The 72,089-nt window shown below is 41.7% G+C and overlaps 1 protein-coding gene across 1 annotated transcript; it reads right to left on the reverse strand.

Moving 5' to 3' along the window:
- Positions 1-20,613: 20,613 nt before the first annotated feature.
- Positions 20,614-47,932, reverse strand: LOC136764491 (mucin-2-like). The gene is made up of 50 exons (XM_066718618.1): positions 47,805-47,932; positions 44,330-44,404; positions 44,167-44,212; positions 40,868-41,004; positions 40,611-40,720; positions 39,903-39,967; positions 39,233-39,369; positions 33,400-38,524; positions 33,152-33,300; positions 32,926-33,047; positions 32,744-32,808; positions 32,481-32,620; positions 32,199-32,268; positions 31,951-32,099; positions 31,725-31,846; positions 31,543-31,607; positions 31,280-31,419; positions 30,962-31,067; positions 30,714-30,862; positions 30,488-30,609; positions 30,306-30,370; positions 30,043-30,182; positions 29,725-29,830; positions 29,477-29,625; positions 29,251-29,372; positions 29,069-29,133; positions 28,806-28,945; positions 28,524-28,593; positions 28,276-28,424; positions 28,050-28,171; positions 27,868-27,932; positions 27,605-27,744; positions 27,287-27,392; positions 27,039-27,187; positions 26,813-26,934; positions 26,631-26,695; positions 26,368-26,507; positions 26,086-26,155; positions 25,838-25,986; positions 25,612-25,733; positions 25,440-25,504; positions 25,180-25,319; positions 24,989-25,034; positions 24,692-24,837; positions 24,432-24,553; positions 24,028-24,089; positions 23,323-23,423; positions 22,761-22,924; positions 22,164-22,260; positions 20,614-21,617 (listed from the first exon to the last, which is right to left on the reverse strand). The coding sequence occupies exons 2-50, from the start codon at positions 44,367-44,369 to the stop codon at positions 21,604-21,606; spliced, it is 10,272 nt and encodes a 3,423-aa protein (XP_066574715.1). The 5' UTR covers positions 44,370-44,404; positions 47,805-47,932; the 3' UTR covers positions 20,614-21,603.
- Positions 47,933-72,089: the final 24,157 nt, after the last annotated feature.

Genomic DNA, 72,089 nt, shown 5'->3' on the forward strand with positions numbered 1-72,089 from the left:
GTGACAAGCGCAGCGTTTTACCAGAAAAAAACGCGCAGCGCTCAGCGTGAGAAAGACGCTCAGCGCCGCGTCCCGCTGCCGGCGTTTTAAAAACGCGGCTCCCATTGCAAACAACTGAAAAAACACGCCGACCTCAGGAAAAAACGCTTTGGTGGACACACGGGCTAACTGTGTATTTGATCTTCTCTTACTGTACAATACTATGTTTTGTGTAATTTGCCCTGTGCTAAGACAATGAATTTGGGGCACAATGAATTTGTGGAGTAGTGGTAGTGGGTAGGGCTCTGGACTCTTGGCCAAGGTATAGTCAAGGTACAGACATGGGGGGGGGGGGGGGGGGTCACACCTTCAAATGTCCCTTTCCAACACACACACACACAATTCTGTGAATTAGTAATATACCCTGTTGCTTATATTTAGTACATTCATTTAGTACACAATTGTTTGACACAAAATGCTTGAAAGTTTATATTATGTTTATCTATATGACTAAGTGGTCTGAAACAATTTTAATACTATTATATACATTTATTTAAACATTTTATTTTTGTACTTTGTCAAATGAATGTACTAAATATAATCAACGGGGTATATTACTAATTCACAGAATTGTGTTTGTTTTGTAAAGGGTCATTTGAAGGTGTGACCCCCACCCCCCCCACCCTAAACTGTGTACATTTCAATAAAAACTGGAAAAATTGAGGTGTTCTAATACTTTTGACCGGTAGTGTATATATGAAATAAATAAATACATAAATAAAGTGAAATTAATATTTTAAATCACAAACATTTTATCTTTGTTGTCCTTTAGTTTACTAATCTTGTACAGAAATACTACTTTACAAAACAGAGAAACACAGAAAAAAACAAAACAAACAAACAAACAACCAAAAAAAACAAGATCTTACAGTTCTCATGTGTTTCTGTATGGCCTTAACAGTCTTAATACTGAGAATTAAAAAACCACTCACTGCTCAACCATTCCCAAGTTCGCCACCAGAGGTCACTTGCACCACTCTTACTGCAGACTGTTCTCTGATCATTGCTTTCTATCATTGAATAATCATCCCAGTCTAACTGATTCATGATGTCACCTGTCTCCTGTTCCCTGCTCGTGAGCCCTGGTATTTATGCTCCTCTGTCCCTCTCATCTAGGTGAAGTCTTGTTCTGCCTCCCAAGCAACAATTCCCAGCATTCTGATCTATCCTCTGACTGATTACCTGCGTTTTCAACTTAAGGCTGACCTTCGTTTCTTGTTTCCTGGACTCCACCCCTTCAAAATGTATACCTCAGAGGTTCCCCAGAACACACCCACTAGAAAGGGGCCTCGAGTTCAACTCAAGTTCAAGGTCTCAGGTCAAATACCCTGCAGCCCCACCTTAATGAGTGCCCCATATAACTACTCTCACATACACTCACCTAAAGGATTATTAGGAACACCATACTAATACTGTGTTTGACCCCCTTTCGCCTTCAGAACTGCCTTAATTCTACGTGGCATTGATTCAACAAGGTGCTGAAAGCATTCTTTAGAAATGTTGGCCCATATTGATAGGATAGCATCTTGCAGTTGATGGAGATTTGTGGGATGCACATCCAGGGCACGAAGCTCCCGTTCCACCACATCCCAAAGATGCTCCATTGGGTTGAGATCTGGTGACTGTGGGGGCCAGTTTAGTACAGTGAACTCATTGTCATGTTCAAGAACCAACTTGAAATGATTCGACCTTTGTGACATGGTGCATTATCCTGCTGGAAGTAGCCATCAGAGGATGGGTACATGGTGGTCATAAAGGGATGGACATGGTCAGAAACAATGCTCAGGTAGGCTGTGGCATTTAAACGATGCCCAATTGGCACTAAGGGGCCTAAAGTGTGCCAAGAAAACATCCCCCACACCATTACACCACCACCACCAGCCTGCACAGTGGTAACAAGGCATGATGGATCCATGTTCTCATTCTGTTTACGCCAAATTCTGACTCTACCATCTGAATGTCTCAACAGAAATCGAGACTCATCAGTCTCAACTGTCCAATTTTGGTGAGCTTGTGCAAATTGTAGCCTCTTTTTCCTATTTGTAGTGGAGATGAGTGGTACCCGGTGGGGTCTTCTGCTGTTGTAGCCCATCCGCCTCAAGGTTGTACGTGTTGTGGCTTCACAAATGCTTTGCTGCATACCTCGGTTGTAACGAGTGGTTATTTCAGTCAAAGTTGCTCTTCTATCAGCTTGAATCAGTCGGCCCATTCTCCTCTGACCTCTAGCATCAACAAGGCATTTTCGCCCACAGGACTGCCGCATACTGGATGTTTTTCCCTTTTCACACCATTCTTTGTAAACCCTAGAAATGGTTGTGCGTGAAAATCCCAGTAACTGAGCAGATTGTGAAATACTCAGACCGGCCTGTCTGGCACCAACAACCATGCCACGCTCAAAATTGCTTAAATCACCTTTCTTTCCCATTCAGACATTCAGTTTGGAGTTCAGGAGATTGTCTTGACCAGGACCACACCCCTAAATGCATTGAAGCAACTGCCATGTGATTGGTTGGTTAGATAATTGCATTAATGAGAAATTGAACAGGTGTTCCTAATAATCCTCTAGGTGAGTGTATATGTGTATGTATGTATGTATATATATATATATATATATATATATCTTTGTTTTATTTATTAAGGGGAAATTTGCACATTTTTTTACCAAGTCACTCAAAATACCCCCATGAAAAAAAGTTCTGACTGGCGAAATAAATTTGTTTGAGAGGACATTGTGTTTGTTATCTGGGGGTCTGATGGATAGAGCTGTGACTGGTGCTCAGCTGCAGCTCTCTCAGTGCAGCTCTCACGGATCTTCACACTCATCCTCTTTTCTCTCCGCTTTTTGTTTGTCCGACACGAACACGGACAGCAGCAGCAGTTTGTGGTCGTGTTCTTGTTGCGCAGATTTCCGCAGTTTTGCACAGATCTGCAGAAACCCACTGATCCCATTGGTGGAGCTGTGCATAATTGCGGACATCTGCACTTCACGAACCTGACCTTTACATGTCCACGTCCGTGTTTGTTGACCTTTTCTCTGTGTGGATCACGCGTGTTTCTGCGGGATGTGGGAGTTTGGAGGCTGTGACGCAGATCCACGACAAGGATGTCAGATCAGTGGTGCAGTGTGTGACCCTGTACTTAAGCACTCGGGTGTGTGCGCTGCTTCACGACGCAAGACACAAATTCGGTGCAAAATAGTCGTTAAAGGTAGGGTATGCAATCTTTTCCAGAAACATTATTTTTGTTATACTGGTTGATAGCAATCAATAATTTAAGTGGTCTAAATGTAAATATATATATATTTACATCTTCTGTGGAAGGGACATGACTAAAAAAGGATCGACCAATCATTGCATTCGATCCAGATGTAATGATAGGATGTCCTTCCTGTCTGTCAATCTATATTTGCGCAGACAATCACACGTCATCAGCGCGGGTTTCTTGACGCTGTGCAGAGCGAGCGCGGGAATGGAAGGCGAGCAGCAGCTGCTATTTTTAAAAACATAATAACCGTAAATAAGATGTTCACGTTGGTTATTATTGTAATGTCTGACCTGTGAATGAGACAGGCGCTAATCTGAAGCTGTTGCGATCGACTCCACCCGCACGTCTCTCCTGCTGGCGCCGAGACTCCGCTCTGTGTGCGCATGTGTGGTGAGGGGGCGTGGCTCTGGAGACGCTCTGCAGCGAGGGCGGCTCTGCGTTCAAAACAAGCCGCTACTGCCGCCTCTCAGGATTGCACGCCAGCTGCCTACTGTTCACAAAATCGATTAGTGTGACCCCAGCATAAGTTTATGTTCGAGCGAGTGCAGCTGTACAGACTATTACAATCGCTCTCTCGTTTTTTTTTTTTCTTGATTTGATCCTGTGTCTTTGTAAATGTATTATTTAGAAAACTACATATCGACACGTTTCCGGACGCCTTTTTTTGTTCGTTTGTTTCGCTCAAGTGGGGTCAAAGCTCGACTGAAACTTCCCCTCAGGAGATCTGTAAACACCGCTATGGATGCCCTGTCTTCTTCAACACGCACACAACTCAGTCACACGGTTTAGATTCGATCCCTCCGCTTACACAAACACTTCACTACACAGTCCCTAAATATTAGGCGGTAAATAGTTGTAAAATTGATTAGAGCACCCTACCCTTTCTCTACCGCACTTAGGCCTATTGCACATTTCCATTTCTAAGTAATCATTTTGTCCAGCTTTTCTGGTGTGCAGTATAGTCTTTTTTATTGCTGCATTCTATTTCCTGTTGCTCTAAAATGCGTTCTTGCATTCTGGCATATATGTGTCCAGTTCATTGTACTTGATGGTATTGCTCTGATTAAAAAGTACAGCCGCATTCTGTAACAAATGCACAGCCCGGGGCGAGATATTTAAACAGGAAGAAGACAGAAAAAACAATCACAATGTACAAGAGCTCTAAAGGTTAATAACGCTGTCTACTCTTTGTGTCGCTGTCACATGAGAGTTTATCTGGTATGAGTCAAATTGGTTTATATTAGAAAATGCAACAGAAAGGAAGGACATTTCCACCCAACGAGTCCAGCCAGTTTATTCCGCAGCACTCGCAATAAACACATAGAGTTTAGACTTTTAGGGTGTGCAGCAGAGTCTCATTTTCTGATTTATATTTCACAGTAAACATTTAGTCATGGCTTGTCAGGCACGTTGAAAGAGACTGACAGATTACATTTCTGTCAAGTTAAGTCTCAAATCACAAGACAAATCACAGAACAATAGTGTCTTTTCACTGTATAAACTGTTATCCAAAACAAGAAAAGAGCGACTTCACTCACCGAAAATATCCAACCCAATTGCAATTTGAGCAATATAGAAAGAGCCTACAATACACTACAGTATAGCAGGGGTAATAATAATAATAACACACCCAAAGTGCCTGAGGGAATGTCTCTGGGAGTTGGAATACAGACTGACTATTCTGGAACGGTGCTGTGTTCTCTCTCTCTGTAGATTCCACAGGCTGATCCAACTGTCAGTAGAGTTTACCTATACCTGAACTACCTGTACCTGATATAAGCATCCGACCTTTGCCCTAGGCTATACACTGCAGTGTACCTACACTATATATAATGTATCTCTTTTTAATGTATATTATATCTCACATTTTGTAAATGCAAAATCCAAATCACAACTTTAAAAACAAATCACCATGGTTAAGGGCATCTGACAAGAAATAAATCATTTGATAAAAATTGCGTCACATATACTTACCTATTGTAACTATTATTATTGTTGTTGTAGTTGTTGTTATATTAAAAAGCTACATTCTCATATAATATTATTAATAATAATGTTATTATTAGCCTATTACTGGGTTCCCCATAATTTAAAGTTTTTGTAAATACAAATCAATACAGTATGTATATACACTCACCTAAAGGATTATTAGGAACACCTGTTCAATTTCTCATTAATGCAATTATCTAACCAACCAATCACATGGCAGTTGCTTCAATGCATTTAGGGGTGTGGTCCTGGTCAAGACAATCTCCTGAACTCCAAACTGAATGTCTGAATGGGAAAGAAAGGTGATTTAAGCAATTTTGAGCGTGGCATGGTTGTCGGTGCCAGACGGGCCGGTCTGAGTATTTCACAATCTGCTCAGTTACTGGGATTTTCACGCACAACCATTTCTAGGGTTTACAAAAGAATGGTGTGAAAAGGGAAAAACATCCCGTATGCGGCAGTCCTGTGGGCGAAAATGCCTTGTTGATGCTAGAGGTCAGAGGAGAATGGGCCGACTGATTCAAGCTGATAGAAGAGCAACTTTGACTGAAATAACCACTCGTTACAACCGAGGTATGCAGCAAAGCATTTGTGAAGCCACAACACGTACAACCTTGAGGCGGATAGGCTACAACAGCAGAAGACCCCACCGGGTACCACTCATTTCCACTACAAATAGGAAAAAGAGGCTACAATTTGCACAAGCTCACCAAAATTGGACAGTTGAAGACTGGAAAAATGTTGCCTGGTCTGATGAGTCTCGATTTCTGTTGAGACATTCAGATGGTAGAGTCAGAATTTGGCGTAAACAGAATGAGAACATGGATCCATCATGCCTTGTTACCACTGTGCAGGCTGGTGGTGGTGGTGTAATGGTGTGGGGGATGTTTTCTTGGCACACTTTAGGCCCCTTAGTGCCAACTGGGCATCGTTTAAATGCCACGGCCTACCTGAGCATTGTTTCTGACCATGTCCATCCCTTTATGACCACCATGTACCCATCCTCTGATGGCTACTTCCAGCAGGATAATGCACCATGTCACAAAGGTCGAATCATTTCAAATTGGTTTCTTGAACATGACAATGAGTTCACTGTACTAAACTGGCCCCCACAGTCACCAGATCTCAACCCAATAGAGCATCTTTGGGATGTGGTGGAACGGGAGCTTCGTGCCCTGGATGTGCATCCCACAAATCTCCATCAACTGCAAGATGCTATCCTATCAATATGGGCCAACATTTCTAAAGAATGCTTTCAGCACCTTGTTGAATCAATGCCACGTAGAATTAAGGCAGTTCTGAAGGCGAAAGGGGGTCAAACACAGTATTAGTATGGTGTTCCTAATAATCCTTTAGGTGAGTGTACATACACAGACACAGACAGTAATATTAGTCTATCCCTGCTAGATAGCACTTCACAGATTGTTATTATGCTTCTTGTGTTTTTGACTTGTTTCCTTCTTGCTCCCTTTCCCGTAGCCCTTGACTGTGACCTGACATCTTGACAGCATTTAGCTTTTACCGTCCAGGATGTAGGACCTCACTTACTGTACTTGCCTGTGTAAATTGTAAATTGGAATTTGTAAAATGTATTATATTTTGAATTGCTATGTTTAATGTAAATTGAATTTGTAATGATTGATGCCTTTACTTAACTGTATTTTTGCACTTTGTTTTACACTTATGTTGTAAGTCGCCCTGGATAAGGGCGTCTGCCAAGAAATACAAATAATAATAATAATAATGTATATGTGTGTGTGTGTGTGTGTGTGTGTGTGTGTGTTCCCTATGACAAACCGCTTAGCCAACCAATCGGAAAGGCTTATCAAGTAATCAGCCAATTAGATGAAAGCGGGAAAGCCTCTAAACTTGAACACAGCCTGGGAAGAACCTCCATTTGAACTGAAAGCCAGTGTTGTGTCGAGCTGTCCTACTTCGTCAGATTATCCTACCGCAGCTTAAACCGACAGTTCTCTCTATCGATCTGTGCTACTGTGTCGAAAAATACTACCGCACGGAGCCTTTGCCGTTTTTTTATTGAGAGAAATCAGTAGTCATTATGGTGTAATTTAGTGGCAGTTAATGGTATAATAACGCATTGTATTATCATTTTATGGTTAAATTAAACCTTGTCAAAACATCCTACCTGCAGTATAGTATTGGGTAGCACAATTTGATAAGCAGACCAACCATAGTCTATGCAAGCTTTGAAATTTATTATTTAGCATATTTGTTAATGCAATAAACAATCTTAAAATAATATTTAGCCTGTTCCGATGGTCTTTTTTCCTATTAGAAAGTGTTCGAACTTTGTTACATAAGTGATTTACTTTGTTACCCACCTTTCTCAATGTAACTCCAGGTTTGTTCTTGTTATAGGCCTATCCTTTCTTAGATGCATGTTTGATCAAATTACAGAACAGCATAGTTACATGAAAAACTTTATTCAAACAGTGTGTAATTTAAATAGATTTTGAACAAGTGTATGTTGCCTGGTTGTCATAATTGACACATTCAAAATGTGCCCATCTGCTGCAAATGTCACATTGTACCTGAAAAAATAAAGTTAACCATTTTTAGTAACCTGAGCCAGTACTGTATTATTTTCAGAATGATCTTACTTGATATCAGGATTCTAGATTACCAAAACATTACACGTAAATTGGAATGATTTGGCTATACTTGAATAAAAATGAAAATACATAAAATAAACGAAATATCAACTATTATTGCTAGTCTATTATCCTTGTCAAGTACATACAACCCCAAATCCCCAACATTGAAATGTATACTGAACAGAAATCTTTGATTATCTGAGATAGACTGATGCAAAGTGTGCTGTGGTCTGCCAGGAATCTCAGATGCAGTCAAATTTACTCATTTACTCATTACGCATTTGTAGCAATTGAGTTTTTGTAGAAGTTCCTGAAGTATTTGAGGTTATACTTTGTACAGAAGCATATCTGTTTTTAAGGCAGTAGTGTCATCTCAGTGCTTTAAGACCAGAGATTCAATATAGCTTTTTGGCATTATCTTAGACACAAGATTGAGATAATCCAGAAAAATCTCTATGTGCTGTAGATAATTAAATCCCTAAATTCCTTGAAATCACGCATTTCGAAAACTTGTTCTTACACTGTCATATTTGCTCATGCAGTATTATGCAAAGGTGACCCTCAAATCATTTTTGCTCTTAAAGAACCAGGGGGATCAGTTTTCAATGTCATTTATAATCAAATATGTAAGCATCACCTGAGACCAATCTCAAGATTCTCAGGTTTACATTGTCCTCTCCCAACTTCTTCAGCTATGTGCTGCAGGCATCAAAATAAAAAGTGTGCACATACAGCTCTGGAAAAAATTAAGAGACCACTTAACATTGATTTCTGAACTTGGAGTGGTCTCTTAATTTTTTCCATAGCTGTATATAAAAAAATAAAATAAAGTTTATATAATTAACACAAATACTGTGCAAGTGGAACAATTCTCAACGTTTCTTACTCCTGCTGCATCCCACTGTCTCATCTTTAGGAAATTCCTGGTTATTGTAGAGACTTCGTTAAGGCCTTTTAATTGGAAATATGTTTCATTCTTATAAAGAAATAAATTGATATTACCTCCAGTTCCGCAGAATCTTTCATTCATATGAACCTTCATTTCCGATAGGGTCAATGACTACCAAGGTCTTTGTGGACATACAGACAATCTAAAATATAAGCCCACAAAGGACATGCCACAAACTGAACATTCATCAATAACTCACTACTAGGCAGATTTGTTAAAACATTTAATCTTGCTTTGGTTAAGAACTACACTGTACATGTTATACTCATCTTGATACTCAATTTCTTTTTCATATATTTATAGTAGTTTGTCATAGACTATACCAAAATCTGCCTTAAAAAGAGAATATTTACCAATTATTTTATAACTAAGCAATATCCCTGCTTCTACACAATTTCAAAACACATACCACAACAATCCAATGTGCTCCAAAGTTCACAGGGCACAGCCAAATGTCCTCAACTGGAAACTTAATCTGTAGAAAGGATACAAGTTAATGCTAGGTCAAGCCATTCTAGTAATTTGATCACCTTCTGGATAGTCAATTCACCTTACTGAGACATCGGAAATTTCCAGAGAACAAGGACGTTCCAACAGCTGCACCTAGTTGGTGAACTGTTTTCTGTGAACAAAATATTTACAGTTTAAGTATACAAACTGAAGTTTAGAAAAATAATCTGTGTTTAATTATTACTTTCCTGATGTTCTTCTCATAGTAGGTGAAGGTATGCATCTATGACCTTTGTTTCTTACTTCATCTGACAACCACTCTGTCTCTTGCAGGGTACGAAAAGAAGAATCATACAGCTTGTATGGCCCAACCACTGATTCCACCCGCATTTGGTCCTTTGCAACCCAGAGCATCCGCACTGAATAGAAAGTATATAAAAATTAGTGTTACTTTAAGAACTCTCTTGTTAAACATCTTGACAAGGCCAATGGGCCAAAACAAAATTAACTGAGAAGGCCAACAGGCCAAAATAAAATAAACAGCGTTCAATATAAAGGCCTAAATTCACATGCAAAGAAAAAACAAGAACATTAAAAGGGGTGGACATAACCACTATCTTAGCTTATGTTACCATTATACAGGGACAGTGCTCCTCCACAAGTTGCATCTGAGCTATATTTTTCAATTTATAATAATTTAAAACCAGTAACCAAATATTTTGATTCCCACAAGACAACCATCCAAAGCATAAGGTATCCATCATGCTTATGCAGTAGCACTGTACCCTGTGGGTAAAGACATACTTTAGCTTTCACAAAAAAGTATATGAATAAAGGATTAAGGAAACAACTGCTTTGTGTTTTGGGTGATTTTTGTCCACTCCCTGTAGACCAACCATTCAAATAGTGACCAACTGATCAAAATGGCCAACGGGTCAGCATGAAAGGAATAGTGCCTTATAGCCATACCACGCTCATGCAAAAAATGAACTCTTGGGGTAGGCCAAACTAGCGACATATGACCAACGGGTCAAAACCAGTGAACTTGGCGCTCTTTATCTACTGTATGACACCTTCTTCTTGTGTGGTTCGCTTCACATTTGATGGGATCTCCATTGCAGTCTTTCCAGGTGTTGTAGTGGCTTTTACCTCTTTTAGGCTGTCGCATCTTGAGTCAGCTGTTGCGGGGGCAAAATTAATGACTGATGGCCTTTGCAAAGTTGCTTCTTGTTGAAAAGTTCCAGGGACGCTTTCTTCATGGAGAGAGTGCAGAGGGCTACGGTCAGGCATAACGGTGTGAGGAGCCAAATCCAAAGAAGTCTTGCTTTCGGCTGGCTGACAGGGAACAGTGCTTCTCAAACAGTCAACAGGCTTGCTTTCAGTTTGGCCTCTTCTGTAGGGTTTTAAGTGACTAATATTGTATTTGTTTTTCAAAGTTGCTCCATCTGAGTTTCTTAGGGTCACACGTTTGCCACATACAGTGGGGGAAAAAAGTATTTGATCCCCTGCTGATTTTGTACGTTTGCCCACTGATAAAGAAATGATCAGTCTATAATTTTAATGGTAGGTGTATTTTAACAGTGAGAGACAGAATAACAACAAAAAAATCCAGAAAAACGCATTTCAAAAAAGTTATAAATTGATTTGCATGTTAATGAGTGAAATAAGTATTTGATCCCCTATCAATCAGCAAGATTTCTGGCTCCCAGGTGTCTTTTATACAGGTAACGAGCTGAGATTAGGAGCACTCTCTTAAAGGGAGTGCTCCTAATCTCAGCTCGTTACCTGTATAAAAGATACCTGTCCACAGAAGCAATCAATCAATCAGATTCCAAACTCTCCACCATGACCAAGACCAAAGAGCTGTCCAAGGATGTCAGGGACAAGATTGTAGAACTACACAAGGCTGGAATGGGCTACAAGACCATCGCCAAGCAGCTTGGTGAGAAGGTGACAACAGTTGGTGTGATTATTCGCAAATGGAAGAAACGCAAAATAACTGTCAGTCTCCCTCTGTCTGGGGCTCCATGCAAGATCTCACCTCGTGGAGTTTCAATGATCATGAGAACGGTGAGGAATCAGCCCAGAACTACACGGGAGGATCTTGTTAATGATCTCAAGGCAGCTGGGACCATAGTCACCAAGAAAACAATTGGTAACACACTACGCCGTGAAGGACTGAAATCCTGCAGCGCCCGCAAGGTCCCCCTGCTCAAGAAAGCACATGTACAGGCCCGTCTGAAGTTTGCCAATGAACATCTGAATGATTCAGAGGAGAACTGAGTGAAAGTGTTGTGGTCAGATGAGACCAAAATCGAGCTCTTTGGCATCAACTCAAGTCACCATGTTTGGAGGACACCATTCCCACCGTCAAACATGGAGGTGGAAACATTATGATTTGGGGGTGTTTTACTGCTAAGGGGACAGGACAACTGCACTGCATCAAAGGGACGATGGACGGGGCCATGTACCGTCAAATCTTGGGTGAGAACCTCCTTCCCTCAGCCAGGGCATTGAAAATGGGTCGTGGATGGGTATTCCAGCATGACAATGACCCAAAACACACAGCCAAGGCAACAAAGGAGTGGATCAAGAAGAAGCACATTAAGGTCCTGGAGTGGCCTAGCCAGTCTCCAGACCTTAATCCCATAGAAAATCTGTGGAGGGAGCTGAAGGTTCGAGTTGCCAAACGTCAGCCTTGAAACCTTAATGACTTGGAGAGGATCTGCAAAGAGGAGTGGGACAAAATCCCTCCTGAGATGTGTGCAAACCTGGTGGCCAACTACAAGAAACATCTGACCTCTGTGATTGCCAGCAAGGGTTTTGCCACCAAGTACTAAGTCGAAGGGGTCAAATACTTATTTCCCTCATTAACATGCAAATCAATGTATAACTTTTTTGAAATGCGTTTTTCTGGATTTTTTTGTTGTTATTCTGTCTCTCACTGTTAAAATACACCTACCATTAAAATTATAGACTGATTATTTCTTTGTCAGTGGGCAAACGTACAAAATCAGCAGGGGATCAAATACTTTTTTCCCTCACTGTACATCTTCAATAATGTAAGGTCCAGAGAAATCGGGCTCTATTCTTCCTCCCTTCCTTCCACACTTCCTCATATTTAGTAGAAGGACATCATCGCCAACACTGTAGACAACGTTTTGGTACTTCTTCTGGACCCTTTTGGCGTAGGATTCCTTCTGTTTTTCCTGGGATTTCTGTATGTTCTCTTCAGCTGCTTTTTTCATGCTCTCAGAAGTTTTACTCCTGTACTCTACAAATTCACTGTAACTGGAGTGTGCAGGCAAAATTATGACGGAAAGCTAAAAGTAAAGTGGTCCTTCATTACATACAGTCGCAGGAAATTCGCAGGAATTGCTAACCATTTTGTACAACAGAAATCTTCACAAAAAATAATAACTAATTGTTTATGCTAATATTTGTTTTTTTTAATGGTTTTATGACAGCATGACAACAGGATGAAAACAGCATGACAACACGTCCTTGTTAATCTTTGATATAAGGAAGTCAGTGATAAATAGCACAATATGTTTAATGTTATAGTCCATAATTAATACAATTATACTTTTTAAACTAAAAAACAAGTTGTATGAGCTCAGGTCAATGAGTCCTACTGGCCATGAATAGAAGTTCAAAACTTGTTCTAATTACAATATCTTAAGTTGATAGAAAGATCTAACACATCATAAGGTGATAATATATGTACTAATATACATTAATAATCATCTATAACAGGGCGGTCAACACAAAAGTAATCAACAAGAAACGAAGATGGGAACATTTAAAAAGCACTCACCGGCACGTCAGCAGGAAGCTCTGAAGGGAACACAGCCTCTCTTCCATACATTAGAAGAAACAGGGAGTGTTTCGTGGTGGTATGTATCTTGGACCGCAAAGAAAATAATGTGGCATCCAGATAAACATCCCAGTCATTCTGCTGATTGTTGACCAGTTTCTTGAGGGCTCTAAAAAGGAGTTCAAATGTAAATAAAACAAAAGATAATAATATATTAAGATTAAACCTAATCACACATATAAACAACTGAAGTTACCATTTAATGTTGTCGTTCGTCTTTTCATCCAGGCCATTTGTTTGGGGATGATAGGCTGCTGTCACAGTTCTCTGAATGCACAGTATTTCACAAAGCCTCTCATTGAGCTTCAAAAACAAAACAAAGCCTTTATTTCAAAAAACATTATTTCATCATTCTTATTTTCACATTTTGTTCCATCAATGGTTGTTTTCCATTAATTAGATTATAATGCATTTGGGTCACGTGAACTATTCCTTCTCTTCCGATAACATTTTAAACTATTCGCACAGCGAAAGGGACAGTTAGAAAAGGAAAGGTGGAGCAGAGAGGGAGATAATAAAAAAGAGAAAGGCCCTCGCCACAGACGCAGCTAAGTGCTGCAAAATAAGCAACATGTTTGCCAAGGGACCAGGTCAGTCAAAAACACTATCTAAAACACACACACATGACACCCAGCATGGCTAGCCTTGCTAATAACAGTGACACAACAGCCGGTAGGCTAAAGAGTTTGCACGTGTTACGTCTTCATGGAGGAATTATATCATAGCAATGAGTGCAACATAGTGATCATAATATGACATTGAAGGCAATATGTTTCAACTAGTAAAAAATAGTAAACCTAGACTATGGACTTGCCATCATTCGATCATGACTCATGCCACAGGCGAAACAGGCTACAGTAACATAACCATAATACATCCATGAACGTAACACAGTAGCCTGTGTGACACAGCACAGGCAATGACATTAGCGCCATTAGTACCAGCATTACAAGTTACAACAATAATATACAGCTCGGGGAATAATTGAGACCACTCCAAATTAAGAGACCACTCTTAAAGCTGTATAAATGTAGCTTACTGAAACAATAATAGAGTCTTTTCTTTGCAAAGGTGGACAAGGAAGCAGCAGCAGCACTAGAGCTTCAGGTGCTCCTGCAGAACTGGAGATGGTGGTCAGTTCAGAGTCAGACTCAGAGCAGGAACCTTCAGGTACAACTTAAGAGCACAAACCTAAACATGTAGGCTATGATTTTAGATTAATATGTGCTTTATTAATGAGATTATCAGTAGGACTATAATCAGGGGGCATACAATCGATGACTGCACAAGTAATACAAGTTTAAATTTAGGTTATTTACAATGTTAATCTCATTCTGGAGAGCAACCAGAGGTGCAGAGAGAGAGAGAGAGAGAGGTTCAAAGCTCAGTACAGGGAAAATAGAAAGGGACAGTGAAAGGACTGAAAATCCATTTGATTATTTTGCCCGTCACAAAACAAACCCCTAAGAGTCATTCCCAATGTATTCCACTCCACAAACAGAAAACAGCCCCGCCCACCTGCTGATCTGCGCCATCGTCTCACTGGCAGGCAGGCGCCCCCCCAGGCTTGCCGCCCTGGTCCCCGGCAGCCCAAGGCAGCTCGTGGTAGGAGGGGGCCTGGCCCGAACCCACCTCCTCCACCACCCAAGCCCTGTCCCAGAGGCGTTCCAGCAGCCTCTGGCCCACCCTTACGGTGGACCTGGAGAAGGTCAGTAGAGAACGAGCAACAGTTCTGCTGATAGCCCCACGGTGGCCTTGCAGATTCTGGTTCGCAGACCTGATTGCCCTCCTCCACGGAGAGCCTCGGCAGCTCCCAGTGAGAGCGGACTTGTTGTCCCAGGTGCAGGGCACGCTTTGGCACCCTAATCCGGGCCTCCTCCAGCTCTGTGCCTGGCCCCTGAGCGGGAGCGATTGATTACCTGGGGTCTGTCAGACGTGGTAGTAGCCACTATTCAGCCATTGAGAGCTCCCTCTATGAGGTCACAGTATTCCTACCACTGGCAGACGTTTAGCACCTGGTGCCAAGACAGCGGTCAAGACCCAATTAATTGCCCCATCGGGGTCATATTGCAATTTCTACAGGAGCTGTTGGACCAGGTAAAGTCCCAGTCCACGCTCATAGTGTATCTGGTGGCCATCTCCACATGTTATGTCCGGGTTGCTGGCGAGCCCCCTGGGTCTCATTTCCTGGCTGTTTAGTTTACGGCTGAGGCCTCCTTGCACCCCTTCACTGCCCGCATGGCTTCTTGATGTAGTGCTGGATGCACTTTCCCAAGCCCCATTTGAGCCACTGAACTCAGCTGAGCTGAAGCTGGTGTCACTTAAGACTGCGTTTTTGCTGGAAATCACGTCTGTGAGCGAGTTACACGCCCTGTCCATACACCCATCATGTGCCCATTTTGTGGGAGATGGCTCCAGGGTCACGCTACGACCTAACCCTGAGTTCCTCCTGAAAGTGCTGTCTCCATTCCATGTCAACAGGCCTATTGAGTTGATGGCTTTTCATCCTCCTCCCTTCGCTTCAGAGCAAGAGAGTCGGCCTTGCCTGAACACCTGGTGGCCCACTCGACTTGAGGCGTTGCCACATCTTGGGCCCTTTTTCAAGGCGCCCCCTTGGCAGACATTTGTGCAGCTGCAGCTTGGGCCTCACCGCTTACATTTGCCTGGTTCTAGAGGTTGGATGTGACGGGACTGGTCCCTTCCATTGGGAACCCAGTGTTGGCTGCAGTCGAGCCCCAGTAGCCTATGGGCTGTAGCTCCTGCCTTTCCTCTCCCACTGTGCCCCTGTTAAGTACATCCTGATGGAGCTATTTGAACCATGTTTTCCCTTCCACCAGACTATGCCTTCCAGTTGAGCACCCATGCGAGCTGCTCCTGGACTTACTGACAACCCTGTCAATGTGTTCCCTGGGTCTGTCATGCGGCCTACAGGCACGTTGCCTTACATGGCCGCCCTGTATATAGTTTGTTCATGATGTATTGTGTTGCGGTGGTGCATGCGTCTGGCCTGTACCACACTCTGTATGTATATAATTATTATTATTTTATTTCCTGGCAGACACCCTTATCCAGGGTGACTTACAACATAACTGCAATACAAAGTGCAAGAATACGGTTAAGTAAAAGGCATCAATCATTACAAATTCAAATTTACATTAAACAGAGCAATTCAAAATATAATACATTTTACAACTTCCAATTTACACAGGTAAGTACAGTAACTGAGGTCATACATCTTGGACGGTGAAAGCCAAGTGCTGCCAAGATGTAGGGTCACAATCAAGGGCTACGGGAAAGGGAGCAAGAAGGAAATCAATCAATAACGGAAGAAGCATGATAAAATGCTGTGAAGTGCTATCTAACGGGGATTAAAATGACTGAAAAGATGTGTCTTGAGAAAGCGCTGGAAGGAGGTCAAGGATGCTGTTTTGTCTTCGGTGGGAAGGTTGTTCCTCCATTTAGGGGCCAGGGATGAGAAGGAGCGGGCTCTGGAGGAAGGAGAGTGGAGAGGAGGCAGAGTTAGTCTTCTGGCACCAGAAGAGCACAGTGGTCTGGAGGGGATGTATGGAAAGACAAGTGTCTGAAGGTAATTTGGTGCAGTGTGGTCGAGACAGCGGTAGGTGAGGGTCAATATCTTGAACTGAATGCGTACCGGTATCGGGAGCCAGCGTAGGGAATGGAGCAGTGGAGTAGCGTGTTCAAATCGGGGCAGAGAGTATACCAGACGAGCTGCAGATTTCCTTGGTTCCTTGGTGCCCTTGGTACCAGCTGCATTGGAAGTTCTGCACCTTCATAGCGCCTACAATTTAATCAGAATCCGAGAGGGCGATGAGTGGAAGACAGCGTTCATAACAAGCACAGGTCATTTTGAATATCTTGTCATGTCTTTCGGATTGGTTAACGCTCCCTCCGTCTTTCAGGCTTTTGTCAATGAGGTCTTGAGACATTTTTTAAACTGTTTTGTAATCGTTTACATTGACGATATCTGATCTATTCCCTAACCCTCACTGATCACATCTCTCATGTTCGTCAGGTGCTTCAATGTCTGCTAAAGAATGAACTATATGTGAAGGCTGAGAAGTGTGCGTTTCATTGCCAACACATCGACTTCCTGGGTTACATCATGGATAAGGACACATGAACCAGGACAAGGTTAGAGCTGTCACTGATTGGCCCCAACCCCAGACTATCAAGGAATTACAAAGGTTTTTGGGATTTGCTAATTTTTATCTGAGGTTTATCCAGAATTTCAGTTCGGTGGCCTTGCTCCGGGGCTCCGCTTGCACCCTTTCCTGGACTACTGATGCCTGCAATGCTTGGCTCAAAACTCTCTTTATTGCCGCACCTATCTTGAAGCACCCTGACCCTACCGTCCCCTTTAACGTTGAGGTTCTGAGAGTGGGGTAGGTACTATCTCTGGCAGTGTGAAATTACGACATTGGAAACCGGGAGCTTCTAGCCATAAAACTGGCATTTGATGAATGGAGGCACTGGCTGGAAGGTTCCCAACACCCATTATTGGTCCTTACTGACCACCACAATCTCGAATGCCTTTGCTCTGCGAAATGACTAAATCTCTGACAAGCATGATGGGCTTTGTTTTTGACGTGTTTTATTTTCACTATCACTTATTGTCTAGGATCTAAGAACACTAAAGCAGACGCTCTCTCCTGACAATTTGACTCCCAGTACACTCCCGTCAGCAATTAACTCATTCTACCCTACACCTACTTTGTAGCACCTATTCACTGGGATATCATGGACCACATTCTACAGGCACAAACTACAGATCCTTCACCATTGTCCCTGTCCCCTTCACAATTGTCCCTCTACTAACGTGTATGTTCCTTCCTCTGTTCGTCCCCAGGTTCTCCACTGGCTCCATTCCTCCAAGGCCGCGGGGCATCCTGGAATGCGTCACACAAATGTCCCTGGTTCAGCGCAAGTTTTGGTGGTGCCAGTTTCCTGGAGCCTCTCCCCATTCCTCACAGACCCAGGTCACATATAGCGATCGACTTTATCACTGATCTCCTGAATTCCAATGGTTTTACTACTATCCTGGTGGCTGTAGACCGCTTCTCTAAATCCTATAGGCTCATTCCACTGAAGGGTCTCCCCACTGCACTGGCTACCGCCAAATTTCTTTTTTCTTTTTTCTTTTTTTGTTTACCGGAGGACATTGTATCTGACAGAGGCCCTTAGTTCACTTCCCGAGTCTGGATTGCTTTCTTCCGCTCTCTAAACATTAATGTGAGTCTCTCCTCAGGTTATCATCCACAGACAAATGGACAAACTGAGAGACTCAACCAGGAGATTGGAAGTTTCCTATGCACCTACTGCTGCCACCGTCAGACCGACTGGAGTAGATTTCTTCCCTGGGCAGAGTACGCACAAAACTCCCTGATACACTCTTCCACAGGTCTCATGCCATTTCAATGCGTACTGGGATATCAGCCTTCTTTATTTCCTGATGTTGGTGAGCTCACGGATGTTCCAGCAGTTGATGACTGGTTCCGTCATAATGAGGAAACTTGGCAACCTGTCCACGTTCGTCTTCAGCGATCTGACCGCTGCCAGAAGACACAGGCAGACCGGCTCCAGTTTACCAACCTGGACAGGAGGTGTGGCATTCCACAAGGGATATACGTCTTCGGCAGCCCTCCAGGAAACTGAGCCCCCATTACATAGGTCCCTACAAGATAGAACAACAAATCCCGTAACCTATCGTCTGACATTGCCTCCTCATTTTTGCATATCTCCCTCTTTTCATCTCTCCCTCCTCAAACCAGCAGTTTTTACTTTTCTTCCTCCAGATGCCACCATTGCCAGCTCTCCTCCGCCTCCTCCTATTGAGCTAGATGTTGGTCCAGCATACTCAGTCTAGGCTCTCCTTGATTCAACTCGTCGGAGGGTTTACCTCTTCCACCTTGTGGATTGGGAGGGGTATGGTCCGGAGGAGAGCTCTTGGATACCGTCTACTGATGTTCTGGACCCAACCCTCATATTGGATTTCCACAGGGACCATCCGGATGCTTTAGGGGCTGCCCGTGGAGGAAGGGGGGGTGATGTCACCTTTTTCAGACCTCCATCAGTTCCTCATCCTTCCGCTAGATGTCACCCTCACCTCATTGTGGAAATGCTTTTCTTTATTCAATCCTCTATCTCCCACTGATTGACTCATTACCACACCTATCCCGCATCTCATGGCTCATGAACTGGTCTATATATTCCCCTTTGTTTCAATGAACCAACGCTAAGTCTCATATGCTCCAGCTACTTTTCTAAGCACTCTACTTTTGCTTGGATTTGGTTTCTGATCCTCACCTGTTATTTCGACTTCTGTCTTTTGGATTATTCTCTGACAGTCTGTTTACCCGATCGCTTGACCCTTCTGCCTGTCTTTGACGTCCTACGTCTTGCCTAACCTACATTGCCCAGTTCACTGGTTCTTTGACCCAAGCTTCGTTCTACCTCTCCGTCTCCCGCACCTGAATCCTTCCCCTAGTTGGTTTGGCTAGTCCCAGCCTGACAACCTGTTTGTTGTGTGTGTAGGGTTTAAATATGAAACAGCAGGAACCAATTTCATCAGATCAGGCAATGTTTTTCCACTCCTAAGCATTGCTTAGCCCACTGCAACCACAGTTTCTTATGTTTTGCGGAAAAGTAGAACTCTGCTAGGTCATCGGCAGCCACACCCCATTCGTGTCAAGGTATGACGAGTTGTGCATTCTTTTTGAGTCTTTTGGCACCAATGTTGTCCTAGACTTTCAGTTGAATAACTGTAGCCTATCCTGCACAATTCGTGTCAGCCTCCTTTGGCCTCTTTCACCAATCTGCCATTTTCAACCACTGGCCTGCCATTGGCTGGATGTCCTTCGAGTGGTGGACCATTCTTCATACACAAGGAAAACTGCATACATTTGACGAATCACGAGTTTCATCTCACAAGTTTTCATCCCATATGGAACAAACGTGTTTAATATATGGTAATATATGGAAATATGGGATCCTTATACATTTTTATTGGCTCATTTTCTGTATGTGACATGTATTTAAAATATCTTTTAGTTTGTCATCCAAGTATTTCTTTTTATGTTGAAAATATTTTGGATAAGTTAAGCTCACCACATATTTGCAACCCATAAAATAAATATATAAAACTGCCTCTGGCATACTTTAAACCTCCCCAAATGAGGCCCTTAGTAGCATATGAAAAAAATAAGATCTATTGTGTCTTAACATTTGGTATGGGACTACAGTGAGAGAATCCGAGAATAAAACAACTTCAGAAAGGTGAGTCGAAGTTTATGTTTGTTTTTTCCCACAATGCCTGGTTGGATCCATGAACCTGTCCAACCGGACTGACAAAGCGGAGACACAAGAGGAAACACAGACCATTCAGCAATAGGGATACGTTGCACAATGGGCAATATTATGTCATAAAATATGTATTTATTTAAATATATGTATATTATAATTACAGCTGGAGCTTAATTTCACAATAATGCAGATACAGTACATATTTACTGTATCTGTAAACATGAACACACACACACACAGGCATGCAAAGTGAGGGTGAGACTTCCCTTTTTTCCAGTAGCATTTCCCTGAAATGCCAACACAGTGCTTGTAATGATTAACAACATGGGGTGCATTCCTCCTCTTCTCATTCCCTGCTGCCGACAGTTCATTGCAGCTTATCTTCTTTCTCTCTCCCCCTCTTTCTTCTTATATATTAGCTGGGACTTAACATACTGAAGTACCTAGAGAGTCAGTCAGTGTAGCTGTACTGTACTCTGTACTGTATTAAGTGTGTGTGTGTGTGTACAGCGTTAGTGTACTGTAGTGTCTATTCATTATGTGTTTCTCCTACTATACTGTATTAATACTTAAAAATATATACTAAATACAAAAATAAATTAAAGTGTTCCTTTTTCTGAATGAAAATACTTTGTGAAAATTGAATCACATAAATAAGTTAAATACATAGAGTAACATTGATTACAGTAATTCAAAAATGTCCAATAAAATAAAATACTCTGCATGAATGATTATCCTCTTCGACCAGTAAAAACATCTTGAGTTCCCACACTGGCCTCTCTGTTATAAGAGAGGTTTATGGAGTTGGTACTTTATTTTTTATTCACAATGTAATCCATTTATTCACTACTTAATTTGGTCTTTCCTGCAGTGTGAACTGTAGTGCTGCAGTCCTGCGTCATGGGGGTCATAGTGTGTGGGTTTCGGTTGTGGTGGAAGATTAATTTCCAGTCAGTGCTGCAGCTGTGGTTGTAGCGGGAGTGTTGGTCAAGGCAAGAGGTTGTTTTGGCTGTTGTTGTCTGTGTGTGATTTATTGGTTGTCTTTCACCAAAGCCAAACCCATGTTTCCGTTTGTGTGAAAGCCGTGCTGGGATCCACAATCAAAACAAAACGCCTGTTTTAGAAGAAAGAAACAGAAAAAACTGTATAGTGAAAGGGAAGTATTTTTTTTTTTCACTGACAGCATTTCCAATATGTCAATTACCATACCTGTTATTTTTATGTATATTAATTTGCTCCCTTCTGTTAACCCTGGATATTAATGCTGTACTTCTAGAGCTTTTTAATCACTATTGACACATATGCTTGCCTGCTCTGCCCATCCCCCTCTGCACACAACAGGGACAACTGTAAGTTGCCCTGGGTTTGGATGTCTCCTAAGAAACAATAATAATCATAACCCCCTGCTGTGGTGTACTGTACGTTAATGTGCACACTCTAACCCACATAGCAGAGGGTGTCATAAGAAATGCATCGTAAAGACAGTTTTTTCACTGGTGGCATTTCATTGGTCACAGTGCAGATGTTCACTCAAACCCCTCCCTGGATCCCTGAGCAAATAATAAATTACACAACGCTCAGTTAGCTGAGTGATTTATACTAAAGCTGATCCAGTTGCACCCCACATGCTGTCTGATGCATGGATGATGCAGGAACCTACCATATACTTGGTGTGTATTGTAGGGCAGGGTTTCTTGGACCAGGGGTTGCCTCCTCAGTCTCCTTCTCAGTCCTGCACAGCAGCCGCACAGCAGACACTATATTAGAGAAAGAGAGCCTACTCACTGACACAGCACTAACATACAGAAAGAGAGAGACAAACAGACAAATGCTGTCCTCCCTGCACACCCACCCACTGCAAAATAGAGACTTTTCCCTCAGGCTAAGTTTGAGATTGGCTGGAAATCATACGTGAGGAACATTCCTCTTACTGTGCACTGTTCTATAGAGACACACACTGCTCTACAGAGACATACACACACTGCTCTGTAGAGACACACACACACAATGCCTTATAGAGACATACATACACTGCTCTATAGAGACACACAGTGCGCTAGAGACATTCACATGCTGTTCTATAGAGACATACATACACCGTACTCTAGATACAGTCACACTGCTCTACAGAGACAGACACACACACACTAGTAGTCTCTACTAATCTAGTAACGCACACACACACACACTTCTCTTTAGAAACACATACACACACTGCTCTATAGAGACACACACACTGGCCTATAGAGACACTCACACAAAGCAGGATCCAACAGGGCAGCAGGAGGAGGACAATTCCGACGGGGATGGCGATGGCGATTCCCCAGATCCCACGGTCTCTCTCATCAGAGGTGGAGGTCAGTATGGGCAGCAGGATGGGAGGGGGAGGGGTAACATTGTCACCCTGGATAAGGGTGTCTGCTAAGAAATCAGGTAATAATAATATTAACGAAAGTCTGTGGACTCTCACTGCACTGTACGTTTTTGTATTACTGTAATTTACAATATGTTTTTCTGTGTATTTCACTTCCTGTAAGTTGCCCTGGGCAAACCATAATCTGCTAATAAAATTAATTAATTAATAAATTACAATCATCATCATCATTGTCAAAATATGTATTATTATTACTGATGTCATAAAACCATCAAAGACTAAATCTTAACTGAATATTAATTGATTTTTTTTCATTGATGGTGATACTAACAGTCTACATAGAGAGTCTATGGGTGATCCTGTGGCCTGTCCTTTTCTTATTCCAGTGAATTTCTTAATATAGTTTAATAAAATAAATACATAATAATGAAAATGTTCAGCATACTTCTGATTTGCAGAATCTCATTCAGGAAATCACTGGGCATCTCAATGTCTCCATCGTGGAAAATGTACACCATGTCTGCCTCGATGTAATTGTCCTTCACACTGTTGGATATGGTGAGAGAGAGGGGGAGGAGTTTATTGATGAACTGTTGCCAAGGCAACACGGCTTATCACAGCATGAAAATCAGAGTCATGGTAACACCTCCTCAAATTACTGCATCTGCAGTAGAGCTGGTCCACACACTAGTCAGGTCATGGCCAGTTATAATGTGTGGTCTGGGTGTGTTGTATTGTTTTTGATTAGGTCTTTTTACACTATTTCGTGATAAACAAGCATTGATTACAATCACTTTAACAAATATTCAGCATTGGCAAGATGAAAAAAATGAAAAGACATGCAACGTTAAAAGTCAACATAGAACCAAAAGAGTTCTGTTAATTAAGTTAACATTGCTGCACATGAACTATAAAAGACGTCCAAGTAAAGACAAAAAAAAGAAGTGCTTAAAGAAGAGAGGAAACGGCACACTACAAACATCCATCAAAAGACATTACTAATAAAATGATAATGTTTTGAACCTCTTCAGATTTTTATAATTCTTATTAGAAAGTCATTTGTTTGGGCATTTTCCTCTCTCCCTTCTGCTTCTGTTTTAATGGGTAGAGCTGAACAATGCAGGCATGAGGATGGCAGGATGCAACTCACGTGAAGTTACAGGGGGGTAACTGGAATGTGTTGCTGTTTGGTTGTGAAAGTATGTTTTGTAGCTGAAGGAAGAAAAACACAATGCAACAGAAAGCGAGCATTAGTAGCATCACATCTTTGAACAGGAGTCCAGTGTTAGGCCATGAAAGCCACTCACCTACTTCCACAGTCTCAGTATCTCTCTGTATCTAGCTGTTTGTCTGTGTCTTTCTTTATCTCTGTCTCTCTCTCTGTCACTTTCTCTGTCATTCTCTCTCTCTATATCTCTCAGACTCTCATCTTCTCTGTCTGTCTGTCTCACTGTCTCTCTTCCATTCCATCTCTTTCTCTGTGTCTTTCTCTGTCACTCACTCTCTCTCTGTCTCTCCTTTGCTTTGCCATAACGTTTTCAAGCCAGTCCTCACCAGCTTATTAGTGGTCTCCAACACCATGGCTTTCTGCTCCACTGTTAACTCCTGACCCTTGGGAACAGTTAGATCATTGATCTGGATTTCCATTAGAATGGCGAAAGAGTTATTTGACAGTCCTGTCCGAAGAGGGGAAGAAAAAAAAGTTTTTAAAAGTTTTATATCTTTGCTTAGTTTACTTTAGCAGAGTTGAGTTTCAACAGCAGAAGAATCTTGAGACAACCCGATACTCAGAAACTGTACCCATGTTGACTCACTCAGATAGGTGACATTGGTGATGCTGCTGGAGTAGTCTCTCAGCTGCTGGAAGAGCATATTGGTGGCGCTGGACAGGTCCACATTGCTGGGCACAGACCTCTGGCTCCTGAACTCCATTTGGAATTGAATCAGGATGGGGATGTTACTGCAGAGATAAGGGGGACATGTTCAGTCACAGCTAGTACTGACTTTGAGTTCACTGCTATTTGTATCTTATCTTAGTAATTTATCTTTATGAGCATTGCAATGATCAACGCCTCCCTGACTCAAATACCCAAAGAGAAAGCTGGCTTTACCTTGCAGGGACTGTAATGGGAGCAGCAGTCGTCATGGCTGGTGGACCTGGGTTTCAAGATAAAGGAAGCAACATGTTATCTTCTCAACCTTATTAAGATATTCACTGTTTTAAGACATGCAGAATGTTACAGCAGGCAACAAATGTGAGAGGTATATGGTTTTGTCTTAAGGTAATAAAACTGTGACTGACCGTTGATGCTCACAGTGACTGCCATGTCCTTCACTGGTCCAGTGACATTCAGAATCTTCTTCAGTTCAGCACTGGAGTTCAGGATGGCACTGCTGGGGACTTGATATGTCACCTCTGCCTGGATGTGATTGCTCTGGTTGCTGTGGAAATAGTTTCAGAATATGAGCAAATGCATGAGTTTGAAGGACTTGTCTCAGGAATTGTTCTTCCTTCAATGGCAACTGGTAGGTAACAGAGTGAAATGGTGAGCTATGACTTACGTGAAAGTAGCAGAGGGGAACTCAGATGGACTGCCACCCAGGAATGTGGAGAGAATGTCACGGAGCTGTAAAGGAATGACACAGAATACCAATGTTATTAACAAAATGGATATTTTATCATCTTTGTGATCTGCTCCTCCTATCCCTGTGTGACCTTCAGTGAAACACTCACCAGTGTGTTGACAGGGTCCTGGATCTTGCTGTATGTTTCGTTAGTGAAATCAGACACTTCTGGAAGAGTCAGTTTACTGATGAGGAATCCCACAGTGATGGCAACACCTGTACCAGTTGTGTCTGCAAGTAGGAAAATAAAAAAAGATTATTACAACAATATTGCAGAAATGTGATAAAGAAAGTGAACATTCACCGTGTGTTACATGACGGACAGTCTGTCTTACTCTTAGCAGTTATTGTAGTGAGGTTCACTGGGTAGGAGGCCAGGGATGTGTAAGGGGCCAGTAGGTCAGTGAAGGCTTTGATGATCTCAGTGTCACTGGGAGCAGTGCCTGTGGTGTTGAACTCCAGTCTCAGGACAGCAACCACTGGCCTGTTTTTCCAAAGACAGAATGACAGAGAAATGTCAACATACTGGATTCAAAAATCTTGAAAAATACAATTAAGCAGATGAGGTGAGAATTGGACTTACTTTGGGGTGGGAGCTGCAGTTGTAGTGGGAGCTATAGGTGTGGTGGGAGCTGCAGTTGACATTTGTTGACCTGTCATGGAAGATAACGAACACATCAGTTTAGTCAGCAATTCATTTTGTTTTCTGCACAGCCATTACTTGAGCTATAACCTTGAGGGCATCACTGCATTAGGCTACTGGAAAGACACAACAATAATCAAATGCTATAGAGAACTCGTTTTTATCAAACGTGAAGTGAAATGAGCCTGATCCCAAAATCCCGGTAATATAAGTGTGACTGACCGTTGATGCTCACAGTGACTGCCATGTCCTTCACTTGTCCTGTGACATTCAGAATCTTCTTCAGCTCAGCACTGGGGTTCTGGATGGCACTGCTGGGGACTTGATATGCCACCTCAGCCTGGATGTGATTGCTCTGGTTGCTGTGGACATAGTTTCAGAATGTGAGCAAATGCATGAGTTTGAATGACATGTGTCTTGTATTGTTCTTCCTTCAATGGGAACTGGTTGGTAACAGAGTGCAATGGTGAGCTACTATGACTTACGTGAATGTAGCAGAGGGGAACTTTGATGGACTGCCACCCAGGTAGGTGGAGAGCAGGTCACGGAGCTGTGAAACAACAAGACAAAATATCAGCTTCATGAATATAATTCACACAATTCCCGATCTTCTGTTGTCTCTTGTGTTCTCCTCCTATCCCTGTGTGACCTTCAGTGAAACACTCACCAGTGTGTTGACAGGGTCCTGGATCTTGCTATATGTTTCGTTGGTGAAATCAGACCCTTCTGGAAGAGTCAGGTTACTGATGAGGAATCCCACAGTGACGGCAACACCTGTACCAGTTGTGTCTGCAAGTAGGAAAATAAAAAAAGATTATTACAACAATATTGCAGAAATGTGATAAAGAAAGTGAACATTCACCGTGTGTTACATGACGGACAGTCTGTCTTACTCTTAGCAGTTATTGTAGTGAGGTTCACTGGGTAGGAGGCCAGGGATGTGTAAGGGGCCAGTAGGTCAGTGAAGGCTTTGATGATCTCAGTGTCACTGGGAGCAGTGCCTGTGGTGTTGAACTCCAGTCTCAGGACAGCAACCACTGGCCTGTTTTTCCAAAGACAGAATGACAGAGAAATGTCAACATACTGGACTCAAAAATCTTGAAAAATACAATTAAGCAGATGAGGTGAGAATTGGACTTACTTTGGGGTGGGAGCTGCAGTTGTAGTGGGAGCTATAGTTGTGGTGGGAGCTGCAGTTGTAGTGGGAGCTATAGGTGTGGTGGGAGCTGCAGTTGACATTTGTTGACCTGTCATGGAAGATAACGAACACATCAGTTTAGTCAGCAATTCATTTTGTTTTCTGCACAGCCATTACTTGAGCTATAACCTTGAGGGCATCACTGCATTAGGCTACTGGAAAGACACAACAATAATCAAATGCTATAGAGAACTCGTTTTTATCAAACGTGAAGTGAAATGAGCCTGATCCCAAAATCCCGGTAATATAAGTGTGACTGACCGTTGATGCTCACAGTGACTGCCATGTCCTTCACTTGTCCTGTGACATTCAGAATCTTCTTCAGCTCAGCACTGGGGTTCTGGATGGCACTGCTGGGGACTTGATATGCCACCTCAGCCTGGATGTGATTGCTCTGGTTGCTGTGGACATAGTTTCAGAATGTGAGCAAATGCATGAGTTTGAATGACATGTGTCTTGTATTGTTCTTCCTTCAATGGGAACTGGTTGGTAACAGAGTGCAATGGTGAGCTACTATGACTTACGTGAATGTAGCAGAGGGGAACTTTGATGGACTGCCACCCAGGTAGGTGGAGAGCAGGTCACGGAGCTGTGAAACAACAAGACAAAATATCAGCTTCATGAATATAATTCATACAATTCCCGATCTTCTGTTGTCTCTTGTGTTCTCCTCCTATCCCTGTGTGACCTTCAGTGAAACACTCACCAGTGTGTTGACAGGGTCCTGGATCTTGCTGTATGTTTCGTTGGTGAAATCAGACCCTTCTGGAAGAGTCAGGTTACTGATGAGGAATCCCACAGTGACGGCAACACCTGTACCAGTTGTGTCTGCAAGTAGGAAAATAAAAAAAGATTATTACAACAATATTGCAGAAATGTGATAAAGAAAGTGAACATTCACCGTGTGTTACATGACGGACAGTCTGTCTTACTCTTAGCAGTTATTGTAGTGAGGTTCACTGGGTAGGAGGCCAGGGATGTGTAAGGGGCCAGTAGGTCAGTGAAGGCTTTGATGATCTCAGTGTCACTGGGAGCAGTGCCTGTGGTGTTGAACTCCAGTCTCAGGACAGCAACCACTGGCCTGTTTTTCCAAAGAAAGAATGACAGAGAAATGTCAACATACTGGATTCAAAAATCTTGAAAAATACAATTAAGCAGATGAGGTGAGAATTGGACTTACTTTGGGGTGGGAGCTGCAGTTGTAGTGGGAGCTATAGGTGTGGTGGGAGCTGCAGTTGACATTTGTTGACCTGTCATGGAAGATAACGAACACATCAGTTTAGTCAGCAATTCATTTTGTTTTCTGCACAGCCATTACTTGAGCTATAACCTTGAGGGCATCACTGCATTTGGCTACTGGAAAGACACAACAATAATCAAATGCTATAGAGAACTCGTTTTTATCAAACGTGAAGTGAAATGAGCCTGATCCCAAAATCCCGGTAATATAAGTGTGACTGACCGTTGATGCTCACAGTGACTGCCATGTCCTTCACTTGTCCTGTGACATTCAGAATCTTCTTCAGCTCAGCACTGGGGTTCTGGATGGCACTGCTGGGGACTTGATATGCCACCTCAGCCTGGATGTGATTGCTCTGGTTGCTGTGGACATAGTTTCAGAATGTGAGCAAATGCATGAGTTTGAATGACATGTGTCTTGTATTGTTCTTCCTTCAATGGGAACTGGTTGGTAACAGAGTGCAATGGTGAGCTACTATGACTTACGTGAATGTAGCAGAGGGGAACTTTGATGGACTGCCACCCAGGTAGGTGGAGAGCAGGTCACGGAGCTGTGAAACAACAAGACAAAATATCAGCTTCATGAATATAATTCACACAATTCCCGATCTTCTGTTGTCTCTTGTGTTCTCCTCCTATCCCTGTGTGACCTTCAGTGAAACACTCACCAGTGTGTTGACAGGGTCCTGGATCTTGCTGTATGTTTCGTTGTTGAAATCAGACCCTTCTGGAAGAGTCAGGTTACTGATGAGGAATCCCACAGTGACGGCAACACCTGTACCAGTTGTGTCTGCAAGTAGGAAAATAAAAAAAGATTATTACAACAATATTGCAGAAATGTGATAAAGAAAGTGAACATTCACCGTGTGTTACATGACGGACAGTCTGTCTTACTCTTAGCAGTTATTGTAGTGAGGTTCACTGGGTAGGAGGCCAGGGATGTGTAAGGGGCCAGTAGGTCAGTGAAGGCTTTGATGATCTCAGTGTCACTGGGAGCAGTGCCTGTGGTGTTGAACTCCAGTCTCAGGACAGCAACCACTGGCCTGTTTTTCCAAAGACAGAATGACAGAGAAATGTCAACATACTGGATTCAAAAATCTTGAAAAATACAATTAAGCAGATGAGGTGAGAATTGGACTTACTTTGGGGTGGGAGCTGCAGTTGTAGTGGGAGCTATAGGTGTGGTGGGAGCTGCAGTTGTAGTGGGAGCTATAGGTGTGGTGGGAGCTGCAGTTGACATTTGTTGACCTGTCATGGAAGATAACGAACACATCAGTTTAGTCAGCAATTCATTTTGTTTTCTGCACAGCCATTACTTGAGCTATAACCTTGAGGGCATCACTGCATTAGGCTACTGGAAAGACACAACAATAATCAAATGCTATAGAGAACTCGTTTTTATCAAACGTGAAGTGAAATGAGCCTGATCCCAAAATCCCGGTAATATAAGTGTGACTGACCGTTGATGCTCACAGTGACTGCCATGTCCTTCACTTGTCCTGTGACATTCAGAATCTTCTTCAGCTCAGCACTGGGGTTCTGGATGGCACTGCTGGGGACTTGATATGCCACCTCAGCCTGGATGTGATTGCTCTGGTTGCTGTGGACATAGTTTCAGAATGTGAGCAAATGCATGAGTTTGAATGACATGTGTCTTGTATTGTTCTTCCTTCAATGGGAACTGGTTGGTAACAGAGTGCAATGGTGAGCTACTATGACTTACGTGAATGTAGCAGAGGGGAACTTTGATGGACTGCCACCCAGGTAGGTGGAGAGCAGGTCACGGAGCTGTGAAACAACAAGACAAAATATCAGCTTCATGAATATAATTCACACAATTCCCGATCTTCTGTTGTCTCTTGTGTTCTCCTCCTATCCCTGTGTGACCTTCAGTGAAACACTCACCAGTGTGTTGACAGGGTCCTGGATCTTGCTGTATGTTTCGTTGGTGAAATCAGACCCTTCTGGAAGAGTCAGGTTACTGATGAGGAATCCCACAGTGACGGCAACACCTGTACCAGTTGTGTCTGCAAGTAGGAAAATAAAAAAAGATTATTACAACAATATTGCAGAAATGTGATAAAGAAAGTGAACATTCACCGTGTGTTACATGACGGACAGTCTGTCTTACTCTTAGCAGTTATTGTAGTGAGGTTCACTGGGTAGGAGGCCAGGGATGTGTAAGGGGCCAGTAGGTCAGTGAAGGCTTTGATGATCTCAGTGTCACTGGGAGCAGTGCCTGTGGTGTTGAACTCCAGTCTCAGGACAGCAACCACTGGTCTGTTTTTCCAAAGACAGAATGACAGAGAAATGTTAACATACTGGATTCAAAAATCTTGAAAAATACAATTAAGCAGATGAGGTGAGAATTGGACTTACTTTGGGGTGGGAGCTGCAGTTGTAGTGGGAGCTATAGTTGTGGTGGGAGCTGCAGTTGTAGTGGGAGCTATAGGTGTGGTGGGAGCTGCAGTTGACATTTGTTGACCTGTCATGGAAGATAACGAACACATCAGTTTAGTCAGCAATTCATTTTGTTTTCTGCACAGCCATTACTTGAGCTATAACCTTGAGGGCATCACTGCATTAGGCTACTGGAAAGACACAACAATAATCAAATGCTATAGAGAACTCGTTTTTATCAAACGTGAAGTGAAATGAGCCTGATCCCAAAATCCCGGTAATATAAGTGTGACTGACCGTTGATGCTCACAGTGACTGCCATGTCCTTCACTTGTCCTGTGACATTCAGAATCTTCTTCAGCTCAGCACTGGGGTTCTGGATGGCACTGCTGGGGACTTGATATGCCACCTCAGCCTGGATGTGATTGCTCTGGTTGCTGTGGACATAGTTTCAGAATGTGAGCAAATGCATGAGTTTGAATGACATGTGTCTTGTATTGTTCTTCCTTCAATGGGAACTGGTTGGTAACAGAGTGCAATGGTGAGCTACTATGACTTACGTGAATGTAGCAGAGGGGAACTTTGATGGACTGCCACCCAGGTAGGTGGAGAGCAGGTCACGGAGCTGTGAAACAACAAGACAAAATATCAGCTTCATGAATATAATTCATACAATTCCCGATCTTCTGTTGTCTCTTGTGTTCTCCTCCTATCCCTGTGTGACCTTCAGTGAAACACTCACCAGTGTGTTGACAGGGTCCTGGATCTTGCTGTATGTTTCGTTGGTGAAATCAGACCCTTCTGGAAGGGTCAGGTTACTGATGAGGAATCCCACAGTGACGGCAACACCTGTACCAGTTGTGTCTGCAAGTAGGAAAATAAAAAAAGATTATTACAACAATATTGCAGAAATGTGATAAAGAAAGTGAACATTCACCGTGTGTTACATGACGGACAGTCTGTCTTACTCTTAGCAGTTATTGTAGTGAGGTTCACTGGGTAGGAGGCCAGGGATGTGTAAGGGGCCAGTAGGTCAGTGAAGGCTTTGATGATCTCAGTGTCACTGGGAGCAGTGCCTGTGGTGTTGAACTCCAGTCTCAGGACAGCAACCACTGGCCTGTTTTTCCAAAGACAGAATGACAGAGAAATGTCAACATACTGGATTCAAAAATCTTGAAAAATACAATTAAGCAGATGAGGTGAGAATTGGACTTACTTTGGGGTGGGAGCTGCAGTTGTAGTGGGAGCTATAGGTGTGGTGGGAGCTGCAGTTGACATTTGTTGACCTGTCATGGAAGATAACGAACACATCAGTTTAGTCAGCAATTCATTTTGTTTTCTGCACAGCCATTACTTGAGCTATAACCTTGAGGGCATCACTGCATTAGGCTACTGGAAAGACACAACAATAATCAAATGCTATAGAGAACTCGTTTTTATCAAACGTGAAGTGAAATGAGCCTGATCCCAAAATCCCGGTAATATAAGTGTGACTGACCGTTGATGCTCACAGTGACTGCCATGTCCTTCACTTGTCCTGTGACATTCAGAATCTTCTTCAGCTCAGCACTGGGGTTCTGGATGGCACTGCTGGGGACTTGATATGCCACCTCAGCTTGGATGTGATTGCTCTGGTTGCTGTGGACATAGTTTCAGAATGTGAGCAAATGCATGAGTTTGAATGACATGTGTCTTGTATTGTTCTTCCTTCAATGGGAACTGGTTGGTAACAGAGTGCAATGGTGAGCTACTATGACTTACGTGAATGTAGCAGAGGGGAACTTTGATGGACTGCCACCCAGGTAGGTGGAGAGCAGGTCACGGAGCTGTGAAACCACAAGACAAAATATCAGCTTCATGAATATAATTCACACAATTCCCGATCTTCTGTTGTCTCTTGTGTTCTCCTCCTATCCCTGTGTGACCTTCAGTGAAACACTCACCAGTGTGTTGACAGGGTCCTGGATCTTGCTGTATGTTTCGTTGGTGAAATCAGACCCTTCTGGAAGAGTCAGGTTACTGATGAGGAATCCCACAGTGACAGCAACACCTGTAGCAGTTGTGTCTGCAAGTAGGAAAATTAAAAAAGATTATTACAACAATATTGCAGAAATGTGATAAAGAAAGTGAACATTCACCGTGTGTTACATGACGGACAGTCTGTCTTACTCTTAGCAGTTATTGTAGTGAGGTTCACTGGGTAGGAGGCCAGGGATGTGTAAGGGGCCAGTAGGTCAGTGAAGGCTTTGATGATCTCAGTGTCACTGGGAGCAGTGCCTGTGGTGTTGAACTCCAGTCTCAGGACAGCAACCACTGGCCTGTTTTTCCAAGGACAGAATGACAGAGAAATGTCAACATACTGGATTCAAAAATTTTGAAAAATACAATTAAGCAGATGAGGTGAGAATTGGACTTACTTTGGGGTGGGAGCTGCAGTTGTAGTGGGAGCTGCAGTTGAGGTTGTAGTGGGAGTTGTGGTTGTAGTGGGAGCTGTTGTTGATGTTGTTGAGGGAGATGCAATTGTGGTAGTAGTGGGAGGTACAGTTATTTCTGTAGTTGGAGTGGCAGTTGTTGTAGTGGGAGATGTAGTTTTTGTTGTGGTGGGAGCTGTTATTGTTATAGTTGGAGCCAGAGTTGCTGTAGTTGGAAATGTAGTTGTGTTGGTAGTAGGAGCGGTTGCGATTATTGTGGGAGTTGCAGTTGTTGTAGTTGAAGTGCCAGAGGGGTTTGTAGTGGGAGCTATACTTGTGGTTGTAGTTGGTGCTGTTGTTGTAGTTGTAGTTTGAGCAGCTCCTGTGGATGTAATGGGAATGTTTATCGCGGTAGTCTTGGGAGATGCTGTTGTTGTGGTTGGAGTGGCAGTGGTTGTTGTAGTGGGAGCTTGTGTTGTGGTTGTAGTGGGAGATGCAGTTGTTTTTGTAGTGGGCGCTCCTGTTGTTATAGTGGGTGCGGCAGTTGTGACTGTAGTGTGAGTGGCAGTTGTGATTGTAGTGGGAGGTGTTGTGGTTGTAGTGGGCACTACTGTTGTTGTAGCGGGAGCTGCAGGTGTCTTTGTAGTTTGAGCTGTTGTTGTAGTTGTAGTCTGAGATACAGTTGTGGTTGTAATGGCAGCTGCAGTTGCAGTAGTGGGAGCTGTTGTCGTTGTGATGGGAGCGGTTGTTGTTGTAGTGGGAGTTGCAGTTGTAGTTGGAGTGGCAGTGGTTGTTGTAGTGGGAGCTTGTGTTGTGGTTGTAGTGGGAGATGCAGTTGTTTTTGTAGTGGGCGCTCCTGTTGTTATAGTGGGTGCGGCAGTTGTGACTGTAGTGTGAGTGGCAGTTGTGATTGTAGTGGGAGGTGTTGTGGTTGTAGTGGGCACTACTGTTGTTGTAGCGGGAGCTGCAGTTGTCTTTGTAGTTTGAGCTGTTGTTGTAGTTGTAGTTTGAGCAGCTCCTGTGGATGTAATGGGAATGTTTATCGCGGTGGTCTTGGGAGATGCTGTTGTTGTGGTTGCAGTGGCAGTGGTTGTTGTAGTGGGAGCTTGTGTTGTGGTTGTAGTGGGAGATGCAGTTGTTTTTGTAGTGGGCGCTCCTGTTGTTATAGTGGGTGCGGCAGTTGTGACTGTAGTGTGAGTGGCAGTTGTGATTGTAGTGGGAGGTGTTGTGGTTGTAGTGGGCACTACTGTTGTTGTAGCGGGAGCTGCAGTTGTCTTTGTAGTTTGAGCTGTTGTTGTAGTTGTAGTCTGAGATACAGTTGTGGTTGTAATGGCAGCTGCAGTTGCAGTAGTGGGAGCTGTTGTCGTTGTGATGGGAGCGGTTGTTGTTGTAGTGGGAGTTGCAGTTGTAGTTGAAGTGGCAGAGGGGGTTGTAGTGGGAGCTATACTTTTGGTTGTAGTTGGTGCTGTTGTTGTAGTTGTAGTTTGAGCAGCTCCTGTGGATGTAATGGGAATGTTTATCGCGGTGGTCTTGGGAAATGCTGTTGTTGTGGTTGGAGTGGCAGTTGTAGTTGTGCTGGGTGCTACAGTTATGATTGTAGTGGGTGCAGGTGTTGTGGTTGTAGTGGGTGCCACTGTTGTAATAGTGGGAGTGGCAGTTGTGACTGTAGTGGGAGCGCCAGTTGTGATTGTAGTGAGAGCTGCTGCTGTGGCCATAGTGGACGCTACTGTTGTACTAGTGGGTGTGGTAATTGTGATTGTAGTGGGAGCTCCAGTTGTTTTAGTTTGAGCTGTTGTTGTAGTTGTAGTTTGAGCAGCTCCTGTGGATGTAATGGGAATGTTTATCGCGGTGGTCTTGGGAGATGCTGTTGTTGTGGTTGGAGTGGCAGTTTTAGTTGTGCTGGGTGCTACAGTTATGATTGTAGTTGGAGCAGCAGTTGTTTTTGTAGTGGGCGCTCCTGTTGTTATAGTGGGTGCGGCAGTTGTGACTGTAGTGGGAGTGGCAGTTGTGATTGTAGTGGGAGGAGTTGTGGTTGTAGTGGGCACTACTGTTGTTGTAGCGGGAGCTGCAGTTGTCTTTGTAGTTTGAGCTGTTGTTGTAGCTGTAGTCTGAGATACAGTTGTGGTTGAACTGGGGGCTGTATTTGAGGTTATAGAGGGAGCTGCGGTTGTGGTTGTAGAGGGAGATGTAGTTGTCTTTGTAGTTTGAGCTGTTGTTGTAGTTGTAGTTTGAGCAGCTCCTGTGGATGTAATGGGATTGTTTATCGCGGTGGTCTTGGGAGATGCTGTTGTTGTGGTTGGAGTGGCAGTGGTTGTTGTAGTGGGAGCTTGTGTTGTGGTTGTAGTGGGAGATGCAGTTGTTTTTGTAGTGGGCGCTCCTGTTGTTATAGTGGGTGCGGCAGTTGTGACTGTAGTGTGAGTGGCAGTTGTGATTGTAGTGGGAGGTGTTGTGGTTGTAGTGGGCACTACTGTTGTTGTAGCGGGAGCTGCAGTTGTCTTTGTAGTTTGAGCTGTTGTTGTAGTTGTAGTTTGAGCAGCTCCTGTGGATGTAATGGGAATGTTTATCGCGGTGGTCTTGGGAGATGCTGTTGTTGTGGTTGCAGTGGCAGTGGTTGTTGTAGTGGGAGCTTGTGTTGTGGTTGTAGTGGGAGATGCAGTTGTTTTTGTAGTGGGCGCTCCTGTTGTTATAGTGGGTGCGGCAGTTGTGACTGTAGTGTGAGTGGCAGTTGTGATTGTAGTGGGAGGTGTTGTGGTTGTAGTGGGCACTACTGTTGTTGTAGCGGGAGCTGCAGTTGTCTTTGTAGTTTGAGCTGTTGTTGTAGTTGTAGTCTGAGATACAGTTGTGGTTGTAATGGCAGCTGCAGTTGCAGTAGTGGGAGCTGTTGTCGTTGTGATGGGAGCGGTTGTTGTTGTAGTGGGAGTTGCAGTTGTAGTTGAAGTGGCAGAGGGGGTTGTAGTGGGAGCTATACTTTTGGTTGTAGTTGGTGCTGTTGTTGTAGTTGTAGTTTGAGCTGTTGTTGTAGCTGTAGTCTGAGATACAGTTGTGGTTGAACTGGGGGCTGTATTTGAGGTTATAGAGGGAGCTGCGGTTGTGGTTGTAGAGGGAGATGTAGTTGTGATTGTTGTGGCAGTGGCAGTTGTTGTAGTGGGAGCTCTTGTGGTTTTAGTAGGCGCTACTGTTGTTGTAGCGGGAGTGGCAGTTGTGATTGTTGTGGGAGTGGCAGTTGTTGTAGTGGGAGCTGTCATTGTGGTGGCAGTGGGAGCTACAGGTGTGGTTGTAGTGGGAGCTGCAGTTGTTCTTGTAGTGGGAACTGTATTTTTTGTAGTTGAAACTACAGTTCTGCTTGTTGTAGGAGCTATACTTGTTTTTGTAGTTGGAACTGTTCTTGTAGTTTTAGTATGAGCTGCTGTTGTGGCTGTAGTGGGAATTGTTATTGTGGTGGTCTTGGGAGGTGTTGTTTTCCTAATTGTAGTTGCAGTTGTAGTGTGAGCTGCAGTTGTTTTTGTAGTTGGAGCTTGTGTTGTGGTAGTAGTGGGAGCTGCAGTTGTTTTTGTAGTTGGTGCAGTAGTTGTTTTTGTAGTGGGCACTCCTGTTGTTATAGTGGGTGCAGCAGTTGTGACTGTAGCAGGAGCTGCAGTTGTCTTTGTATTTTGAGCTGTTGTTGTAGTTGTAGTCTGAGATACCGTTGTGGTTGTAATGGCAGCTGCAGTTGCGGTAGTGGGAGCTGTTGTTGTCGTTGAACTGGGAGCTGAGGTTATAGTGGGAGCTGCAGTTGAGGTTGTAGGGGGAGGTACAGTTATTTCTGTAGTTGGAGCCAGAGTTGCTGTAGTGGGAGATGTAGTTGTGGTGGGAGTTGCTGTTGTTGTAGTTGTAGTTTGAGCAGCTCCTGTGGATGTAATGGGAATGTTTATCGTGGTGGTCTTGGGAGATGCTGTTGTTGTGGTTGGAGTGGCAGTTGTAGTTGTGCTGGGTGCTACAGTTGTGATTGTAGTGAGAGCTGCTGCTGTGGTTATAGTGGATGCTACTGTTGTACTAGTGGGTGTAGTAATTGTGATTGTAGTGGGAGGTGTTGTGGTTGTAGTGGGCACTACTGTTGTTGTAGCGGGAGCTGCAGTTGTCTTTGTAGTTTGAGCTGTTGTTGTAGTTGTAGTCTGAGATACAGTTGTGGTTGAACTGGGGGCTGTATTTGAGGTTATAGAGGGAGCTGCGGTTGTGGTTGTAGAGGGAGATGTAGTTGTGATTGTTGTGGCAGTGGCAGTTGTTGTAGTGGGAGCTCTTGTGGTTTTAGTAGGCGCTACTGTTGTTGTAGCGGGAGTGGCAGTTGTGATTGTTGTGGGAGTGGCAGTTGTTGTAGTGGGAGCTGTCATTGTGGTGGCAGTGGGAGCTACAGGTGTGGTTGTAGTGGGAGCTTTTGTAGTTTTTGTAGTGGGAGCTGCAGTTGTTCTTGTAGTGGGAACTGCATTTTTTGTAGTTGAAACTACAGTTCTGCTTGTTGTAGGAGCTATACTTGTTTTTGTAGTTGGAACTGTTATTGTAGTTTTAGTATCAGCTGCTGTTGTGGCTGTAGTGGGAATTGTTATTGTGGTGGTTTTGGGAGGTGTTGTTTTCCTAATTGTAGTTGCAGTTGTAGTGTGAGCTGCTGTTGTGGTTGGAGTATTTGCTGCTGTTGTGGTCGAAGTGTGCGCAGCTGTTGTACTAGTGGGAGTGGCAGGTGTGGTTGTAGTGGGAGCTTTTGTAGTTTTTGTAGTAGGAGCTGCAGTTGTTCTTGTAGTGGGAACTGCAATTTTTGTAGTTAAAACTGCAGTTGTGGTGGCCGTGGGAGCTGCAGTTGTGGTAGTTGTTGGAGCTGCATTTGTGATTGTAGTGGGAGCAGCAGATGTGTTTATAATTGGAGCTGTTATTGATGTTGCAGTGTGAGCAACAGTAGTGGCTGTAGTTGTTGGATCTTCAGTAGTAGTTGTTTCAGTTGGAGCTTTAGTAGTAGTTGTTGTAGTGGGCATTGCTGTTATTGTTGTGGATACTTCAGCTGTAGTTGTAGTAGAGGCTGCAGTTGTAGTGGTAGTGGGAGCCGTAGTAGTGGTGGTAGTTGGAGCTGCAGTTGTGGGGGTAGTGGAAGCTGCAGTTATTGGTACTGTTGTATGAGTAGAAGAGGTCCATATTAGAATGGGCATTCACATTAGTGCTCATATGTGCATTTTATTACACATGAATGGCATGTCATATGGCATGTTTCTGTTGGGTATTACTTTCCCCATGTTCCTATTCCATAATGTATTATCTGGATAGACAGACAGACAGATTTGAAATATTGATATATTATTCTGGTATATATTTTATTTAATCAAGTTATGCTTAGAATTGTGTTGTATTTCTTTACAGGACTTTGTAATATAGTCATTCTCTATTTCTTTATTTTATTTTACAAAATATCTGATTATACCTGTACTTTTGATTACCTTACTGCCACTGCTTCTGTCCTGCACTTAATCAAGTCTGCTTCTAACCCCACTCCACACAGCATTGTCACTCTGTATTTTTGACTTAATTATAGTTGACAACAGAGTTGTAATAATTTTGCACCAAGTCTAATATGAAAGGTTTGGTGACAAGTGTGTTTTGCATGTCAACTGTATGTTCCCTGGATAGGGACATGCATCAGTTCAGAAGTTAATACATTAACAAATCAATGAATTAATTAATTAATTAATACTAATACAAATATTTTTCCTCATTTGCAATGACCTCAACTTTTCACTTTCTTGTCATTTTCCATAATGGAAATATGTAGTAGTGTGAAGAACTGCAAGGAGAGAAAACAGTTTAGTTTTTTTGCACTCACTTGTCATAGTCAGAACAACTCGGATGGACTGGATGCCTGCTGTTATTTTCCACACGCTGTCTGTAAGCCCTCCAAGAGTCGAAATGTCTTTTGCCTGGAGCGTGTATCCTACTTGTGCACTGATTGTGTCTTGAAGACTGGGGGATGGGTCAGAGAGACAGAGTGAGAAAGAGATAGAAAGAATAACAACCCAATTACATTTCTTTACAAGAACACGGCATAATCAGTACATTCTGAACTTCCACCTCAGATTATACACATGTATTTATAAATACGTTGTCATTTAGTTCAATAATTTTATTTCAAGTAAGAAGAGTGGGTGGGTAGGTGGGTGGGTAGATGGGTGTAGTACACTAGTGTGAGAAGGTTTTCTGTAGGAGCGTAACATGGGTCAAAGGGCTCCCCAACTAATCCCATTCATGGTGTGTGTGCGTCTGTGTAGGTATATGTGCATTGTCTGTGTGTGTACGTGTGCTCTGTCAGTGTGTGCATGTGTGTGGCAATGTGTGTGTGCGTGCGTGCGTGCGTACGTGCGTGCGCGTGCGTGCGTGTGCGTGTGTGTGTGTAGGTGTGCCTGTGCTGAAGAGACGTCCCAGACATTTCAGACTGGTGAGGTTTTATCACTCTCTCACTCTGTCCCAGGCGTGCAGCAAGTGGTGATGTGACTCACGTGATTTGGGCCAGAGGAACAATGGTGCTCGTCACTCCAACCTGCTGCAAGAGAATATCTCGTAGCTGGAGTAGGGAAAGGAAAGGAAAGGAAAGGTACAAATGGAATAATTAGAAATGCCTCCTGTCTGGTTACTTACAGGGACTCTTTTGGATACTGGACAGTGAGCAACAGTATACTAAGCAGTGTGTAGGACTTAACTTTGCCCTGGCACTTCATCTCCCAAAAGCCCCTGGGAGATCGGGAGGTGGTGCTGGGGGAGTATAAGATTGATGGGACACTTTGCAGCTTTTGAGCATAAGCAGTGAAACCCAAAGGCCCCTTTCAGTTTTTCTAAAAAACTATTTTTTAAGCAAAGATTTATTTTACAAGCCTAGAGATCTTTGCTTCTTTGTTTTCCTTCATCTTTTCTAACCATTCTACTTCCTACGTATTCCCTGGACAAATGTGGACAATAACAGCAGACATCCAGTCCATCCGAGTTCATCTGCTGCTCAGCTCAGATTCAGATTAAGACACTACCTTAGCAAGCCTCCCGCCCCCACCCCCCTCATAGGACTGCATGTTGTATTCGCTCCAAACTGGTGTTTGAAGGTGATTACTCCTTATGTCCCATTATACAACCTCTGACACTGCTAACAATGATAGAGTCTTTCCTGTCTGCCACCACCCTACTGGCAAGTCTCTTGATGTGCATTTCTGCCTCACCCAGGAGTTGATGAGTTTGTAGTCTGATAACGTCAGTATGTCTTTCTCAGGCAGCTCCAGGTTGCGGATGTTCAGCGTCATTTCAAACGTGCACATTTTCTTAATCCGGTCTGTAAGGAGCGGAGGACAGGAACAGACACACTCAGAGAGGAGTGGGTGACTGACTGATACACTGATTGACTGACACACTGACTGACTGACTGTACATTGACTGACTGACAGATACATTAACAGATACACAAGCCCAGGTCACTCACTGGTCAATCTGACATCCACCACGTCCACCTTGTACTGCCCTCCAATTTGGAACTGGGGTTGTTTCACAACCAGGGCACCCTGTAGGATCTCAATGGAGGGGCTGAGGTCTGATAGGAAAGTCAGCGTGAGGACAGCTCTGTGGACAGACACACAGAGACACACACATGTCAGCACACCCAAAGGCAGTGACACAAACAACAACACAGGTCAGCATACATAGAGACACACATACAAAGACATACAGACAGACTCACAAATTCACACACATACAAAGACATGGGTCTATGACAATTCGTCTGTGACCATTCACCCCGGTGACAATTGGTCACCGCGACAATTCGTCCCAATGTCAATTCGCCCCTATAACAATTCGTCCCCGACGACAATTTGCCCCCATCGTTCTCCACTTGAGCATTTGTAACTATGAGTGCATTCACTTATTACAGAACCATAGAACACACGTATGTGTATATATAGTAGGCAGGCTATATAGATATATTTATAAATACAGACACACAACTATTTTGTATTATTTATTATACTGTATGTTTTTAATTGATACATTAACTTGACACTATAACCCCAATAATTACATTTTATACAATTAGTCACGTCGGCTGGCAGCGATGGTTGCAGGCTACATAAAATAGGTTTCATGTTAATAATATATATCAGTTGGTGCAGTGGTTAGGGAACAGTGCTGTCAACTTGCTAATTTGGGTTCAAATTCTACTCAGTACTTTTTATTTTCTTATGTGTACATTATTATTATTTTTTAAACATATAATTTCCTGGAGTTAAACGGTACAATTAGAAGGTAATTAATTAGGATTTTTAATTCTCCTAATTAGAATTGTGTTTCAATAACAGTTCAGGGAACATGAACTAGTAGCAAATCAGACAGCAAGGCAAATTCACTCGTTAATATCCAGTTAGAGTGGATCATTATTTGAATTCAGCCAAACTGAATGTAAGAAATCAATAATAATAATAATAATAATAATAATAATAATAATAATAATAATAATAATAATAATAATAAGGCATCCACATATGCACTGAATGTAAAGCCTAAGTGAAAAAATATCAAATAAATACATTATATTTGTCAGAAGGACTGACCCTCCATATGTAAGGTAAACTGTATTTTCAAAAGCCTTGTAATTGTTCATACTACTCTGATACGTTTAACTCCAGGACATTATATATTTAAAAAATAATAATAATGCACACAAAAGAAAATAACAAGTACTAATCAGGATCCAAACCCAAATCACCAGGTTTACAGTGCTGTTCCCTCATCACTGCACCAACCTATTTTAAGTAGCCTGCAGCCATCTCTGCCAGCTGTTGTGACATATAAATTTAATTATTGGGGTTATAGTCTCAAGTTAATGTATCAATTAAAAACATACAGTATAATAAATAATACAAAATAATTGTGTGTCTGTGTGTATTTATATATATATATATGAAAAACGCATTTCAAAAAAGTTATAAATTGATTTGCATGTTAATGAGGGAAATAAGTATTTGATCCCCTATCAATCAGCAAGATTTCTGGCTCCCAGGTGTCTTTTATACAGGTAACGAGCTGAGATTAGGAGCACTCTCTTAAAGGGACTGCTCCTAATCTCAGCTCGTTACCTGTATAAAAGACACCTGTCCACAGAAGCAATCAATCAATCAGATTCCAAACTCTCCACCATGGCCAAGACCAAAGAGCTGTCCAAGGATGTCAGGGACAAGATTGTAGACCTACACAAGGCTGGAATGGGCTACGAGACCATCGCCAAGCAGCTTGGTGAGAAGGTGACAACAGTTGGTGCGATTATTCGCAAATGGAAGAAACACAAAATAACTGTCAGTCTCCCTCGGTCTGGGGCTCCATGCAAGATCTCACCTCGTGGAGTTTCAATGATCATGAGAACGGTGAGGAATCAGCCCAGAACTACACGGGAGGATCTTGTTAATGATCTCAAGGCAGCTGGGACCATAGTCACCAAGAAAACAATTGGTAACACACTACGCCGTGAAGGACTGAAATCCTGCAGCGCCCGCAAGGTCCCCCTGCTCAAGAAAGCACATGTACAGGCCCGTCTGAAGTTTGCCAATGAACATCTGATGGATTCAGAGGAGAACTAGGTGAAAGTGTTGTGGTCAGATGAGACCAAAATCGAGCTCTTTGGCATCAACTCAACTCGCCGTGTTTGGAGGACACCATTCCCACCGTCAAACATGGAGGTGGAAACATTATGATTTGGGGGTGTTTTTATGCTAAGGGGACAGGACAACTGCACTGCATCAAAGGGATGATGGACAGGGCCATGTACCGTCAAATCTTGGGTGAGAACCTCCTTCCCTCAGCCAGGGCATTGAAAATGGGTCGTGGATGGGTATTCCAGCATGACAATGACCCAAGACACACAGCCAAGGCAACAAAGGAGTGGCTCAAGAAGAAGCACATTAAGGTCCTGGAGTGGCCTAGCCAGTCTCCAGACCTTAATCCCATAGAAAATCTTTGGAGGGAGCTGAAGGTTCGAGTTGCCAAACGTCAGCCTCGAAACCTTAATGACTTGGAGAGGATCTGCAAAGAGGAGTGGGACAAAATCCCTCCTGAGATGTGTGCAAACCTGGTGGCCAACTACAAGAAACATCTGACCTCTGTGATTGCCAGCAAGGGTTTTGCCACCAAGTACTAAGTCGAAGGGGTCAAATACTTATTTCCCTCATTAACATGCAAATCAATGTATAACTTTTTTGAAATGCGTTTTTCTGGATTTTTTTGTTGTTATTCTGTCTCTCACTGTTAAAATACACCTACCATTACAATTATAGACTGATTATTTCTTTGTCAGTGGGCAAACGTACAAAATCAGCAGGGGATCAAATACTTTTTTCCCTCACTGTACACATGTGTGTGTTCTACGGCTCTGCAATAAGTGAATGCACTCATGGTTACAAGTGCTCAAGTGGAGAACATGTAATGATGTGGGTAAATTGTCGTGGGGACGAATTGTTGTCGGGGACAAATTGGTATAGGGACGAATTGACGCGGGGACTAACTGTCGTGGGGACGAATTGTTGCAGGGGCAAATTGTTGGGGACGAATAGTTGGGGACGAATTGACGTGCTCCCCAAAGACATACACACACACTGATCACAGAGACAAACAGACATGAGACATAGAGACACACACAGACACACACTCACAGAAACCCTGACTGATTCTCAGATTGTTACAAAGGACATTAGATATCAATCGTCAGTACTTTGAAAATCAGTATTGAGAACTCACGTGGTATTTGCTCCGTCAGTCACTGCGATCTGCCAACAGACACAGCCTGCAAGGAGAGGAACAGGTTAACATTAATACAAAAATAGACCACACACTGTGTAGAGCAGAGTAGAGTGGTTACAGTGCTGACACACACATACAGCAGTGTAGAGGGGTTACATACCAAGTAGGAGGATCAGGGCTGCTGCTTCCCTTGGCTTCATTCTTACTGTTGTTGTGGAGGAGACTCACTGAAGAGCTGAGGGACAATGATAAGAGGGGGACAGTGTCAGGTGGTTGTGTTGCAGGAGGAATACAATCTACTGCATAATTCCTATTGCAGACACACAGACCACACTCCTAGAACAGTGGTATTTGCATCCCTTTATGACATCAATCTCTAGCCCTAGACCTGGGGAGACCATTGCCCCAAGACCCACCTGCACCCCACTGCATCTCTTTACCTGTACTGCTCACCCAGGAATAAAACACCAATGTCTGTATCATATGGTAAGATCTGTGGGTATATGTATTTAATTTGTTTATTGATGATGATGGTGATGACGATTTCGTTTGAACGGTTGTCCTGAGATTCTGTGTTTGATTGCGTGTGTATGTGGGACTGGGTGTGTGTACTTGAGTGACTCAATCCCTCTCCTTTGAGCAAACACTCCCAAATTGCATTTTGGGCACGGAATTATAATAATACATAATAAGCGATAAACAGCGTAGTCTGCATGTTGAGACACAGCAAACAAATACATCCAGTCCAACCAGTAAATTGACTGAGGCAGCAGTTATATTTTCCCATCTATGTATGATATTTTTCACGTTTCCAGTCGTTTTACAAGAGTTGCAAATACAAATAATAAAAATTGAAAACCGCCGCAATTACAGGGGCTTTAATCTGAAAGAACGACCTTTAACGGTTAGTTAAAGATTTATCCCTATTGAGAATGTCAATCGAAATCAGAGGCTAGAGGGACTGGACTAAACTGCATGAATCAATAACATATCTATATAAATTGGCGATATCAGGGGGTGCTAAACAAGTATACGTGTGTCTGTGTGTCTTTCTCTCTGTGCGTATGTGTGTCTCTGTGTGACTTTGCTGTGGTGGGCAGTCTACAGGACCAGGTCTGGACACTGCAAAATTTTTCCAGTTTAGGCTGATCGATACTTTTATACTATAGGATGGGTTTAAATAATAGCACAGAAATACATTGCTTTGTGTGTGTGTGACCGTGACCAGGGTGTGTCTCGTTTACATCTTTTATGTACAATCCAAATAACGTCCACCTTACAATTAATGTACCAGAATGACGAGATACCTGTCCCAGGGAATACTCCCATTCTTTGAACAGGGTGTGAGCACTGTTTTCTACAGAGTTTTGACTTGCTGCCGTTTAATTGATCTGCGAGCTGTATTATAGTTGACCACTCCCGGGCGGTTATAGAAGCGCCCAGTATATTTACATAGTTTAATGAGACATTATTATTATTATTATTATTATTATTATTATTATTATTATTATTATTATTATTATTTAAAATATTATTTGTATAATAATAATAATAATAATAATAATAATAATAATAATTTCAATAATAATAATAATTATAATTCAAATAATAATAATAATCAGTGGCGTAGCCAGGAATTCGCGGAGGGGAGGTGGCAAAATGAGGGCGAAGAGGAATTTGTTACTGAACGGCTGGGGGTCTGGGGTTCTAGGGGCATCACCCTCCAAAAAAAATGTGACAATTAAACACCTATTAAATATATATTAAATACTAGACGCGGTTTGTGGTGCTTACAATCACAGAGATCTATTCCGGTGGAGGTGTGTAATTGAAAGTGGTGAGGATGCACTTTCGATTTGAGCGCTGCTAGAAATACGCGTCTTCATTGGAAATCCAATGTTTCCGTCGCTGATGTTGGAGTCTCTATGTGAATGCAAGTCTGCTGTCGTGACGCCCACATTCATCCATAACATCAACATAAATGTGACTTTTGAGGTCCTTATTGAGGTGCGCGAGCCTTCTGACATAGTGGAGCGCAAATATGTTTTGAGCACTGAAAGATAGCTCCCCTGTTATTGTCATAAATGGTATGGTATATAAGTACAATACATATGACATAACCCACCGCAAAAAAACATAAATAGAGCTTCCTGCTTTGAAATATTAGCCCAATTGGTATAGCGAGTAAACCAGTACTAAGACACTTGGCATATCTGAGGTGCGCCTTTAGAATCCCGAGAGGGGAGCTCCAGTCGTACTTAATGCCTCCCCCACCTCCGAAAAACGCCACAGGTGGAGTGCACATATGTTTTAAGTAGTTTTAGTACACTGAATAATCACTCCCCATTGCTGTCATTCCTAGTATGGTATATGAGCACATTATCAATATATTGTTAAGTCTGTATCAGACTTCTAGCGGGTATAACACGCTATTATGGCACATGGAGTGTCTGTCGTACGCTGTTCGAATCTCTAGTGAGGATATTTGTTTGCACTTATTGTTTTCAAAATTGCCATGGCCCTGAGGGGAGGGGGGACGCCACTGATAATAATACTGGTCATTAAACTAATAATAAATACAATTATTTCGATCTGGAATACCGTTCAAACAAATTACACAATGACGAAGAAGCCAAAACATACTTTTTTTTTTTTTTTTGGTTAATCTCTGTACAGTAAACACTCACCTTTAGAAAAGACATAAAGAGCCAGATTAAAACATAATTTTGACTCACACGCTAATAGGAAACTATAAACCTGTACACAGCGGGAGCATTTATGAAGAGTGCAGAGTAGCATCTTACAAATAATGTTTTTTTTTTTTTTTTTATGACGCGCAGGTGGGTCCAGGTTTTGATTTGATTCCCAGCCAAAGTTGTGTTCAGACAACAGAAAACGACAACACAATGTATTGCTTTTTAAACAATTTCCTTTTACTCTCGTTTCGTTTCTGATATATCCTCCTTGTCAAAATTAAAACAGTTGATTGTTCGATTTCTCTCACTGGATTAACTCTTCCTGCGCTGATCGGTTAGATAGCTGAGACTTTCTACAACCGACAAGACGCATCTGAAGTTTACAACTTACATAGCTGAGTTACAATTTCTAAATAGCCCATCACAGCCCTATATAGATATATGTACGCCATTGCAAGTTGAAGTTTAACTGTAGCGTTTTCCAAATGTGAGAAAACATATAATTGCGCTTACAAAAGCAAGTAGTCTTCATAATAAATTATAAACACATAATACATAAATAAATAAATAAATAAATAAATAAATAAACCACATTAAAAGGGTACTGCAATTTTCTTTCTTTCTTGAATTCAATTTATTATTATTTATTTATTGTGTGTTAATTGTGTTTGTACTGCGTCAGGTAAAACGCAGCATTGACATACATTATTAAAATAAATACATACATACATATATACATACATTAATGTACACCAGTGTTACGTATTGTTGATTAGCCAGGATATTTTTCTATGTTTTGTAGTGGACTATGTTGCCTTATTCGAATCACATTAATACCAACAATGCAGCACATGACAAAAAATACTTGCTTGCATGAATTGATTAATACAAAACTGTCAGTTATACAGTCCATTATTGTGCAGTAAATTATCAACTTACCTCTGACGCGTCTTCTTTTGTCTTCTGTGTCTTTGTCTATAAGTCTCTCAAGCAGTTGTCCTGTTTCTATAGGGTATTTCTCACTGTCAACTTGTGTGTATGTGTATGTGTGTCACTTCAATACTCTGCAGCGCCACTGTCTGTTGGTCTCTCTCTGGATGAGACGCCTTATAACGTTTTGGGTGGATTACATTTCTGACGTAAAATATTGTTAAGAGTTGTCAATCCCAAAAGACACGAGATGACGTCAAGGGGACGTTCTGCACACTGCTTCAAATTTAAGATTGGAGTGTCTCGCAATAAATTGGTATGTGACAAAACAAAAGAAACCAAACAAATAAATACATCGGTGCATTCACTGATGTGCGGGGTGGGGGGCGTCGGCACGTCTTCCCTCTTCATCTGCTGTGCATGGTACCGCGTGCATGCATAGGGGAACAAACGATTAAGTCTTTTTGAAACTCCAATTTCGATAATACAGTTAAATACAATTACATCCTTATTTGTTTAATTTACTATTTACTTACTTCTACCAATTACATGTCAGAAAATACACACTCGTCAAAGAAACATTCGAGAAAAGACAAAGGTCAGGCGCGAGATGATTGCAATTGAAATCAATTAAGCTCGAGGTCTGCTGCAAAACGCAGCGCGCGGTTCTAAGAGGGCGCAGCTCGAGGGCGAGGAGCTGCGGCGATGGTGACGTAAGTGATGGGCGCAGTGCAGCCAGCGCAGGAGTGATTCACAATGGAACAGACGGAGTTATTGTGAATGACACTGAGAAGACAGGGAGAGGTGCTGCGGGAGCAGGGAGTGTGCATAGTGGGGAGCGGGTAAGAGTCGGCTGGTGGAAGTCAATTACAATTAGAGATGGAGAACAGGAAGGCTGAGGTATTACAAGTGCAATGTGAACCAGTGTGTTTGGGAGGCATAGGCTGTGGGGGGGGGGGGGGGGGGGTGAGGAATGCTGTTTGGTCTTAATTTTCCTTCAGATTCACAGCCTGACTATTGGTGTAAGCCAATGGCAAAGTAATTGTGTCCTCCTTAGGGCAATTTCTTTTATCTGTATTAACTTGGAACTTCAACAGTGGTTGAATACTTATGCAAGCAATATATTTCAGTTTTTCCCAACATTCCCAACAATATTTCCCAACATAAAACCAATATATATATATATATATATATATATATATATATATATATATATATAACATGTGACAAAAAAGAATGAAGATGTCAGAATGTCAAAGGGTCATACAGGTTGCAGAAAGAACAGCCCAAAGATGGACCAAGGAAGCTATCAAAGATGCTGTATTGTAGTGTGTTTCTCCAGGATCAGGGCTGGAGACCCTGCTGTACTGGACTTTCTCTCTCCAGGACCAGGGCTGAGACCCTGATGTACTGTACTGTACATATCCAGGACCAGGGTGTTACACTACATGTATGTACAGTGATTATTTTGAATAGAGCAGACCCCTGTTGATTATGATTATGGTAATAAATGAATAATGAACAAACAAGCAAATAAATAAACAAACAAACAAACATACACACACATATAATAATAATAATCATAATCCTGAACACGCTATTGAAAAACAACAATAATAACAGTGACAACACCCACACCCTGTTGCATCAAAATGCGCAAGTAACAGGGCCAACAAGTGGCATTAATTGCCGACTGATGTCCGTGTGTGTGTAATTGTGCTATTACAAAGCACATTTCTAGTCATCCATTGGGTTGGTCTCGGAATTGAGACTCGTGTTTTCTAGCATATTAAACAGCAGTTGACATATGATTGCATGCTTCAGATATTATAGAGGTCATGAGATGCAGGAATTATTAGAGTATAAACTTAACCACAAAGAAGCACACTGAGTCTAACAATGTGACTCGACCAGTGTCAGGGCCCAAGAGGACACGAAAGGCACATCTGTAATCATTGCATTGCATTTCATTTCTTCATCTTGTTTTCCTTTAATTTGTTCTTTATTTCCTTCTTTTTGTATCTATCATTCATTTGTTCATTCATTTTTCTGTTTTCACATAATTCGGCTGTCTTTTACCTTGTTCTCTTCTCAGATACAATCTTGCAGCACAGGCTATTCAGAGGGACTTAGATAATATTCAGTTGTGGGCCGACACCTGGCAGATGAAATTCAATGTGGACAAGTGCAAGGTATTACACGCAGGTAACAAAAATGTCCACTATAATTACACTATGGGAGGAAAAGAACTAGATGAAGTAACGCATGAGAAAGACCTAGGAGTCTATGTGGACTCCTCACTTTCTCCATCCAAACAATGTGGGGAAGCAATAAAAAAGGCAAACAGAGTGTTAGGGTATATTGTCAAAAGTGTAGAATTGAGAACAAGGGCAGTAATGTTCAGACTGTACAATGCACTAGTTAGAGCTCATCTGGATACTGTGTACAGTTCTGGGCTCCACACTTCAAGAAAGATATCGCTGCTCTAGAGGCAGTTCAGAGGAGAGCAACCAGACTTATTCCAGGTCTGAAGGGAATGTCCTACTGAGAGACTGAGGAACTAAACCTTTTCACCTTGGAACAGAGGAGACTACGTGGGGACTTGATTCAGGTCTTCAAAATCATGAAAGGCATCGACCACATCAAACCAGAGGACCTTTTCCAGATCAGCAGGGACACAATGTTCTTATGTTCTTATCAAACTACCTACTACATATGTACTGTACTGGACCAGGGCTGGAGACCCTGCTGTGCTATACTCTACTGTAGATATCCAGTGTGTGTACACGTCAGTTTGTGTGTTTGTACATACTTGTGTGTGTGTTTGTGTGTGTGTCTGTTATGTTCCTGCCTCTGTGTGTGTCCATTGTGTTCCAGTCTATGTGTATTTCCGTTGTGTTTGTGTGTGTGTGTGTGTGTGTGATTTATGTAACTTTGCTCTCTTTTATGTTGAATGCACACCTCAGGGAGTGTCACACAGGTGGAGCACTTTAGTGTCTTCTGTGTCCTGTTTAACCCCCCCATTCTGTTGAAACGTGTTCTGGCATTTCTTTTATTTTTCTCTACAAAGACCTAGGAAAAGGGCCCTGCCACAGCGCTGTCTTTATTTTAATTGTGTTATTATCATTGTTTTGTTGTTGTTATGCTCATTCGTATGATGTACAAGAGGCGCTCCCAGCTGCTGAGTTAATTATGAATATGACTGTGGGAATGTGCAAGACAGTGAAAGAGACAGGATTCTTGTAACATGACTATTCTGCTGTACCTTACTGCTACTACATTGGAGCCCCCTATTTTAACAGCACTATTCCACTGTACCTTAAGAAAGTTTACAAACAAGAGGAGGCCATTCAACCCATCGTGCTCGTTTGGTGTCCATTAATCACTGACTGATCCAAGGATCCTATCCAGTCTATTTTTAAATGTTCCCAAATTTTCAGCTTCTACCACATCACTGGGGAGTTTGTTCCTTGTGTAAAGGATGTTGAAAAGATCCTGATACTGATGCTAAAATACAGCAAAAAGTTGCAACAGACAAATAATTGCAGATATTGTTTGTATTAGTACTTTCAATTGGCCTATGACTTTAAACTGGAGTGTGGCTTGTTTACCTTGTATTGGTGTCAGAGGAAATAATTGCTGAATTAAGTCCTGCTGTCTAGTGACCACAATACATATAACCCACAACGGTCATGTCCTCTGAAGACCAGGTTGATAGTAATGCGACAGGGTGGATAAGATTAAAAGAGAGAGAGAGAGAGAGAGAGAAAGAGGAAGATAAAGATCCATCTAAGATCAGCTTTTGATTTGAGGCACAAGACATGTACATTGAATAAAATACATGAAAATGCTACCCTTTTCTACAACTTAGAGTCCATTGTAATGAGGTGTGTGGAGAGGTGGTGGACAATAAGTATCTGAGCTTAAAACAGCATAGGGCACTGTTTCCAGAAAGCAGCTTCCTTTAAACCAGTTCTTCCCAGGGCTTAAGTCAACTTTTCTTGTTTCTTATCAAACTAAGGAAGAAGTTTCTTCTCTTAAGTTTCTGTTACCAGCACCTAGTTTGCACAAAGCACAATGTCTTGCAGTGTTGATTTCAGTTGGAGTGATGGAGTCTTTGTGGAGATGGGGCATGGCAGCCGTCTATCTGATTCCTGCTGTGCACCCATTTGCCAGTGAGGAGGTCTGGCCTCGTGAAAACCAGCATGGAAGTGTTATCTGTCGTACTTTAGTGAGCACAGACCTGTATTGTAAAATGCAGCGCTTCAACACTGTCTCCTGTCAAAAACAACTTAATGACTTCAAGCCTACATTTCTCAATTAAGAAAGTCTGTAAATGTATGTATACATTTGCCAAAATAAGATTGTACAATTTACAGCCCTCTATTGTAACAGCACTATTCTACTGCAATGTTACTACAGCCCCTATTGTAACAGCACTATTGAACTGTACTGTTACTACAGCCCCCTATTGTAACAGCACTATTGTACTGCACTGTTACTACAGCCCCCTATTGTAACACCACTATTCTACTGCACTGTCACTACAGCCCCCTATTGTAACAGCACTATTCTACTGCACTGTCACTACAGCCCCCTATTGTAACAGCACTGTTATACTGTACTGTTCTGTAACTACAAATATTTGCTACTGTGCACTTTGTGTCAGTCAGTGTAGGAGTTATGAATTGAGGCCAGTTAAGTTCAGTTCCTGCCCTCATTCCTGCATCTTCCAGGAAACCCAATTTGAATACTTAGCTACAGTAGCTGAGGTGTGCATGAGTGTGTGATTGTGTGTGTGTGTAAGCAGGTGAGGGGGCAGATTTGTATTTCTTTGTATGCTTGGTTGTTATCCAGTTAATGGGGAGTGAGTTATAGTTCTGGAGTGCTTGAAATTCATTACCTGGCCAAGGAACCTTACAGAGACAGATGTTTATATTCTGATATCATGAGAACCACTATAATTGTACATAGAGACCATTCAACTAATTGTGTAGATTATAAAGTCATTTTGTGCACCTTAATTTTAATTAATTAATGCAATCATGACTTTTCAATTTTTATTTCATATTAAGGATGTACTGTATTTATTTAATTTATTTTTGTATTTGCCCTGAGTGTGTGGAGTAGCTTGTGTATATAACACATTAATGTCTACTTCAATGTGTCATGACCTCAAGCTTTCATGCAACAAAATGTGAAAACTGTGAGAGGGTCTGAATACTGTACCTATTCCAAATGACAAACACGCACACACACAGCATACAGTCCACTCAACAATGTTCAAGTTCAAGTCCAAAGGTTGTTACCGCTTTCCAAGTCTCTTCTTCTCCTGTCCAATAGATTAATAGAACAAGCAGGGTTATCTTTCAATTCAAAAATATTACATAAAGGGAGTAGGACATTGCACGTCACCATGGGGAACACCTGAAAGATTTTTCTAACAAAGCTGCCAATAGGCCACTATGCATGGCCTGTATGACCCTAAATCAGCCTACAGCGTTCAACGACTCAGCCAATTTTAACACATTTTGACATATTAACATATTCGAACAGGGCTGCTCTCTGCATCCCTGGTCCCATTTACATTTACACCTCCTACTTTGTGTTTTCTCATTCTAGTGAGAGAGAGACAGAGATCATATATCAAGAGAAAGAAAATGTTGTATAGCGCATACAAAAGGGATAGAGATGAAACAAAATACAATGAATATGTTGAACTGCAAAGAGATCTTAAGAAAGAGATCAGGAAAGCAAAGAGGGAAATAGAAAGATACATAGCTCTTGGAGCTAAAACTAATGCAAAGAACTTTTTTCAATTCTACAACAGCAAGCGGTCAATAAAGGAGGAAGTGAAACAGATAAAGGGCAAAAATTGAGGTATCTTAGAAAATGAACAAGATGTGGCAAATGTTCTAAATGAGTATTTCACAGAGGTTTTTACAAAGGAAAAAATGGGTAACATGCCACAGGTTAACAACCAGTCCAGTCAAACCCAAAGAGAGATCAGGATAAATGAGAAAGAGGTACTAAAAGAAGGAACTGAACCTTTTCACCCTGGAACAGAGGAGACTACGTGGGGACTTGATCCAAGTCTTCAAAATCATGAAAGGCATCAACCACATCAAACCAGAGGAGCTTTTCCAGATCAGCAGGGACACACGCACCCGGGGACACAAATTGAAATTGGACTTCAAGGCATTCAAAACGGAAAACAGGAGACACTTCTTCACACAGAGAGTTGTCACAAACTGGAACAAACTCCCCAGCGATGTGGTTGAAGCTGAAAATTTGGGAACATTTAAAAATAGACTCTCTTAAATCACTTAGATATTAATGGACACCAAACGAGCATGATGGCTCAAATGGCCTCCTCTCGTTTGTAAACTTTCTTATGTTCTTATGTTCTTATATTGCCTGCCATCCGCTCAATGGTCAGACCTGTAATCTCTCTTGGGCATTTTGGCACTCCTTCTTTCAAGCACTTTTTTGTCCATTTAATAACACTGATCTGCTATCTTCTGCACCTCATTACTTGTGTTTCTTTAGCACTGTTAATCATTTTACTGTTTCTGCGTCTGTACTATTGACACTTATGCTGACTGCTCTACCCCTCTGCACATAGTGGGAAAGATTAAGGGTAATAGCTTCTGCTGAGAAATCAGTAAATAAAATGAGAGAGTGAGCAAAGTTGAGAGGAGGGGACAGAGAGAGAGTGTGTGTACTGGAGTGTGAGTACACTGCAGTACACTCTTACAGTAGGCAGCTGCAATAACATAACTCTACAGTAGACTATTGCTGTTACAATAGGGGGCTGTAGTGACAGTACAGAACAGAAGGACAGTTTTATTACAGATACAAACACAATATTGGATGAACTAGGTCAGAACGCAGTTAACCAAAAGCAGTATTTAGCCAGGAAATGTTGGTTCTGGCTGAGCAGCATTTTTGGGTTCAAGGGGGAAAAGAAGGGTAATTAGTGCAAGCATCTTTCCCCACAGAAGAAGTCTTGATAAGAGAGGGAGTTTTAAATATATACATATTTATAAGTTGGGGGGGTACAGGTGCTCCTGTGGAAAATAATAAAAAAAAACTATATGATTTAGCATTTGGTGCCCCAAATCCCCTTCCTTGCACTCTTATCCACACACACACCCCTTTCTCTCTCACTGAATTATTTAAAAAACAAAACTACAGATTTTTCTTACTCATATTTTACTCATGTTTTTAAACTTGATTGATTGCTTCGCACACAGACGCCAATGATAGGTAGGTCAGAATATAATTCTAATGATCTCTATCACTCTCTCTATATATATAAACATATGTATAATTATAGTTTTAAATATAGAAGGAAATGCTGTGGAGGGACAGAATTACTTTCTCTATCTAGAGCAGAATGTCAAGTATGTAGCTTGTCAAGGATGCACATAGTAGCACATGTCTCTCCAGGACCAGGGCTTGAGATTCTGTACTCATAGGTGTAGGTTTAGGGGTGACAGGGGGTACACATCCCCCCAAATGTTGAGAGAACGTTACATTTCACCCCCTAATATTGTATGCCCGGCTCCATAGGGTAAGGGACACGTCACCATCCCCCCAGTATTGACAGCATCACTGCACACAGCCCTGCACACAGTCGATATGTAGGTCAGAATATAATTATATGTTTATAAACATCTCTCTCTATGTATTTCAACATATGTTTAATTATTGTTTTAATTGTATAAGGAAATTCTGTGGAGGGATAGAAATATTTTCTCTATATAGGGCAGAATGTCAAGTATGTAGCCTGTCAAGGATGCAGATAATAGCATGGGTCTCTCCAGGACCAGACCTGGAGACGCTGCTCTAGTGTAGTCTCTCTCTCCAGGGCCAGGGCTGGAGACCCTGCTGTACTGGACTGTACTGTCTTTCCATATACTGTATGGAGTCCAATTAGAGTCTTTCATCATAGTACTTCTAACCAGTCGGCCCAAACAATTGTGTCCAACAACCAAACTAAAGTCTTTGTAATACATAGTGTTGATCTGCCAATGGATGAAGCTACTGCAAACCATTCTTTATAAGATATTGCTATGATATTGCATGTATATTGCACTACAAAATATCTATGTAAAAGTCCTGTCACTGATAAACTTTTACCACAGCTTATTGAAGTGAATCAGAGCAGCCAGCAAACCCACACCTGCTGAAAGACCCTAGGCTAGAGCATAACCTGGCATTTCTTAAAAGAACATACGTCATAAACTCAACATTAACATTTGTACATTCAAACCTTTTGATGTATGTGCCCATGTTGCACGGCCTTCTAATTCATAGTAATCAAGTTTCTCATTTTATAAATAATAATCTATTGCACTTTGACTAATTAGAACAATGAAAACAAATTACAATTAGTATAAATGTAAATTTAATAAATCGATGCCTTACAAAAGACATACAGAGAACAAAACATACATTATACACAAATACACAAAGCATTACACTGAGCTAACCCACGAAACACAACTGGTATTCTGTACATCGATGGACATAATTAATTTTGCACAACTTGTCATTTATCTTTAGACCACACTCGAAAGTCAACAAAATACCAACTTTTATCATCAGAAAAGAATAAACAGAGAAAACAATAGGCTGAGATGGACAGCTGTAAAACGACCTCCACCAGGAAAAAACATCTGTAGACCCAAATAGAATATTATTGTATGAATAACATTGATATTGGTTACAGATGTTCAAAGTTTATATTTATTTTACATTAAAGCTGGAGAATCATTTCTCATATGTTTCTTCATATGGCCAGGTTTATACAGAACAAGGTAGATTAAACCAACAGACGGACAGAAGGCAGGATAAACCAACTGACGATGCTTACATTTAATTGGAAAATGACAACATGATGTTTGCGAATAACCTTGCATCAATATTTTGTTATCTAGTAATATATATGTTACAGCATTGATGTTATGATTTCAGTATTTTATATGAAATGTTCTGAAATCAATCCTAATTACCACATTTAAATGATGTATTTATATAGTCTAACAAATAATATTGAATAAGACTTATTAGTAATAAACGTTTAGGCATTTCTATTTTCACTTTCAACCACAATGCCTCTCTGCTGGAGTACTCCGACATTGGAAAAATAAATAAATATGCTCATGTACTGGTTTGGCATCAAGATCTTTGCCCAGTGGGCCATGCCTGGTATAGCTCCAAAGGTACTCCTTGCCAGATGCCAGAACCACCTCAGCCAGCTCCTCTTTGTACGGAGGAGTAGCGACTCTACTCTGAGGTTTTCCCGAATTATTGTATTGTCTGTCTCGCAGATCCAACAATCCTTCAAAGAAACCTAATTTCCATCGCTTGTACCTGTGAGCTTGTCCCCTCGATCATTACCCACCAATAATTGTATTTTATGTGTTATTGATGACACATATCGGTGTCAACAGCACATATACATTTATCTTTTATAAAAATAAATAAAAAATATAAAAATAAATTAAAAAAAGTTTAATCTATATATCTATATCTCTATCTATCTATCTACTGGTAAACAAAATTATATGGCATAATAAAACAATTTTAATGTGAATCAGGCTAAACTATATAACACACTAGGGCTGTCTCCGAAGATTCGAACATTCAAAGGTTTGTTTGGGCTCCAGACCTTTTCCATAATTTTACAAAACCGCAAGTTTTTACAAACCTTTGAACATTTGTCACGTGACAATCACATACATTTTTGTTCTCTTGTTGATACAAATTGAGTGTTTGAATACTGTAGTGTGCCAACACACAAGATAAAGTGTTAATAGGGAGGAGCGTAAGGAGAGGGGATAAAAGGTGAAGGGAGGCGAAAGAACGAGTGAGTGCGTTCAGTCCCTGAGACCTGTGTGTAAAGCCGATACATGTGGTGCATACATATGGCACCCTCCATGTAGCCCAATATGTAGTATAAGCAAAGTTGAAAGAGATGCTCTTTGGAATTAATATTACGCAACGCATGCATAATGATCAACCATTCAATGGTTGATAACAACCTGCTATGCACGCTAGTAGGCACAGCAGGTACCTACTACCATATTCAAATGTAACTGATTATGCCTATTCAATGTTTAATACCATATATATTGGGTGGCGCTGCAGTAATAATTAATAAAACAATTTGTTGTTGCACCTGCAACAATGGGTTGGGTCTACTCCTTGGCAAACCCCGGCGAATGTTACAATACTAAACCACACTTCAGATGTCCCGCTATCAAAATTAAAACATTTGATTTGTATATTGCCTATTACTTAAATAAAAGTTGTTGGATATAACAAAGTTCAAAACCGTAATAAAATGCACCTCAATCGCCACCGTCGTGTTAGCAGGCATTGGACCAGATTACATTTAAACAATGGATTTTGAAAATATATGATTATCACTGATACAAAATAAATACAAAAGTTTCTTCTGAAAGAGCACTATCCTGCCAGCATGCCTGTAGCACCACTGGATTATTCTGGTAAATTGTTTCTTCATCCACAATCTTTACAGAAAAGTGTTGTGTGACAAAATTTTGCCATTTGGAGTTTTTAGTTTAATGCACAGAAGACCCCCCAAAAACTTAATGTAAATTTGCAACTGAAAATATCACGGAGGACAAAGCATTTTCCAGGATCATTTAATCATAGTAAACTTAAATTATGCGTTATTTATTATGTTTAATGGGTCAATTGCATAGAACTGAAAGCAGCGGACTGGAGATGATCCCATATTTAGTATGCAGTTCCATACTGTAGAGCCGTTATTAACGTTTTATATAAACTGTATTATGTTTTATATTAATAATAATATGCAGACCAAGCAAAGTAAATGTATTAAGCTAGCAACAGCCACTTTGCTAGTTGTTCAGGGCATACCCTCTAGACATTCCTGTCAATAATAAAAGGATCAAACTGCAGAGAGAGAGAGGGCCCACAGATGTTTGTTAGAAGTCTGTTTGTGGACTTAAATTGCTTCCCCAGATTGGCAGGAACTGTCTTTGTTAATGATTGATTGACAGTTGTTAAAATAAGATTCGTGGGATCGGACCTTTCCCAGTATATCAAAGGAAGACATCTGTTCTTTGGATCCCACACCTCTCCCGAGGAAGACTACCATGAACATTACAAGGGTCAGAAATCTGACCTCAAGATAACACTCTGGGAAACCAGTGACTGTCCCTGCCCACAGACCCACATGTCATGCAATGTATAAAAGCTGTTAAACTTCAGATGTTCAAAGAGAGTACCTACTGAGGTGGGAAGCTTCCATGTTGGGGCCCTCCCAGGCCTGGCATGTAAAATAAATAAATGTTTTCATCTGTGCATCAAGACTGGGTTCTTCAATACTAACTCTGCGAGTTCGCTGCAATTAAGCAGTTATTATTATTTTTCGGTATAATAATACTATATAATGTTGACACAAACTCTGAACTGTAGAAGGGAGTCTTTTTATTATAGTTAACCCTTTATAATCTTATAATCTTTTTATAACCCCTTATAATCTTTTTATTATAGTTAATAGTTAAGGTACTGTTCCAGTGTCTTTAGTATTTACTACTTTCAGTAATTTGAAAAAATTACACTGAACACCGTGTACAGCAGATTTGAATGTTCGAATTTAACACCATGAGTGTTCAATTTAACACTTTTGAAGTGTATATATGGGAACCACCACAAAAGTGTTAAATCAACACTTTTAAAAGTGTTGAAATTTTAACATTGTCTCTGAGTTAATTTTTAACACTTTGAGTGCTCAATATAAATACCACATCATTGCTAATAGCACTGTAGTGTTGAAACAGCATTTCCCAACACTAGGTAGAGTCAAAAATTTACTCTGTACCAGTGTAAGCAACACTACACAGCAAAAAATAATTAGCAAATTTAACACTGTAGGCGTTTAAATCAACCCTGTACATGTATGACTATCCAAAAAGTTTTAAATCAACACTCATGCATTGTTGGGATCCTTTATATATGTAAACATGCATATAAATCTAAAAACATATTGTAATTTCATTGGTTTAATAATTAACGTTTAAGGAAATAAATAAATACCCAGACCCAGTAATACAAGCAAACTGGTCATAGATATACAGGTAATGCTGTTTTAATGGGAAGTATTTTACATTACAAAGATAAAAAATATTCGAAATTTTAGTTCTCATGATTAAAATTTGTTAAAAGAAACAGCTCTAAAATCACTAAAAACTTAAAAATCTGAATGTGATTTTTAAAAGAACCAATTTACCAAATCAACTTAAAACAAACATGTGCAATAAATCAATCAAAACAATGAACTTGTGATTAAAGGGCAAAACTGCCAAATAAAACACAATTAAACAAAATGGTCAAATGCATTGAAATTAACTGAAAATGAACTAGATAAATCATAAAACAAATAAAACAATGAAAAAAATAACAAAAACAAAATGATCTGATCTGATCTGATCCATGATGCAGACCCTGGAAAGGACCTTGATCTTCTCTTGCTCCTCCCAATAGAGGGCGGAGAGACTCAGTTTGACCCGGGCCACCTCCTCAGCCAGGTCGAAGCCTCTGAGCTGTAAAAGACTCAAACCAAGGGCTACTTCATTCAGCTAGGGAAATGGAAAGCTCGCGAGAGGCAGACGAGATATTCCCATCTGAATGCCCGCCTCTCGCGAGCTTTCCGTTTCCCTAGCTGAATGAAGTAGCCCTTGGTTCTACTCTTCACCATCTCCCACCACTCTATGGCAGAATCAAAAAGGTCCTTCAGGGTCCTCCACTCCAGCACTCTCCAGCACTTGAGGGTTCTTAAAAATCACCTCAAACACGTCCCTAGGTCCAGGCAGTTTCACCACGCAGTTCAGTTCAGAAGGGGCGAAGCACAGGCCCCTCTGCAGGACAGACCTGCTAAACTCTAGCCGGGTGAGGGCCGTGGTCTCGCCTCCAGCCTCTCGGCTGAAGTGCACCGCATTGTGGCGCCTCGGCCGTCTGCTGGGCCATGCAGCACATTCCTACCGGGGAGAGGGTGCAGAGGCTCTCAATCTGGTGGTCGGGGCAAGTCGACCTGGGTGGGGAGCTGCTTCCACCTTTGGGACTCTTACAGGGAGCGGGCCTTGCGGGGAGAAGTCCGGGGCCCTGGCTGCAGGAGGCCCCCCTCAGGGACGTTCGCCGATCGGCCTGGTCGGTCCCTGGGATCTGAGGCCTCTCCTGGATCCTGGCTGGTGTCGTTAGCGGGGAGCAGTCCTGGTCAGGCTTCTGTTTGGGACCCACTCCGTGAGGAGTCCGCCGACTCCTCTGGCTAGGTCCCTTATCAGTCCCGGTCCATCCCGATCTCCTCTTGCCTTGGCCTCTGGACCGCTCCAAGGACCCAGGACTCTGCAGCTTTGTCAACCGGAATCTCCCCGTCTGGTCTGGTCTGGCCTGGCCTGGTGGAACAGCTCCCTGCAAACGGAAGAAAAAGAGACTGTCAGAATACAGTACAATGCCCCCTGCTGGACAAAGGTTTCTCTCACAATGGAGGGAAACCCGAGTGCAAGATATACAGGTAATGCTCAAAAGCACCACCACAAGCACAAGAAAATACAAAAAGAAGAATGTGGTAGGTTGTGACTCAAAGACATGACTTCAACTTAGGGTATAAAAAACAGACAACACAAATATAAATATATTGGCGGGTAAAGACTCAAACAATTATTGCTTTACACTAAGTAATATTTACACAATCATTAAGAAAAAAGAACAATAAAACATAAATTATTCTGGAAAGTTTAGTTATTTGGTTTTACACCAGTAGAGTGTTAATTCAACACTCTTTATTTTTACACCCAGTATTAACACTGACTCTCACGATGGTTTAACTCTCAGTGTTAATTTCACCCAAAGAGTGTTGAAACAACACTGATTTTTAACACTATGTTTTAAAACTAATTTTAACACTATAGTTTTTGCTGTGCGATATATTCATCAATGGGTTAACCCTGAAACGCTATTTCCAGCAATTTTCCCATATTAAATAAAATACAAATTAAAGTTAACATACATACGTCACTGCGCATAGTTTATTATGAGTAAGGTGCTTTTACTTGAAGGTTAAAATGTTTCATGCAAGTAAAATCAATATAAACTGTGTGCTTGTAAAAAATTAATAAAAACATGATTTCTGTTTGAGGTAACTTATTTTTATCTACAAGGGGATGTTTAATTTTGTTAAATGTATTACCTGTAAAAAAATAAAAATAATAAAGTAGGATTTTAATTAAAATCTATACACTAGTAGCTAATGTGATGTAATTGATCAATTATGCAAATTAACTCCAACAAAGCTTTGCTCCTGCCCAAAAAATTTGAAAATCAACTTCAAGGTCCCCTTCAATGTAATGAAGGAACGAGAGACAATAGTTTATTATATTACAGTTTATTATAAAAAATTAAAATATAATAAAATAGGTAACCTTTGCTAGGTAACCATTTATCTATACTCAGTTTGAGGTTTCTAAACTTGAAGGTGGTGACACTGGAGTTCCGCACACACCTCGATCAGACAACTAAATATTAAAAGAAAATAAACACAGCAACCAAAAAGGACACTAAATAAATCACCAATACAACCCAAACAACTTAAACAATCTCAAACCTTATCAATCCAATCACATAGTGCATAAGTGTAAATTAGCTTAATCTAGTGGCCAGAAACCCTAAGCGCTAAACCCCACATGTCTCAAGTAACCCGTTTCAAGCGCAGAGTTGCACTAACTCTGCCAAGAGATCACAAAATTCAATCTTAAAATAGATAAAAGCCACTAAAAGAAATGGTGGCTGGTACACCTGGATTCCTGCAATAAAAACAAGAAAAGAATAATAAAAACAAGCTATTAATAATAAAAACACAACCTCAATTGATCCGAAAGTATTGCATACGCCCATCCTAAACAAAAATTTGACACCTATAAGTACAAAATATAACAAAATATCACAAAGATCACACTGGGTTAAGTGGTGTAGTCACTTACCAAGCTGCAGGTGGAATACCGACTGGAAAACTTGGAACTGGGCTGCAACAGGGACTGACACATTTAGCTATGAGATGATATCTCTACAACTAAAATCACTAGTGATGTTACACACGAAGCACTATCGACCCTTCTGAAGCACAGTTTATTGACATGGTTCGAAGCCCCACAGCACCTTGCCAGAAACCACGTGATCACTGCAAACGAAGCTTCGTTACGTCACACCAGCAGCTGACTTTCAAATTGGTTTGGAATACGCATCAGTGTATCAAACCCCCATAATGCTTAAAAGAATCTGAACCACCTCAGATCTGAGGGTTATAGTGAGTAGACAGATTTGCTGACGAGACAGAGACAAGAGATATTTTGATAGCCATAGAGATAGCGATAGAAAAGCGAGTTACATAGAAATATAGATTTAGAGATAATTATAGAGACATATGTTTAGCGATAGATAGATAGATATTGTGGAAGAATCATGCCAGCCCTGCCTCTATGCCATGGGATATCACAAAACCATGTATTGACCAGTCAGATGGTTCACTGCTTCGGAAAGCTTCATTTCCCCCATCACTAAGAACCACTGCACATTTTATAAGATGGGCAGTCAGGGCATAATTGACTCAATCATCCAAAAACTGGTGCAGCCAATTATCCCCGGGACTACCCCGTCTCACCTGCTACATCCTTATCGAAGGCTACAACATACTTGTGTATTTAGGCATGATTTGTGTACATGTTTCCAAAGAGAACAAGTGAACCATTGTAAAATAATAAACATTGTTTATTTTCTTTGAAGTTTACTTCCCCAAGTGAAAGTTATTTATTCAAACTTCTTAAGTTTGGTAGTTTACAAACTAACATTAATTAATCACACTATAATGTATCAGGACTAATCAATGCAATGGTTCCCATTATGTAGGGGAAATCCTGTCTTTTTTGGTTCATATTCAAATGGAACCCACAATAACTTCTATGCTTACAAAGCCTTAAAATTAATTGATAAAATGGCTGGATATTCCATAGTTACACATACAATTATATATAGCCTATATAAATTTGGCTCCAATAAAACACAAGAATGTACAGTCAGACAGTATTTTTCCTTTGTGTAAATTGTGTTGCTATACAAGCTGTGTTTGAAAAGTGCATTTTGTATCCATTCAAAATGGAGTTAAGTTCCAGCATCCAAGACTCGAGAACCAACCAGCGCAGTAATGAGGTTCCAATAAAACATAGGCTGTTCACACAAGAATGTACATGTCACCACCTAGTGGGTAATAGGGGTGGCAAAGAAACAATACATCAATCCCACATTCCAATAATAAAAGATAGATAATTCAAACAAAGATGGAAGCAAAAGAATTTACTTAATAAATAAGACAACCATGATCATAAAATAAGTCATTTTTCTTTCTTTTTCAGGCGCAGTTGGTTGGGAGGATACCAGGGGGAGGTAGACAGGAACAGAAAGCTGATTAATTGCCTTAGCGCAGACAACACATCAAAACTCTAAATAAAGCCAGTTCCATAAAGTGCAAATGCCAATGACTGTGTGGACGCTGTGTATAAGAACCACAGGGGATCTCGTGCAGCCCAAAAGGCATAGTGCGAAATACAAACCTCGAGGAGTGCAGAAAGTGGTTTTCTCTCGGGATGCTTGAAAAAGTGAGCAGCGCCCAGCCGGTCCAGCAACTCGTCCATGCAGGGCATCGGATAAGCATCAAACCTAGATACTGCATTGAGCTCTCTATAATTGATGCAGAATCTAGTGCTGCTGTCAGGCTTTGGCACCAAAACTATAGGGCTACACCACTCCGACTGTGACTTCTCTATTACTCCCAACTCCAGCATCTTTGTATCTTCATCGTTATGGTTTTATACGCACACGTGTCGGGTGCCATAGAGATATGGTGATCGATGAGAGATGCGAGTCCGGGTCGGTTGGAAAAGACATGCTGGAAGCACCCTAGTAAAGAGTGGACTTGTTGCTTTTGGATGCCTGTCAAGTTTGGATCAATTAAAACCACAGTAAAACTGGGTTCAGACTCTTTGGCATGGGAGGAACTAGGAGCGTATAGATCTTCCTCCTCTCGCCATTTCTTTAACAAGTTGATGTGGTAGATGTGCTTTTCTTTGCGACGGTCTGGGCGACACAACTCATTATCCACATCCCCCAAGCGGCGTGTGACCACAAAGGGTCCTTGCCACTTAGCAAACAATTTGGAGGATGAAGTTGGGAGTAACACCAAAACCCTTTCCTCTGGTGTGAACGATTGCAACTGGGCTCCCCTGTCATCCCGTTGTCATCACTCCTGAGCCTGTAAAAGATTTGACTGTGCTATTTTCCCCAGGGCTGATAATCGATCTCTCAGGTCCAGGACGTGCTGCACCATAGAGGTCGGTGAGGTGGTGGTAGCCTCCAAGTCCTCCTTTATTAAATCGAGGACTCCGCTTGGCCACCTCCCGTATAATAGCTCAAAGGGAGAAAATCCAGTGGAAGCCTGGGGAACCTCACGTACAGCGAACAGCAGGGGTGCTAGTAACTTATCCCAGTCACGAGCATCTATGCTTACAAATTTACAGATCATGTTTTTGAGGGTTTTGTTGAAGCACTCCATGAGGCCATCTGTTTGGGGATGACAGATTGACATTCTAATGGACTTGATCCCCAATAGCCTCCAGAGATCTCGCATTACATGTGACATGAAGAGAGTGCCCTGATCTGTCAAAATTTCTTTTGGAATCCCCACCCAAGTGAAGACCTTAAACAGCTCCTCGGTGATCCTAGTCACTGACATTGTCCTTAGAGGAATCGCTTCAGGGTATCGATTTGCATAGTCCATTATGACTAGCACAAATCGGTAGCCTGCGGAGCTTTTCTCTAATGGACTGATCAAGTCCATTCCAATTCGCTCAAATGGTGTTTCCATGAGTGGTAGTGGAACCAAACTTGCATTGGTCTTTTGACACTCGGGACAGGCACCATTTTTCTACCTCCTTTTTAATGCCCAGCCAAAAGAACCGATCCGTTATACGGTCTAAGGTCTTGTCACAACCCAGGTGACCCGCCATGGGTACTTTGTGTGCTGAGAGGAACACAAAGCACCTATGCAAACGTGGTACCAATAATTATTTCGAGACCAGGTCCCCCCAGCTACTTTTATTTACCCTATACAATAACTCTTTTTGAATGTGAAACTGGGGATACGAGCAAGCCCTCTGTGCATCTACTATGTGACCATCAACAACTGCGATCTGGTCATATAAATGTCCCAGGGTATCATCTCGTGACTGGTTGAGAGCGAAATCAAAAACCCGGGAGAAGGCGGAGTCCAGGGCTATACTGGAGGTGTCGGTTTTCCTGTTAAAAGAAGGAGAGGGCTGATGACCACCAGAACTCATTCCCATTCTCATTCCAATCCCGCCCTAGGACTACTGGAAACGGCAAATGAGGATTGAGCCCCAAGTTCATCTTATAATTTTCCCCACCAATAACCATGGAGACCTGGGTTGTGGGGTACCAGTGTATGTCCCCGTGAATACACCTAATAGTGATTTTAGTGCCTCTGTCCGTCGTCAAGCCAACACGGTCCAGGATGCTTTCCTTCACTTTCTTAAAATCCAGGGCATCATCTGGACTGAGAGCTTGAGCGGTAGACTGTGCTTCTCCGGTGAACAGGTGAGCTAGGTGTACCGCCACTCCGTCTCCGGCCAGCCACAGCCCCGAGAGGTACGCTCAAAGATTGTAATAAAAGCCATTGGGTCATCCTCCGGCCCCATCTTTGGGATCTTCAAACCCGCCCAAGCTGGGTTTGTTGTGGGCAGAGCAGGGGCAGGCGCAGGAGCTGGTGCTTGGTTTTGTTGAATGAGTCTGCTGCTGCTGTGCCTGCAGTTTCACGACTGCAGTGAGCAATTGTGCCATCGAGAATGCCTTCGTAGTCGCCCTTTAACCTACCCAGGATGGTGCCCAGGTAAAGTATGCCACAGAGGGTCCCACCAGAGTCACCAGTTGTGGACGTAGTGTATAAGAACCACAGAGGATCTTGGGTTATTCCGGCATTGTCCGGGCTTTATTGAAAGTTTTGCACTTTCATTTGCAAACTTTCCACAAGTGCAAAAGGGAAATAATCAACATAAATACAAAATGAAAAGAGCTAACAAAACAAATGTTGCTCTGGGCAAGTTTAGGGCAGGAGTAGGTTGAAGTTCTGTCCTCCTTCAGTTTGAACAGCTATTGTCAGAGGGAGAAGAGAGAGAGGTTAAATAGCTGAAGCACAGCTGGTGTTGACGTCACAATTGCCGGAGTGCTCATTACCTGCAGCCGTGAGCCTGCAGGCTGTTTACAAATCAGCAGATGATGCAGATGCAGCACATGAGCACCTAAGCACTGCGCGTCAGCAGCAGCCGTGCAGTGACAGACAGTGTCCTGTCACAGACTGATAAATAACTAATAAAGTCTCTGAACATTTATTAAGTGCGTTCTCACTTCCTGCAACCCCACTGCCACGCACAATTGTCAACAAAAACTTGTCAGCTGCTCAAAACTTGTTGCCGTCAATGCAACGCTGCTAAATCCTTGGTGCGTGTCATCGCCGTCTTGAGGTTCAGGGTCTCCTTGCACTATTTGTAATCCACAAAGGGGAAATGTGAAGGTCTGCTTGTCTCCTCAATTGTATCCCTCAACCCACTCCGGCCCTTGCTTTTCCTCTCCCAGTTCGCGCTGCCCTGTATGTATGGAGGGTAATTTATTTCCTATTTTGTTTATTTATACTTTTATTTATTTCATAATATATATGTATTTCACATTTTATGTATTATTTTATTTAGTTCATTTTTTATTTCATTATAAATATATATATACATATATATTTCATATTTAGTTATTTCCTTTTTTAATTTTGGCATAATCTTTTCATCCTTGTATTGCCTCCTAGCGTCAATCATTCTCAGAGGGCGGGGCAAGACGTGGATCGATGATCTAACTTTCACTGGTGTCAGAGCAGAGAGTCGTCAATTCGCCCAGCGAAGACCCGCCCATCATACGCTTGAAATATTTAAAGATATCTTTAAATGAATTAAAGATATCTCTAAATGTGATTTGGCTTGCCATACTCCTACACCCTCCTCACTCAAGTGCACACTCTCAGACGTCAGCACAACATCATGCGAAGTGTTCACTTGTCAAAGGGTGTAGGGAGCAACCTGGCTAACACACAACATTGCTAGACAACGTAAATTACCTTACTGCAATGTTATGGCAACGTTGTGTGTTAGCAGGGAAGTTTGCGTTTTGGGACGCAGCCCTTGCGCTTCTGGTTTGATGATCATGTTTTCAGTATTGTAACTACAACACTTACACTCACCTAAAGAATTATTAGGAACACCTGTTCAATTTCTCATTAATGCAATTATCTAACCAACCAATCACATGGCAGTTGCTTCAATGCATTTAGGGGTGTGGTCCTGGTCAAGACAATCTCCTGAACTCCAAACTGAATGTCTGAATGGGAAAGAAAGGTGATTTAAGCAATTTTGAGCGTGGCATGGTTGTTGGTGCCAGACGGGCCGGTCTGAGTATTTCACAATCTGCTCAGTTACTGGGATTTTCACGCACAACCATTTCTAGGGTTTACAAAGAATGGTGTGAAAAGGGAAAAACATCCAGTATGCGACAGTCCTGTGGGCGAAAATGCCTTGTTGATGCTAGAGGTCAGAGGAGAATGGGCCGACAGATTCAAGCTGATAGAAGAGCAACTTTGACTGAAATAACCACTTGTTACAACCGAGGTATGCAGCAAAGCATTTGTGAAGCCACAACACGTACAACCTTGAGGCGGATGGGCTACAACAGCAGAAGACCCCACCGGGTACCACTCATCTCCACTACAAATAGGAAAAAGAGGCTACAATTTGCACAAGCTCACCAAAATTGGACAGTTGAAGACTGGAAAAATGTTGCCTGGTCTGATGAGTCTCGATTTCTGTTGAGACATTCAGATGGCAGAGTCAGAATTTGGCGTAAATAGAATGAGAACATGGATCCATCATGCCTTGTTACCACTGTGCAGGCTGGTGGTGGTGGTGTAATGGTGTGGGGGATGTTTTCTTGGCACACTTTAGGCCCCTTAGTGCCAATTGGGCATCGTTTAAATGCCACGGCCTACCTGAGCATTGTTTCTGACCATGTCCATCCCTTTATGACCACCATGTACCCATCCTCTGATGGCTACTTTCAGCAGGATAATGCACCATGTCACAAAGGTCGAATCATTTCAAATTGGTTTCTTGAATATGACAATGAGTTCACTGTACTAAACTGGCCCCCACAGTCACCAGATCTCAACCCAATAGAGCATCTTTGGGATGTGGTGGAACGGGAGCTTCGTGCCCTGGATGTGCATCCCACAAATCTCCATCAACTGCAAGATGCTATCCTATCAATATGGGCCAACATTTCTAAAGAATGCTTTCAGCACCTTGTTGAATCAATGCCACGTAGAATTAAGGCAGTTCTGAAGGCGAAAGGGGGTCAAACACAGTATTAGTATGGTGTTCCTAATAATCCTTTAGGTGAGTGTATAGGGAAGTTATACAAATAATATGTTTACTTGCAAAACTTTTTTTTATTTTACACAGACGCACAAGGCTCAATTATATGGAAGTCCTATAAGCTGGAGTTTTAGAACATTAGAAAGTATTCAAGTATTAAAAGTGTGTTTACACATAAGGGATGTATACTCTCAGATTATAACCTACATACAGTAGTATTATGACTACGTACCTAAATACTGCAGTATAACTGCTTCTGACATACCTATACTTACAGTATCACAGACCTAAGCCCCCTGCCATTATACTGCCTCTACTATCACTGATGCATACTACTCCTGACATCAATACAACTCAGTGGCGTCATGCCACTGGGACACGTGTCCCTCAAATTATTTCCATTGTTTGTGTTTATAATGTCAAACCTATGTAGAAACAATTTGGTAAATATGATTTATCTTAGATGATCCCTTGCCACTTCAACTGTAGTATGCAATTTAGACCCTTAATCAGCGCATGCACGTCTTTGAATCTGTAACTGGTGCCATTGGTGTTTCTCTTGTATGTTGTGTTCGAGGATTGAAGGTACAAAATGTACTTAAAAATTCCCTTTGTTTAGGCAGTTTAGTTTATCTTGCTAATTCAGTGGCAGCTTGAAGCATACTGTGCCGTATTTTTTAACCCAAAATTTTAAGTTTTTGTGGTAATAATATTGAATTGTTAATAAGTATGCAATCTGCTTAAAACAATATTTAAGGACATACATATAGGTGTTTTTTTAAATCTCTCATACTATTATTTTATGAGGCAGTGACAACAGTTTCTATAAACGTGTTTTTGCAAAAATGCTAAATTATTTAAAAAAATAGTAAAGCTAGTAAATGTTTTTGTGTAATTGTGTACAGCATTAATTGCACTCATTTTACTTTTCTTACTTTATTATTATTTAAGTGTTCAGGAGCTTTCCTGCGTTTAAATTCCTAAAATTATGTTAGCAGTGAAGAACAAAAAGTTAAATGTAGTAATAGGCCTACTAGTAATTACAGGTACAGTTGCCTCATGAATAATTCACATCCTTCATAGACTACTGTGTGTCTTAGCGAAATAAATACGATTGCACATTGAGTATTTGTTGCATAAATGAATGACAACTACTATTTTCAGACATTCTGTATTGGTGTCCCCTGAAGCCAGCTGTAGTATTCAGTAGTAGTAGCACCAGTGAGGTTCATAAAGCTAGGAGGTGGTGATTATTGTTTAGTGTGACCAAGTTAAAACAGAAATAGTACAATACAACAAAATAAATGCTTTAGTAATAAATTCAAGTGGAACTTTGTAAAAAGTTTCAGTTTCAAAAACATTGACTTAATTGATCTTACAGATTGTACAATGCAATAAGCACACCATGTTTAAGGACTTTTTTCCATGATCAGAAACCAAATCAGAAAGTTTGATTGTGCCAGAGGAACAACTGTCAAGGAAAGAGAATAGAAAGGCTTCAAGCAGTGTTAGATGTCCCTGAGAGTGAAGATTCCCTTCACTCCAGCTGTAGTGGCAGAAGTAGCAGAACCAGTGAGGTTCAGAAAGGTAGGAAGTGGTGTTAATAGTGATTACTGTTTAATGGAACTAAAAAGCTCAGTTGCAATCATGTATTTATCCAATTGTTCTTATAGTTTGTACAATATAGTATGCACTCAAATTTTAAGGACTTTTTTTCTCAATCAGAAACAGACAAGTTTAACCATGCCAAATGCCAGATTGACTGGCAAGAGATGAATATATAAGTGTCCCACTCCAGCAGTGTTAGATGCCTATGCTTACACTTTGTTTGGAACCAAGCGATAGTGTTTTAACAGTAACTGGCATCAGAAATACCAATGACTAGAATACGACAAAAACAGTGGAGCAATACTATTAGATATGAATGTAAAGCAGTGCATTTAAGTACACTTACAAATAACTTAGGATACCCTATAGATGTAGTTAAAAGCATTAAGTACCGACCATTTGTAACAATCGTAATTTGTTTTCTGACTGTGCCCCCCAAAACATTTAGCTGCATGATGCCCCTGATACTACTACTGCTGGAGACACTAACCTGTACACTGCCATAAGAATAACACATATTCCATAATCCACTACATTATGCAAGTACTGCCACATGCACACAAATTTTACTATTCAAATTCTTGTTATTATTATTAGTATTAGTATTAATAGTATAATTGATATGTCTGCGGCAAACCATATTAGTAGCGTGGTCGATTGATTTTTTAAAAAATAATTAAAGCTGTTATACACTTAAATGTTTAGAGTATGCATTAACATAGATATGTGCAATACAAAAAAATGAAATTGTGACTTTAACCCTAATAAATGTCCTTTTAGGCACCAAAAACGTGTATATTTTGTGATAAAATCCGCCATCTTGGATTTATTTTGTATATTGTCAAATGGTGTGAGCACAGCGTTTAGCAAGAAACGGCCCTGAAATGCAGCTCCGAGCAGCAGCTCCGCGTGTTCAGATTGGGATGTAGCTGCAGAGCGGACACACTGACCTGCGCACTGCACCGCCTGAGCCGCCTGAGTTTTGTCAGAGGAGATGTTCAATTGTTCGATGATGTAGAAGTGAGTGTGGAGCCTGTCCTTCAGAAACTTACAGAGGACACAACTGCAGATTTTGACAGCATGACTGTGCAGGTAG

This window comes from Amia ocellicauda, chromosome 12 (assembly GCF_036373705.1).
Source record: "Amia ocellicauda isolate fAmiCal2 chromosome 12, fAmiCal2.hap1, whole genome shotgun sequence".
NCBI classification, from domain to species: Eukaryota; Metazoa; Chordata; class Actinopteri; order Amiiformes; family Amiidae; genus Amia; species Amia ocellicauda.

What these genes read in the sequence shown, in the direction of transcription:
- LOC136764491 (XM_066718618.1), bottom strand. Translation starts at nt 44,369, where the DNA reads ATGAAGCCAAGGGAAGCAGCAGCCCTGATCCTCCTACTTG. An exon ending in ACTGCAGCTCCCACCCCAAA is followed by an intron (nt 33,301 to 33,399) that starts GTAAGTCCAATT and finishes TTGGAAAAACAG; the next exon opens with GCCAGTGGTTGCTGTCCTGA. An exon ending in TTCCCCTCTGCTACATTCAC is followed by an intron (nt 32,621 to 32,743) that starts GTAAGTCATAGT and finishes CTATGTCCACAG; the next exon opens with CAACCAGAGCAATCACATCC.